Source organism: Lotus japonicus, chromosome 3 (assembly GCF_012489685.1).
Source record: "Lotus japonicus ecotype B-129 chromosome 3, LjGifu_v1.2".
In the NCBI taxonomy this organism is placed as follows: domain Eukaryota; kingdom Viridiplantae; phylum Streptophyta; class Magnoliopsida; order Fabales; family Fabaceae; genus Lotus; species Lotus japonicus.
Genome location: NC_080043.1, coordinates 37,729,460 through 37,801,548, shown reverse-complemented (window position 1 = coordinate 37,801,548; position 72,089 = coordinate 37,729,460). Strand labels below are relative to the sequence as shown.

General features: G+C 40.4%; 2 long non-coding RNA genes and 2 other non-coding genes across 6 annotated transcripts; 1 reads left to right on the top strand and 3 right to left on the bottom strand.

The window, feature by feature from the left end:
• Positions 1-20,522: 20,522 nt before the first annotated feature.
• LOC130709641 (small nucleolar RNA R71) lies at positions 20,523-20,629 on the bottom strand. Its single transcript, XR_009010120.1, has one exon. It is a non-coding gene; the product is annotated as a small nucleolar RNA R71 (small nucleolar RNA).
• A 6,207-nt stretch (positions 20,630-26,836) lies between these two features.
• Positions 26,837-26,943, bottom strand: LOC130709584 (small nucleolar RNA R71). The gene has a single exon (XR_009010062.1). It is a non-coding gene; the product is annotated as a small nucleolar RNA R71 (small nucleolar RNA).
• Positions 26,944-42,787: 15,844 nt separating this feature from the next.
• LOC130748966 (uncharacterized) lies at positions 42,788-45,303 on the bottom strand. Its single transcript, XR_009022808.1, has 4 exons — positions 45,168-45,303; positions 43,617-43,784; positions 43,126-43,189; positions 42,788-43,044 (listed from the first exon to the last, which is right to left on the bottom strand). It is a non-coding gene; the product is annotated as an uncharacterized LOC130748966 (long non-coding RNA).
• A 1,882-nt stretch (positions 45,304-47,185) lies between these two features.
• LOC130742358 (uncharacterized) lies at positions 47,186-66,341 on the top strand. Of its 3 annotated transcripts, XR_009021125.1 has the most exons (6): positions 47,311-47,687; positions 47,785-47,935; positions 48,209-48,387; positions 64,510-64,998; positions 65,115-65,217; positions 65,428-66,341. It is a non-coding gene; the product is annotated as an uncharacterized LOC130742358 (long non-coding RNA). The 3 variants fall into 3 exon arrangements; XR_009021124.1 differs by having other exon boundaries at positions 65,115-66,341; XR_009021123.1 differs by lacking the exons at positions 64,510-64,998; positions 65,115-65,217; positions 65,428-66,341 and adding an exon at positions 47,186-47,304 and having other exon boundaries at positions 47,416-47,687; positions 48,209-48,545.
• The last annotated feature ends 5,748 nt before the right edge of the window (positions 66,342-72,089 follow it).

Genomic DNA, 72,089 nt, shown 5'->3' with positions numbered 1-72,089 from the left:
GATGAGTTTGCCATGTTATCAGTACTGGTATGCATGAGTATATGACTATGTGTTTTGGTATAGCTTATATGTTACCTGACTTGGATATTGCCAAAAGGTCGCTCATCCAGCTGTAATTCCTTTTGGTGCTGTGATTATTTCTGTCGTTTATGTTTCATTATTCGATGATATAAGTGCTAAGACTCTAGGTTGACTTATTAGAGCCTTGAACAAAGAGAAATGAGAAATTAATCGCATGCAAGTAAAATGTGATGAATTTGGAACATAGGTCTAGTGATTACTATGGACCATGAGAACGATGGTGCCGATAGAGACAAACGGTTGCTTGCACGCGAGGGTGTTTGTGGGTTGTACTGTGTGTCCCCATGTGACATGGGTTGTACTGAGTGTCCCCTTGTGATTGTTCATCTGCGGATGATCGTGATTTGGCCATGGTGTTGAGGTGGTTGTGTGAATGGTGAGGACGTTAGTCTAACTGAACTTAGGAAACTAACTGAGATGAGACTTAAAGATTTTCCATTTAAATCTTATTATTTATGTGATATATGATCTTGCTATATGTGAACATGAGATCTGACCCTTGCAATGTTTGCTATGTGTTTATTTGGGGGGGGGGGGGTAGATGGCGCTGACCCAGACTACGGTTCACGCCCACTCCTGGGTGATGAAACTTAATGATCAAGATGACGATCGAGTCTAGACGGCTGACGCGTCCGGAGTTCGCAAGATTTACGTGGGCGACGTGGCACTTACAGGACGAGACAAGCAAGGCAAAATTGTGGGGGAGCAGTTGATACGCGGAGGGATTATTGAGATGCCCTACCCACCGGCAAGGTTCCACTGTCCGAAGAACGAAGAGTCTAGGGTTTGATCGGGGGAGACAGATCCTTCTGAGGAGACGACTGCAGAGTCTCGACCAGTGGTTGCATGACCTAATCTTCCGGAGAACATTCGAGTTGAAGCTCCAAGGGTTGGTGACAGAGCGGTGGGGACTTCACGAGCGCATGAGGTACCGACCTGGTGGGGGCGTATTGGTGACTTTCCAGCCCCGCCTCTAGAGTCACTTCCAGATCCGGATGCCGGCGCTCCGTCAAAGAAAAGACAATGTGGGTGGCTCGAGGAGTGATTGATGTTTGTCTTGTTGGGGGTCGAGTGACACGTAGTTCTGAACTATCATTTATTTGTTTCATTTTCAGAGATTATGGATGTATTTTGGTTTAGGGCTTTAGCCCGAGGTTTCAACTTTTGTACTGTTGGATTATTTATTTCTTTTAATTAAAGAGTTGCTTTATTCATAAATGTATGTTTATTTATTCCGCAAGTTTAAATCGTAAAGTTTTCAAGAGTTTCACAATAATTGAACCTTTGTCATTAATGCAAGATTAATAAGTGAATCGACGAAAACTCTTTAGGAAAATACATGTGATTGGTTACTGTGTGACACTCGAGAAATCGGGGCGTTACATTGTGGTATCAGAGCTCCGGTTGAGAAACCAGAGCACTAGGGTTTTGGGCACACGAGTTTGAACTCGTTGTTGTTTTGTTTTGATAAGTTTTAAGTTCCGCAGTGAGGTTGAGTAAACTTATTTGCTATGATGTTTGCTTGGCTGTGAGATTGTCTGAAGTTAGTATCATCGCCGTGATACTTAAGATTGATTATCGATTAGTTACGTGCACGACATGCTTGCAATGTCCGTTGATCTACGAGGATCGGAATGTTCCTTGCGAACCTCGTCTGCTTAGGGCTCAAGGAGCTCGATGTGATTCTAGGGATGGATTGGTTGACACAGTATCACGTTCTCTTGGATTGTGTTAACAAGGCCGTTGTCTACTTGAATTCGTACACCTTGGGAAAGAGTTCACCAGCATTCGTGAATTTTGTTGTAGCGGAAGCGAAGAACGACGACGATGTACGCAACATTTTGGTGGTACAAGACTTTGTGGATGTATTTCCAGAAGATGTGCCCGAATTACCGCCAATAAGAGAAACAGAGTTCTCTATTGATATCAAGCCCGACACGGGACCAATATCAATGGCGCCTTATCGGATGGCACCAGCAGAGTGTTAAGTTCAAACGCATGATAACGTTTTTAAAATCTTATTTTGATCATAACAATTTTATAGTAGAAGTTTCATTGAAAATTTATCTACTGATAACGTTCCCAATTTCAGGAGAAACTTGGCTATATGTCACACACTTTAACGTTCAAGATATATCAAGAAATATTTTGAGCGCCAAAGTCATAGTTTGATTACAACCGGTTGTCTCACATTCAAATCCAATGACAACTATTTGAATCTCATTTTAACTAAAACACATGAAGACAAATTTACTTCAGCGAAAGGCACGCTGACCAACAAGGGAAAGTACAAGCCGTCAACATCAAATTGCCAAATTGTCTCATGTCTGAAAAGTAGCCCAAAGTCTATCACCACCTACTAGCTGACAAACATCACCTTTTAAGCTAAAGGATAGACTTGCTTTAGAAGTAACATTTAATGAAGCTACCAACCAAGCCTTTTGAATCAACGGTCCGATATCAACCTTCAACGGCTATCTCAACGGTTGGATTTTATCTCGCAACGGCTACAACGCTAGCAAGCAAGTATTTAAGACACTCTTGAAGATCTGAAGAAACAAGAATTAACTCTGAGAATTCAAGTATTCAAGCATTCATTTTCAAACTTCTCAACAACATTCAAAGCTCAAGCAGATATTCCTATGCGTCAAACACAAGCCATAAATTCTGCCAAGTGAAAGAGAAAACCTCGTACCTTAAAAGACTCATATCTTCTTATTCTGTTGACACTTTTGTAGTAACTCTCAAGTGATCCAATAGTCAGATCTGAACCCAAACACTTAGAGTTTCAGTGCTTTAGAGTCTCTACCTTTACTCTTGAAAGAAGAGAATCTCCGTAGAGTGATATAAATCTTTGTAAGATTTTAGGAGAAGTCCGGTACAATACTTATAGGAAGAGTCCTGCATAATACTTGGAGAAGTCCGTGATAATACTTGGAGAAGTCCTGTCTAATACTTGTATTGGAGAAGTCCTTGATACTTGCTAGTGAAAATCTTGGTGGTGGCCAAGTACTGGACGTAGCCCAATCGTTTAGGGTGAACCAGTATAAATCTCTGTGTGCTGATCGTTCTGTCTTACTTACTCTTTAACTTCCGCTGCACAGAACAGTTTACGAATAGTCATACTTAAACGTTTTCTTAAAAGAACTAATATTCTTTTCATAAAACAAAGTTTTTAAAACGTAAATTTCAAGAACACAATTCAAACACCCCTTTCTTGTGCTACTTATTTGCAACTCAATTGGCATCAGAGCATAGTCTCTAGAAACTAACATCTTAACAGGTGTAGAGTAAAGATCCATGGCAGAAGATTTAGCAATAGCTACGGGCTCATCCACCAACAAGCCTCCATTCTTTGATGGAATTGAGTATCCTTATTGGAAAACTCACATGCAACTATTCATTGAATCCACAAACTACAGGCTCTGGGACATCATTGAAAATGGCAACATCGTTCACAAAGATGATGCTGGAGAACCAATAAAGAAGGATCAACTGATAGAAGCACAACGCAAGGATTATCAACTTAATGCTAGAGCTTAGTTATTTCTACTGTGTGCTTTAAGCAAATCTCAGTTGGATAAGGTTGATGGCTTAGCAACGACAAAAGAAGTCTGGGAAGCTCTAAGGTTGGCATATGAAGGTACAACAAATGTCAGACAAGCCAAAGTAAGTCTACTCGCGGCTGAATATGAAACATTCATGATGAAGGAAAACGAAAGCATTGATGACATGTTTGGAAGATTCCAAACCATCGTCAATGGGCTGAGGAATCTTGATCGTAAATACGAAAATGTTGATCAAATCACGAAGATTCTAAGATGCCTCCCCAGAAGATGGAGACCCAAGGTCACAACCATTCGAGAAGCTAAAGATCTCAGCACCTTGAGAGATTGGAAGACCTCCTGGGATCTCTGAAGGTTCATGAAATAGAGCTTGCTCATGACGAAGGATTGAAGAAGCAGAAGAACATTGGTTTTAAAGCAAACAGTTCAAAGGCCATTCAAACAAAAGAGCAATCTGAAGAAGAAGAATCCTCAGAAGAAATGTCAGATGATGAACAAGCCCTCTTCAACAAAAAGTTCAAAAGAATGTGGATCAATCAACAAAAAGGAAAAGGAACTTTAAGGAAGAACAACAAAAGGGATTCAAGCATGAAAAAGAAACCATTCACTCAGAAAAGTGAAGGTGGCTCAAACTTAGATAAAAGCAACATCACCTGCTTTGAGTGCAAAAAACCAGGACACATCAAACCAGACTGTCCAAGACTTGCAAAGAAATCAGGCAAGAAACCCTTCTACAAGAAAAAGAAAGCGCTAGCTGCTGGATGGGATGAATCTGAGGACGGTTCAGAAGATGAAGATGAAGATGATGATGCACTATTCGCTCTTATGGCATCTGTAGAGAGCTCAGACGATGAAGATGATGGGGTTAGACCTGAAAATCTCAAAGATGAATTTAATGAATTACTTGAGCATTCATATATTCTATCTGAAAAGTATAAAGCTTTGAAGAAATAGTTTGCTAAATTACAGCTTGAGCATGAAAAAGTTTTAATAGAAAAAGATCATGTAGTCAAAGAAAATACTGCTTTAAAAGAACAAGATTCTGTTAAGGAAGTAACTTCTCTTAAGAAAAGAGTTAAAATACTAATAGATGATCTATCCACATTTACTACAGGACATGATAATCTAGTTAAACTATGTGGAAATAGTCGCGAACTGTATGATAAAAGTGGACTAGGATTTGACAGTGAATCAGCCTCATCCAGTGAATGCATGTCTGATATATCATTTACATCATCTGAGTCTAGTCAAAGTAAGTTTGTTGTAAAAGTAAGTTTGTTGTAAACTGTAAAATTGAGCGAGATGAACGAAAAACTTTCTATGAGAAGCAGGTTCCCTCAAAAGTTACTGCTAACCCATCAGGACCCAAGAAAATCTGGGTACCTAAAGAATTAATTATCTTTGTTGCAGACCTATTTAACAAAACGAAGGAAACGCCAACAATGGTATCTGGACAGTGGATGCTCGCGTCACATGACAGGAGAAAAGTCTATGTTCCCAAAGATCCAAACTAGAAGAAATGGTGGATCGGTTACCTTTCGAGGTAATCATAAGGGACTCATTATTGGGGAAGGTAATGTTGATAAGGAACCTCTTCGTGTGATCAGTAATGTTCTGTTAGTTGAAGGATTAAAACATAATCTACTTAGCATAAGTCAATTATGTGATAGTAGGTTCACTGTTTCCTTTAATAAAGTGAAGTGTAGTGTCACTGATACCGATGACAAGATCATCTTTGAAGTTCAGAGACAAGGGAATCTATATAAGACGAACTTGGAAAACCTAGCAAATCAAAATGTATCATGTCTAGTATCATCAGAGGACAATACATGGCTTTGGCACAGGAAGCTAGGGCATGCTTCCTTAAGGACCATCACTAAAATCATAAGTAATGACTTAGTACGTGGTCTGCCAAAACATAATATCAAATCTGATGTTACATGTTCTGCTTGTGTTCAAAGCAAACAACATCATACCTCCTATCATGCTAAAAACTTTGTTAGCACCAGCAAACCTCTGGACCTGTTACACATGGATTTGTTTGGTCCTACTAGAGTAGCTAGTATTTCTGGAAGAAGATATTGTCTTGTCATAATCGATGACTACACGAGATTTTGTAGGGTATTCTTCCTAACAAGTAAAGATGAAACCTTTCAAGCATTTAAGATATTCAGCAAAAGAGTTCAAAACGAAAAAGGATACTGCATTATAACCATTCGCAGTGATCGAGGAGGAGAATTTGTAAACGAAGAATTTGAAAAATTTTGTGAACAAGAAGGCATTACTCATCAATTCTCTGCTCCTAGAACTCCTCAGCAAAACGGAGTTGCTGAACGAAAGAACAGGTCACTTCAAGAAATGGCAAGAACGATGTTGAGTGAATCTTCTCTACCCAAATATTTTTGGGCTGAAGCAATTGAAACTGCATGCTACATTCAGAAGAGAATATCCATGCGACCCATGCTGAAGAAAACTCCTTATGAACTCTGGCGTGGAAGACGTCCTACGGTTTCTTACTTTCATCCTTTTGGGTGCAAATGCTTTATACTCAATACTAAAGACAACGTTGGAAAGTTCGACAACAAATCTGATCAGGAAATTCTCTTAGGATACTCTACTCATTCTAAAGCGTACAGAATTTTCAACTCTAGAACGAAAGCAGTAGAATAATCCATCAATGTCAAGTTTGATGATCACTCAACCGAATCAACTGTTCGTTTAGAAAGAGACTTTCTAAACCTTGACCTATCTGATCAAGAAGATGATGGTATCTCCAAAGAAGTTCAACCTTCAGACATCTCACCTGCAGTACAGTCCACTGCTCCACAATCAGAAGCTCAAGAACAGTCCGATCAAGTCATGACCTCAAGTGGTATTTCTCTACCAAGGGAGTGAAAGTACAAAACAGATCATCCACCTGAACAGATTATTGGAATAGTCTAAGAAAAAGTCAAGACAAGGTCAGCCTTTAGAGAAGAATCCAACAGTGCATTCATTTAAGAAATTGAACCCAAAACTGTAGAAGAAGCTCTACAAGATGAAGGATGGATTCTAGCCATGCAACAAGAACTGAATCAATTTGAAAGAAGCGAAGTCTGGACACTTGTACCCAAACCAAAAGGAAAATCAATCATCGGTACCAAGTGGGTTTTCAAAAACAAGATGGATGAAAATGGAAAAGTGACAAGGAACAAAGCAAGACTGGTAGCTCAAGGATATAATCAACAAGAAGGAATTGATTACACTGAAACCTTTGCTCTAGTGGCCAGAATTGAAGCTATTCGTATTCTCTTAGCCTTTGCATGTCAAAACTCCCTTAAACTATATCAAATGGATGTCAAAAGTGCTTTTCTAAATGGAGTAATAGAAGAAGAAGTCTATGTGAAGAAGCCTCTAGGATTTGAGGAACCATCTTCCTCCGAGCATGTGTTCAAACTCAAGAAAGCTCTCTATGGACTAAAACAAGCGCCAAGGGCTTGGTACGATCGTTTAAGCAGCTTTCTCATGAAGAACGGTTTCTCAAAAGGACAGATTGACAATACCTTATTCAGAAAGCAACTGAAAGATAACTACATCCTTGTTCAACTATACGTCGATGATATCATCTTTGGAGCTACTAGTGATAGTCTATGCAAGGAATTTTCAACTCTCATGCAAAGCGAATTCAAGATGAGTATGATGGGGGAACTAAAATTATTTCTTGGTCTTCAAATCAAGTAAGAAAAGGACAAGATCTACATACATCAGACCAAATACATAAAGGATATGCTCAAGAAATACAACATGCAAAACTCAAACAAAATGAGCACTCCTATGTATCCAAACACTATTCTTGACAAGAATGATGAAAGCTCACCGGTTGATCCAACATTGTACCGAGGAATGATAGGATCTCTACTGTACCTTACCTCAAGCAGACCAGACATAATGTTCAGTGTTTGCCTATGTGCTAGATTCCAGGTACCGTTCGATGAATTAACAGAGTACAGTTCTAAAGCCATCTCAGAACGCACTGAGCCAATTGCATGCATGCTGTATCGTACTATGAATTTACCATTGGGACTGCTCAGTCCTTCTTGAAAAATGATTGTCAAAAGTTCAACGTCATCATTTTCGTGGCACGTGTTTCAACAGTTCTTTTCTGAAAAGTCATATCACATTCAATGCTCAACAGTTACCCTGTCAGCCTTTATCGCGTGTGTAACCCCAAAACAATTGTTTAATAATTTCTCTTTTCAAGAAAAACCGCTTTTTCCACTTCCTTCCAAAACCGTCATTCCATATTCCAAATCAATATATCTCTTAAAGATTTTGTAAACCTACCTTACGCCATTTCATTTGTAAAATACACTCTCTCACCTCCAAGAAAAGCAACTTCCTTTCTCTGCAAATTTTTCCTCTTTTCAAGTTCAAATGGCCGGAGTTCTTGCAACCACTTTTAAGGCTCCTTCCAAGAAAGGAGGAAAGGCACCCTACTCAAAGGCTGAAATGGAGATTCTGAAGAGAAGAGCCGAGAGGATTAACCAATATCGATCTGTTCAGAACCAAGAAATTGGTGCAGTGAAGACTGAGAAGCTGGGTGATAACCCTCTGGTTTCACCAAGATACCTTGATATGAAGGTATTTGCTTTTGTGAAAATGGATGGACTCAGTGACCTCTTCTATAAAGACTGGGAGACTGTGTATAATGTTGCACAGCGAGAGGTCTATGTGCCTCTGGTCAAATAGTTTTATGATTGCGCTGTGGTGAAGAATCGTGAAACCATTCGGTCAAGGGCTTTCAACAAAATCATTGACGTCTCCTTGCAAGATGTCGCCGAAGCTCTTGGTGTAAGTTTGAATCAAGGTGAGAAGTACTCTCCTTCCTGGTGGTCAAAGACAGAAGACTACCGGTGCATCTGGAAAAATCAAGAAGATCCCTTGAAGGTAGAAGTGAGCAATATCAGGGACGAGCTCAAGTTCAACAATGCTGTGATCAGCAAGGTTGTACTTCCCAAAGATGGTGCAAGAGGACATATTAACGCACATGCAAGGTATGCCCTTTACAAGATTGAGAAGAAGGTAAAGGTAAATCATGCTCATTTGATGTGGAATTACTTGATAAATTTCCTGGATATGGGAAAAGGGTTTCTTCCCTTTGGGTCCCTACTGACTGTGATTTTTGAGAAGAGAGGAATTACTGCTGAATTTCTGGCAAACAAGGAAGAACGAATAGAAGAGGATATCATCTGGCCCACTCCTATCAAGCTAGGAGATGTAAGCAAAATGAACATCATGTATGATGATTCAGAGGTTCCTGATGAATACCTGACAAAGAAGAGAAGAGCTGTAAGAGAAAAGGAGAAAACTAACACAACCGTCAAGGGTGGCAAAAAGAAAGTGAAAACCTTGAAGGCACTGGAAGCTCAAACCAGTACGGTTCCAAGCAAAAGAACTGTCTCTCCTGCTTTGCGAATGGCACCGTTTCCTGAGGACGAGCCGGAACAGTCCAAGAACGTGCCCAAGGCGCCTACTAAGGAACGGTCCATCAGAATCATCAAATGTGGAGTTCCTGGACAATCTAGTTCTCATCCTATTGCTTCAAGAACAAGATCTGGGCAAACATCTCTTGCTGGAAAGCTTGCAGAACCTAAGAGAAAACTTAAACGATTGAGGAAGCAGTATGATGATGATTCCACCGTACAAGTTCAACGGCCTCATTACTCCAAAAGGAAGATTCTAGCAAATGAACCTGATGAACCTGTTGATGAAGAAGATCTCATCATTCACACCACCATTGCAAAATCCATAGATTCCAACTTTCCACACCAAGAGGTAACCACTGAAATCTCCAATCAAGAACTTGTCAATTCATTGTTTGATGATTCATATGATCCACACCACCATAACACACCACAAGAACCAAACAACTCACCAAAACCACTTTCACCCTCCTCAAACCAAGAAGAACTCACTGTGAATCCCACTGATCACAGTTCACAAAAAATCTCTCCTGTCACCACTTTGGATTCCTCCGATGAGGAACTCACCGTTCAACAGTCCAAGCCAAACTCTCAACTGTTCAACCTCTTCCCATTAACCTTGACAACCCAAATTGATCAACCCTTTCAAAACAATCAGCAAGCTTCAACACGAGAAAGCACCCCAAAACCTCAATCAAAGTCCGATACTGTCTGCATCCTTTCTCAAGCGAGAAAGAGGCGTCTTCAGACGCTAGTGTCCTCTGCCATTAAGCGTAGGTGCACTGCAGGGTCAACCAAGGCAAACTTCAAGGCCTTTCAAGAAAAAATGGTTAAGAGAATTGAGAAGACTCCCGACCGTACTGTGTTTGTATCTTGGAAGAGATCATCAGATGTTGGCTACAAATTCCTTTTGGAAGCACGCAAAGTACTGGACTGGGATGAATGGCAAGTTTGTGCAATTGAAGGTTATGTTGGCACACTGTCCTACTCTCTCCTGAGCAGGTTGACTGCTATAATTGTTTACTTGGGCAATTGGGTCTACATTTTGCTGCCAAGGAACATTCCAGACATCCTTCTACGTCCAGAGAAACTTCATATTTTCAAAGGAAAAGGAAAACTTCAGGAAGATGGTGAATGTTCAGCTCCGCTAAACAATGCAGATGTTGAAGAGCAACTCATAATTTCTGATGCTAATGATGATCAAGGGCATGAGCAAGAGAACATGCAAAAACCTTTGGAAGCGCAATTTGTTCGCCGGAGCGACTTTGAAGATCATATGACTCAAATGAACAATCTCTTCTATGATCTAGCCTCCAATTGATCTGCTCCTGCATCATTTTGGCTAATGGCCACTCTCTACCCTTTTTCGTTCTTTGTTATTTAAATTCTGAACCTTGTTATCTTCGTACTTCAGTTATCTTTATCGTTCAATGCCACGTCATCAGTCAGATATATCAAGAAGTATTTTGAGCGCCAAAGTCATAGTTTGATTACAACCGATTGTCTCACATTCAAATCCAATGACAACTATTTGAATTTCATTCAAACTAAAACACATGAAGACAAATTTACTTCAGCAAAAGGCACGCCGACCAACAAGGGAAAGTACAAGCCGTCAACATCAAATTGCCAAATTGTCTCATGTCTGAAAAGTAGCCCAAAGTCTATCACCACCTACTAGCTGACAAACATCACCTTTTAAGCTAAAGGATAGACTTGCTTGAGAAATAACATTTAATGAAGCTATCAACCAAGCCTTTTGAATCAACGGTCCGATATCAACCTTCAACAGCTATCTCAACGGTTGGATTTTATCTCACAACGGCTACAACGTTAGCAAGCAAGTATTTAAGACACTCTTGAAGATCTGAAGAAACAAGAATTAACTCTGAGAATTCAAGTATTCAAGCATTCATTTTCAAACTTCTCAACAACATTCAAAGCTCAAGCAGATATTCCTAAGCGTCAAACATAAGCCATAAATTCTGCCAAGTGAAAGAGAAAACCTCGTACCTTAAAAGAGTCATATCTTCTTATTCTCTTAACACTTTTGTAGTAACTCTCAAGTGATCCAATAGTCCGATCTGAACCCAAACATTTAGAGTTTCAGTGCTTTAGAGTCTCTATCTTAACTCTTGAAAGAAGAGAATCTCCGTAGAGTGATATAAATCTTTGTAAGATTTTAGGAGAAGTCCGGTACAATACTTATAGGAGGAGTCCTGCATAATACTTGGAGAAGTCCGTGATAATACTTGGAGAAGTCCTGCCTAATACTTGTATTGGAGAAGTCCTTGATACTTGCTAGTGAAAATCTTGGTGGTGGCCAAGTACTGCCCAATCGTTTAGGGTGAACCAGTATAAATCTCTGTGTGCTGATCGTTCTGTCTTACTTATTGTTTAACTTTCGCTGCACAGAACAGTTTACGAAAAGTCATACCTAAACGTTTTCTTAAAAGAACTAATATTCTTTTCATAAAACAAAGTTTTTAAAACGTAAATTTCAAGAACACAATTCAAACCCCCCTTTCTTGTGTTACTTATCTGCAATTCAATTGGCATCAGAGCATAGTCTCTAGAAACTAACATCTTAACAGGTGTAGAGTAAAGATCCATGGCAGAAGATTTAGCAATAGCTACGGGATCATCCACCAACAAGCCTCCATTCTTTGATGGAATTGAGTATCCTTATTGGAAAACTCACATGCAACTATTCATTGAATCCACAAACTACATGCTCTGGGACATCATTTAAAATGGCAACATCGTTCGCAAAGATGATGTTGGAGAACCAATAAAGAAGGATCAACTGATAGAAGCACAACGCAAGGATTATCAACTTAATGCTAGAGCTAAGTTATTCCTATTGTGTCCTTTAAGCAAATCTCAATTGGATAAGGTTGATGGCTTAGCAACGGCCAAAAAAGTCTGGGAAGCTCTAGGGTTGGCATATGAAGGTACAACAAATGTCAGACAAGCCAAAGTAAGCCTACTCGCGGCTGAGTATGAAACCTTCATGATGAAGGAAAACGAAAGCATTGATGACATGTTTGGAAGATTCCAAACCATCTTCAATGGGCTGAGGAATCTTGATCGTAAATACGAAAATGTTGATCAAATCACGAAGATTCTAAGATGCCTCCCCAGAAGATGGAGACCCAAGGTCACAGCCATTCAAGAAGCTAAAGATCTCAGCACCTTGAGAGATTGGAAGACCTCCTGGGATCTCTGAAGGTTCATGAAATAGAGCTTGCTAATGACGAAGGATTGAAGAAGCATAAGAACATTGCTTTTAAAGCAAACAGTTCAAAGGCCATTCAAACAAAAGAACAATCTGAAGAAGAAGAATCCTCAGAAGAAATGTCAGATGATGAACAAGCCCTCTTCAACAGAAAGTTCAAAAGAATGTGGATCAAACAACAAAAAGGAAAAAGAACATAAAGGAAGAACAACAAAAGGGATTCAAGCATGAAAAAGAAACCGTTCACTCAGAAAAGTGAAGGTGGCTCAAACTTAGATAAAAGCAACATCACCTGCTTTGAGTGCAAAAAGCCAGGACACATCAAACTGGGCTGTCCAAGACTTGCAAAGAAATCAGGCAAGAAACCCTTCTACAAGAAAAAGAAAGCGCTAGCTGCTGGATGGGATGAATCTGAGGACGGTTCAGAAGATGAAGATGAAGATGATGATGCACTCTTCGGTCGTCCTTTTTATTTCCTTATTTTCATTTTTTTCTGTGTTTGTTTATATGAAGATAATAATTTAAAAGAGAAAAATAAACCAAGAGAAGTTGTTAATATCAAATAAAATCAAGATGGAGTATAAACTAAAAAAAATGACCCAGATAAAATTGGGTGCTGACACATGAGAAAGGAGAAAGAAGAGAAAGGATAAAGAGCATCAAAAGAAGACAATACAAGCGAAAGAAATCAAACATGCCTCATCGTCTAAACAAGAAAAGAAACAAGAAATGTCAAAGCATCATGGACAAGAAAGTAAATGCTATATATCTGCCACATCGTCTATCCAGAGAAAGAAAAGAAAAGGATAAAAAGCTACAAGGCAACTACACTAGCAAGAATATGTCAAATCAGCTAGTCCGCACTAACTGAAGAAGATCAAGATAAACAGCCTGAGAAAACAAAGTCAAATCATCAGGATCATCTTCATAAGGAAAAGCCAAAGCATCGAACTTATCTACTCAAGAAGAATAAAAGCTTTAAGTGAACACATGCAAGATCAAGCGAAGCTACTAGATTGTCTGAGAAGACTGAATTCTATGTCTACGTTCAAACATCTATCTCAAGGCTGATCAAAGGAGGCAATGTTCAGAGAAAAAGAGCGCCATATTCAAATGGAAATATCTCTGACATTCTTGAGGAGAAAGTCAAGTGTTGAGAAATCATGTGATACTCTACAAAGCATGCTGACCAAGGAAACAAGTACAACTATGTCATCATAAAGAGTTTCCTCTTTCTCCATCTACAAAGAAATGAAGAAATTGAGCAAAGCTTATTGTCTATGCCGACAAGCATCTAGTTTAGTAAGAAAACACAAGACAATCCATTTCTGAAGAAGAAGATTTGGTCAAACGCTATCAGTCACATTCTGAATGACCAATTGAAAAAAGAAATGAAGCATGTGCTAAACTGATAAATCTTCCAAGGGAAGAATGGACAAAGCAAGAAGCATCGTCTAAAGCATACATGAACGATGAAAGCAGAACTTCTAAGAGAAATAACGTCTACCATGAAATGAAGTTTGCAGCTTCAGAAGAACAGAAAGAAGAACAAGCTTCATAGTCAAATCATATGAAAGAAAGCATAATGACTGAAGCATGAATTATCGTTTGAAGAATGGAAGAACGATGAAGAAAGATTGTCTAAAGAAGGAGGAAGGTGAAAAAAGAAGAAGATCATATGAAGAAAGCTCACACTCAACGAAAGGTACAAAGTCAAACCAAGTACACTTCCCGTTGAAGATGAAGTCAAGAAGGCTTTGTGCAGAAGTTTCAAAGATGAAATCTCAAGATCTGACAGAATTATATGATGAAGATAAAGGAACCGTGGTGTCACTATCAAATTTTCATATTTGTACACCAACGGATAGAAGTTCAGACCTATGCTACCTGCTAGATGGCTGATTAAATCGGCAGAAGGTGTCCATCAGATACTACCACGCTCTGGCGCAAGTACACTTTGTACCATTTGATCCAACGACTAGAACCTTCATGAAGAACAAGCTCCGAAAGCTATAATTCATCTCAGAGAAGATTCAAATATAAAGGGAAGAAGTGAAAACTTGAAGACTGTTCTATCCAAGAACATAGAGATGAGGTACGGTACCCATGGTGAGAGGATCGTGAAGTGAGAATCTAGAGAGAGTGAGAGCGTAACCGCTTAGAGAGAGAATGTAACTGAATTTCAAGTTGTTATTCCTCAAAGGAGCCAAGAGTCCCTTACAATTGGTAACCGCTCCCTATTTATAGATTCGAGGATTGGGCTTGGCGCCCTTAACTTCTTCTAATGGGCCTGTTGGGCCTTCAGGGAGAAGTCCCGACTCCCTGGCTCGCGCGTCGCCCCAGGCTGGCGTGCCTGGGCGAGGGACTCTAGGGTCTCGCCCAGTCCACAAGACACCGAGCTCGAAGCATGAGAGTTGAGTGTGTCTTTTAAAGAAAAAGTAAATACAAGGCGACAATTACGAGTAAGTTACCTAAAGCCAAAATCTAACGACTTTAAATAATTGCCAACATGGCTTGATAACTAGAGCCTAAGACTAAATCTTCGACTTTCCCAGCGAATTCCTTTGATCCCATGAGTCCACAAGTTGGCTTGTGGAGACAACGCTTGGATACGTCGTCACTTTCAAGCAATGATCGCCGTGGACCACGATACATTGACGCGTGTAAGCCACATGTAACGCATTAGGATAGCACAAGGTCCAACGGATCTTACAAAGTCTTAACCACCATCTTTGATTTGTCCCTTCAAATCACAATAAAGCCTGCCTATTTGAATTTAAACCAATGAACTTCAGCGGTTTCAATTTTTCACTTATTATGCCGTTCCCATTCCCCCAAAAACCGCATCACGTTCTCCTAGTGTAATCATTCCACCTTACCACGATGGGACACGATTTCCCAACTGCTGCCCACTTTAGCTTTTAAATCCCCCTTGCTCCATCATTCACCATTTATTGAGATCCTCACATCCTGTCAACAACTTTTACCCAACATCTTACCTTATCATCTTAACTTATCTTCACTTCACTCTTCTCTTTCGGTAATAATGACTTCCCCACGCCGTACTAAAAAATTTTCTCGATCCCGAAGCACGGCCTCTACGCCTCCGCCTCCAGTTGATCTTCCTCCACGCGGAGGACTTCCCCTGGGCGAGGGGGAGATCACCGCTTTCTGGCGCCGGGTGTTTGCCACCCTCCCAGAGTCCGCGGATAAAACCCTCGTCCAAAAGGCCATTTAGTGAATTGTCCTCTTATGAGTCTATTACTGAGATGGCCCGCTAGGCTGGTGGGTTTTTCTATGAGAAATCTCTCGAAGAGGTTCTTGTCACCGGGAGATGCCTATCGATTCGCCATCCCTGGCAGCACCGTGCGGTTGATCATGGCGTGGAGGGACCCCACTTATTTTTTGTCTACGAATATCTGTTCCTTGATCTGGGAATCAAACTGCCCTTTTCCCTTTTCCTTCGCCAAGTCATGAGGGAAATCAACGTGGTCCCCTGCCAACTACATCAGAACGCCTGGGCCTTCGTTCGTTGTTTTGAGATTCTCTGCAATGTCGTTGGTCTTGAACCAAAAACCGCCCACTTCTTTTACTTTTATGTCGTGGAGCCAAAGTCCCTAAAAACCAAAACCCCAGGGTGGGTTTCCCTGAAATCACGCACAGGCCACTAGCGTCTCCACCCTTACAAGAGCAACGTCAAGATGGGACCCGGGCGCCGGTATTTCCACATAACCGTGCATCCCACTTATCCTGAGGCTTTCACTCTCCGGGACGGGACTTCCCTGTTTCCCTTCTACTGGACCAAGAGCCCTCGCGATGTCCCGCCGCCGTCAGATGCGTCGCTGAGTGACGGAGATAAAATCGTCCTTGGCTTTCTCGCTGGGCTTCCGGTCCTTGAGTGCTCCCAATTGCTCGAGGCCGCTCGCAAGAACACCCTTGGTTCATTCCTGGGAGGAATGAACTTTACTAAAACCGAACAGGAGCGTGCCCTGGCCGCCGAAACCTTCGAATTTCCTCTCGTCTTCAACACCAACGGAAGTAAGAGGAAACACATTGTTGCGGATGCCGACACCGGTACCACCGCCCCCTCCCCAAGGAAACGGGTACGTGAATCCGCATTAGTTGAGCCTGCGCCGCCCTCTCCTGAGGACGGCGGGGCGATGCCACACGCTGCAGCTCCTGGGTCTAGCGAACCCACGCCGGATGCTATCATTCCACCGGAGACTGACGAGCCGGCGCCGGGTTCTTCCAACAACACCACTCTTCCCCCTTTAGCGGAAGATTCCCACAAATCCAAAGAAGCTGACCATGGTTCAGACGGAGAAATTTTGGTCAGATCGTTTGTTCCTCGCCAGGATGTGGCGGGCGAGGACGTACCGAACCCCCAAAGGCAGTGATGCAGAAACCTCACCAATTCTTAAGGAGACTCCCATTGGCCAAGGTGTCTCCGAGGGCGCCGCTCCTGATCCTACTCAAACAACATCCTCTTCTGACCACGCATCCCAACAAGCTGAGGTAAGCTCTCCCAGGGCTTCCCCAATCCATGAAACAACTCATAATGGCAAGGATCAAGCTCCTGCTGTCTCGCCTTCCCTTCGCCCCTGTTCTCCTGCCATCATTCATCCGAAAATTGTCGAGGAAGAACAGTCCCCTCCAAACTAGAAACCTACTCCCGTCGACTTCATGATGTCTGATCCGTTCTTTGATAATATGAGAGGAACTGAAAATTCCGACCTTGATGGCGTGGCAGAAGAAGCCATCTCGAGCCTCCTGCGCGCGGGTGTCTCTTTGGCCAGTTATCCTAGGATTCAGCCTTTGCGACTGAAGTTGAAGAGCTCCGCCAGAAGGCTGAAAGTTATCGTCTCGCTACACTTGAGGCGTATGGAGAGCGTGACATGTTGCTGACTCAGGTGGCAGCCCAAGTAACTAAGCTGACCAACTTGGGAATCGAGATGCACGGTCGCGAGGCCGACTTATCCGCCTGTGAAGAGAGAATGGAGGATTTTAAGGACGAGCGGGAAGACTTGCAGAAGGATTTGGAGGTGAAGAACGAGGCAATCACCGTTAGTAGGGCCACCTGTATCGCCAAAGATGAGGAGATAGCGGCCCTACGCAGCGAGTTGGCGCTGTCAAATAAGACTCTCGCCGAAGTGAAGAATCAACTCGCGACAAAAATCAAAGTTGTTGCGGAACTGGAAACCCGGGCTGTCTCTGAAGCCAAAACCCTTCGAGCGAGGCTGGAGGTCAAAGCCGCTGCTGAGGCTGTAGACGGGCGCGGTCACGGTTTCTTCCTCGCCAAAGCCCAGGTCCAGTACCTTTACGAGGGAATAGATCTCAGCGCAATGGGAGCCTTCAAGAAGATTACCCCCGAGGGTTTGGTCGGCCCTTACTATCTTCCAGGCTTCGATGCCGCATATTTTGCGGCTGTTGAAAACGCAGGGAAAACAAAGATTGTTAATATAACTTAAATATTTTGTATTGACTTTTCTGTACCCCTTTGTACCTAATGTTGTTTTGCGTTTAATGAACAAGATTTCGCTATAGTTTCACTTTGTCTTATTTTTTTCATCGTGCTGCCATATTTCCTTCATTCGTTCGTTTTACGCCTTTGGGTTTAGTCGTCGTGTAGCGATTTTGTGTGTGTTCCAAAGAAAGCTAGGACTTTAGCTCAATTTTGAACCGAGGCTTTATTCACACCGTATTTCCCATAAGATCAGGTGTGGCCTTCCCAGTTTTGTCCTGGCGAGGACTTATGGCTGCTTGGGACCCAATGGCCATATGAGTTGCCCAAGACTTAGCCTAGCTTTGGGTTCTCACCCATATTTCGGGGAGGTTTTGCTCGTCCATATTTTGGGGAGACTTCTGGGATAACTAATTTATCCGCACACATCGCCAACGAGTGATAAGTGGTTCGCGGTTCGCGCCGGACTTACCGGAGCGATCCTCAAACATCAAGGTCGTGTTGGGATCGCCACCTTCAGAGAATTCTTCCCACCGAGCGACCGTGATAATTCAGTCGAGCTAGGAGTATTGCCGGGAATATCCTTTTTGTATTTGATTGTAAAATAAGATTTTACATTTATTGAGGGATGTCTCATTAAAAAACTCTCGTGATGGAGAAAAAGAGTGCATCTTTATTTTCATCCTAATTTTTCCGCCTTCTCGCCGCATCCTTGCTCCTGTCCTTGGCTTTTTTTCCCAAATTAGAGCACCACGCCAAGCACCTCGTCCTTCGTCCCCGACATGTTCGCCTCTCAATCGTTGTCATAGCAGAGCTGGTCCCTGATGACCCTAGTTTAGTGGTGTTTTTTGGGTCATTCCTTTGTTAGTTTTGCGTCTTTTTATTGAGTCTCATGTATTGTTTCATGCATTGTCATGCATTTTTACCTATCTTTGAGTTTTTATTTTGTTTTCGTAAATTTGTATTTTTATATGGACCTTTATTGTATTTTAAGTAAGTTTAGGAATTGCATTTGTTTTTGCTTTAAGTATAAGGACTTGTGTGCTTTTAATCACTTGATATTCTAGTTGTTTCTTCCTTAGCTTGGCCATCAAGTGTGCAGCTGAAACTGATGAAGAGGTAGGGGCAAATGGCATAAAAGATTGATTAATGCATTGAAAGGGGGGTTACAAGAAGATTAAAAGACTTTCAGGGCGGAGGCTAGCGCTCCAACGCCCCAGGCTGGCGCTCCAGCGCCAGCCCTCCAGAAGCATGAGCGTCCCGGTGCGACCAGATTGCCTATAAATTGAGTTTTTGTCATTTATTTTGGACCTTTTGTCATTTTATCATATTTTAATAAGTTAGAAGAGAGGGTTTGAGTTCTGGAGCTTGAGGAACTTTTTCTAGGCCTTATGTTCCAGGTTTTATCTTCATCTTCTTGTATGGATTCCATAGCCATGCTTGGCTAAAAACCCCTTTGTTTTGGGTTCTTTGTAAGACTTTGGATGTTTTAGCTTTTAATTCCTTTCCTATTCGTAATGTTCTGAGTAAACCCTTGAATCTCACTTCTATGCTTAATCTTTCAAGCTTGAATGCATGCTAGCTTCTTACTTTTCTATAATCACAACGATAGTTTGTTATAGAATTGGGACTTGTTGTGAGACTACTCCTTCTATACTTGCTGCTAGGAATAGAGGAAGAGTTGGGGCTGGTTGGCCTGAATTGTATGCTTATTGCTTCTATCAAATGCTTAGGTTATCAAGGAATTGAACCTATCTTTTGGTTAGAGAGGGTTTTCTTTACGAGGCATCGATAGATGACTATCTAGGCTAGAACTTCAAGGAGAGACCCAGGATTTATTGGATAGGAAGGTTTGCTAAAACTGAATTAGTTGAACAAGAACCCAAGGCAATCTTATTTCTGAATTTCGATCACTTTACTACTTGTTCATTATCTGTTACATAATCAAAGAAACAACCAATCTTAAAAACTGAATTTTACTCGCTTTTTAACCTTGAACTTGACTCTTAAACTGAATTCACATTCCAATTCCCTGTGGTTCGATAATTTAAAACCCGGAGATATCTGTGCACTTGCAGATTGACCAACAAGTTTTTGGCGTCGTTGCCGGGTAATTGTTTTGCGATTTTTTGTATAAGTTTTAAGTTTTTGGTTTTATTTTAAGTTTTTAACTTGTCTAGAATTGATGCTACTAATCTTCCTCTGTTGAGTGTCATTCGCAGGTTGCTTTCAAGAGAGGCACCACCATGGGTGGCCGCATGACAAAGGAGGAGATGCAAGCCCACATTGAGGCAAGGATCTAAGAGGGTATTACCCTCCGTTTGCGTGAACAAGAAGTTGAGAATGCCAACCCGACTCTTCGGGAACTAACTTCTGGGTCTATGAGCTTTGACTATCCCGGAAGTATTGTCATCCCCGAAGGAGTTGGGAACTATGAGTTGAGACCGACATTCATCAACATGGTGAGCCAAAGCCAATATGGTGGAGGTTCCTCGGAAGATCCTCATGCTCATATGGAGAAGTTCATCCGGAATTGCAACACTTATCGTGTGGTGAATGTTCCTTCAGAAGCAATCCGATTGAGCCTATTTTCCTTCTCTTTGAAGGACGTAGCAGAGGAATGGCTAAATTCACAACCTCAAGGGAGTCTCACTACTTGGGAAGACCTTGCAGAAAAATTCACAACCAGGTTCTTCCCGAGGTCTCTTTTGAGGAAATTGAAGAATGATATCATGACCTTCGCACAATCCACAGATGAATATCTTTATAAGGCTTGGGAGCACTTTAAGAAGCTTTTGAGGAAATGTCCTCAACACAATCTCACCCAAGCAGAATGTGTGGCGAAGTTCTATGATGGTTTACTATATTCATCAAGGTTTGGCTTGGACACGGCCTCGAATGGGGAGTTCGACGCTCTGCCCTTACAAGCGGGGTATGATTTGATAGAGAAGATGGCGGTGAGGGCCATGAACTCCGAGAATGAACGCCAAATCCGAAGAAGTTCTTTTGAAGTTGAAGCTTATGACAAGTGGAGCCAAGATAACTTGCTTGGAGTGTGAGTTTTGTGGTGGGTTTCATGCTAGTAACCAGTGTACTCTTAATGATGGTGATGGCGAGACCAAAGCATCAATGCATGGAGGAGGTGTCCCAACCACAGAACAAGATCCTTTTGTCCAGCCGTAAATTGTTGCAAAGGCGGTTGGCAAGAGGAGTCTAGAGGAGCTGATCGAGAGATTCATTGATCATTCAACAAGTAATTACAAGAGCCACGAGATGGCTATAAAGAGCTTGGAGAGTCAATTGAGGCAGCTAGCGAAGCAAATGTCCGAAAATAACCAAGGTAAGTTCTCTTCCGAAACTTTGGCTTTAACTGAGCAAGAAAATACTGCTGTTGTTTCTACTAGGAGTGGAAGAGTGTTACATGTGCCAGAGAAAAAAATTGAGGGAGAGAAAAATGAGGAAGTTGAGGGTTGAGGTAGAGAGAGATGAGGGTGTTATGGAGGAAAGAGCTAGAGAGCCCACTAGAACTAGGATTGTTAACACTCATATCCCTGAACTCCGCAAGATTCCATTTCCTAAGGCTTTGGTGAAGAAAAATCTGGATAAACAATTTTCTAAGTTCTTGGAAGTTTTCAAAAAGCTCCATATTAATATTCCTTTCTCCGAAGCCTTAGAGCAAATGTCAATCTATGCTAAGTTCATGAAAGACATTCTCAGCAAGAGAAGGAAGTTGAGTGAGGTTGATGAAACTATCTTGATGACCGAAGAGTGTAGTGCCATTTTTCAAAGAAAGATGCCGAAAAAGAGGAGAGATCCCGAGAGCTTTACTATTCCGGTAGAGATAGAGGGGTTAACTATGGTAGAAGCCTTGTATGATTTAGGAGCGAGTATCAATTTGATGCCGCTCAGTATGTTTAAAAGGTTGAACTTAGGTGAGGTTACCCCAACTATGATTTCTTTGCAAATGGCGGACAGGTCTTTAAAAACCCCTGACGGGATCATTGAGGATGTTGTGGTTAAGGTGGATAAGTTTGTTTTCCCAGTGGATTTTGTCATTCTTGACATGGAAGAGGACTCAAAAGTCCCTCTCATATTGGGGAGACCATTCTTAGCCACTGGTGAGGCTGAAATTAAAGTGGCCAAGGGAACTCTAACTTTGAGAGTGAGTGAAGATGAGGTCCTCTTTAATATCTTTGACTCCTTAAAACACCGAGCGGATGAGGAAGTTTTTCGGTGTGAAGTGGTTGATAAGCTTGTGTGTGAAGAGTTTGTTAGGATATCTATTAAGGACCCCTTGGAAACAACAATCATGGAGGGGCTAGAAATAGAGGACCGAAATCTTGAGAGTGAACTTGACTCCTTGTACCATGAGGTGAATGCTACTCTATCTCAATTAGAATCTGTCTCATCTCTTGCCACCAAAAGCATTTGGAAAAAAGAATTAATTAGGGATGAGGAGATTCCAATTGAGGAGAAGAGTGAGCTCAAGCCACTCCCTTCCTCTCTCAAGTATGCTTATCTTGAGGAAGGTGAGAATAAACCTGTTATTTTGAGTAGTGCTCTCACACCTTTAGAAGAGGAGAAACTCCTCAGAGTTTTGAGGGATCACAAGTCAGCTTTGGGTTGGACTATTGATGATATCAAAGGTATTAGTCCTGCGATATGCATGCATAAAATTTTATTGGAAGAAAATTACAAACCTATATTCCAACCTCAAAGAAGACTTAACCCTTCCATGAAGGATGTGTGAGGAAAGAGATAATTAAATTGCTTGATGCAGGTGTGATTTATCCAATTTCGAATAGTGAATGGGTAAGTCCCGTTCAAGTGGTTCCCAAGAAAGGAAGCATCACAGTGGTTGCCAATGAGAATAATGAGTTGATTCCCACTCGTCAAGTGACGAAGTGGAGGGTTTGTATTGATTATCGAAGGTTGAATTCAGTAACTATGAAGACCAATTTTCTTTTACCTTTCATAGATCAAATGCTTGATAAGTTGGTAGGGCATCAATACTATTGTTTTCTTGATGGTTACTCCGGGTAGAACCAAATTTGTGTTGATCTGGAAGACCAAGAGAAAACGACATTCACTTGCCCTTACGGCGTGTTTGCTTACAAGAGAATGCCATTTGGGCTTTGCAATGCCCCAACCACTTTCCAAAGGTGCATGTTTGCTATTTTCTCTGACTTGATAAAGACTTGCATTGAGATTTTTATGGACAACTTCTCTGTTTTTGGTCCAAATTTTGATGCTTGTCTAGGGAATCTAGCTTTGGTGTTGAAGAGATGTCAAGAGACTAACTTGGTCTTGAATTGGGAGAAGTGCCATTTCATGGTTAGGGATGACATAGTTCTTGGACACAAGGTGTCCGAAAAAGGGATTGAGGCTGATAGAGCTAAGATTGAAGTCATTGAAAACCTCCCTCCCCCGACTAATGTCAAGGGTATTAGGAGTTTCCTTGGGCATGCTGGATTTTATAGGCGGTTTATTAAAGAATTTTCCAAATTAGCTACCTATGACCAATTTGCTTGAGAAGGAAGCACCTTTTACTTTTGATGAGAATTGTTTGAAAGCTTTTGAGTCTATTAAAGAAAGTTTGGTGAAAGCCCTTGTTATTGTTGCTCCGGATTGGTCTCTACCATTTGAGATCATGTGTGATGCTAGTGATCTAGCTTTGGGGGCTGTCTTGTGTCAAAAGAAAGAAAGAGTGTTGTACGTGATATACTATGCAAGTAGAGTTTTGAATGAGGCCCAAAGGAACTACACTACAACTGAAAAAGAGTTGTTGGGTGTAGTCTTTGCTTGTGAGAAGTTTAGGCCTTACATTTTGGGTTTTAAAGTTATTGTTCATACTGACCATGCTGCTTTGAGACATTTGTTTGCTAAACAGGACTCTAAGCCGAGGTTGATTCGATGGGTCTTACTCCTTCAAGAGTTCGACCTTGAGATCATTGACTGAAGAGGCAAGGACAATGGAGTAGCAGACCATTTGTCGAGATTGGAAGGTGGGGCATGCAGCCCAATACCTATTCAAGAGGAGTTCCCGGATGAGAAACTCCTAGCTGTTTCCACCGAGAAATCCCTACCCTGGTATGTACATTTTGCTAATTACCGTGTTGCTGGACTTATTCCCCATGACTTGACCTGGCAGCAGAAGAAGAGATTCCTGCATGATTCAAAATCTTACCCCTGGGAGGATCCTTATCTTTTTAAAATTTGCTCTGATGGAGTCATAAGAAGGTGCATCCCAGAAGTTGATTTTGAGAAGATTCTTTGGCATTTCCATTGATCAAGTTATGGTGGAAATATTAGTGGGGAGAGGACCGCTACTAAGGTCCTCCAAAGTGGTTTCTATTGGCCTACTCTGCATAAGGATAGCAGAGCTTTTGTTGAGAGTTGTGATAGGTGTCAGCGGACTGGTAACATCTCAAGGAGAAATTAGATGCCCCTAAAAAATATTTTGGAAATTGAGTTGTTTGATGTTTGGGGCATTGATTTTATGGGACCCTTCCCACTTTCTTTTGGTTGCCAGTATATTCTGGTAGCTGTTGACTATGTTTCTAAGTGGGTTGAAGCCGCTGCACTCTCAACAAATGACTCTAAAGTGGTGGTTTCTTTTCTGAATAAGAACATTTTCACTAGGTTTGGTGTTCCTAGAGCGATTATAAGTGATGGGGGTACCCACTTTTGCAACAAAGCTTTCGAGTCTCTCTTGGAAAAATATGGTGTTAAGCATAAAGTGTCTACCCCCTATCACCCTCAAACTAGTGGGCAAGTTGAGATTTCTAATCGGGAGTTGAAACGTATTCTTGAAAAAGTCGTAGATTCTTCCAGAAGGGATTGGTCAAGGAAACTTGACGATGCCTTATGGGCTTACCGAACCGCTTTTAAAACTCCGATTAGTACCTCTCCTTTCCACCTAGTTTTTGGGAAAGCGTGTCACTTACCGGTGGAATTAGAACACAAGGCCTATTGGGCCATAAGGAAATTAAATTTTGATTGGAAAGTTGCTAGCGAAAAGAGACTCTTGCAATTGAATGAGCTTGATGAGTTTCGACTCCGAGCTTATGAGACTGCTGATGACCCTATTTTAGTAGTGTTTTTAGGGTCATTTCTTTGATAGTTTTGAGTCTTTTTGTTGAGTATAATGTAGTGTTTCATGCATTCTCATGCATTTTTATCTTTTCTTTAGTCTTTATTTTGTTTTGGTAATTTAGTAGTTTTATAGGTAGTTTTCTTGCATTTTAAGTAAAGTTTAGGACTTGCATGGTTTTATTGTGTTAATTAAAGGATCTCTTGTGCTAATAAGCTCTTTGAACTTCTAGAATTTTCCATGGCTTGTTGGTTAAGGTTGCAGATCAGGAACTGAAGAAGAAAGAAGGCCAATAAGCATGGAATTGATGGAGACTTAAAGATGATTGAAAAGAGGAGTTTCAGAAGCCAAAAAGCCCTTTTCAGGCGAGCTTAAGCACCTAGGCGCTGGGAATGGGCGCCTAGGCGCCAATTGGGTCCAGAGAGCATGTTTTTGCATGCAATTGGTGCTCAGGCACTCTGAATTGGCGCCTGAGCGCCCAGTCTCGTCTGTTTTGCCTATAAAATGATTTTGACATTTCTCTTGGTACCTTTGGACATTTTATCATTTTTTCATAAGTTAGAAGAGAGAGTTTGAGTTCTGGAGCTTTAGGAGCTTTCCCTAGACCTTATGTTCCAGGTTTTAACTTTATTTTCTAGCATGGATTTCTTAGCCATGTTTGGCTAAAAACCCATTTTGCTTTGGGTTCTTTGTAAGACTTTGAATGTTTTAGCTTTTCACCATTTTCTATTCATGATGTTCTGAGTAAACCCTTGAATCTCACTCCTATGCTTTATCTTTCAAGCTTGTATGCATGCTAGCTTTCTACTTTTCTATAATCATAACGATAGTTTGTTATAGAATTGGGACTTGTTGTGAGATTACCTCTTCTATACTTGCTGCTAGGAATAGAGGAAGGGTTGGAGTTTGTTGGCCTGAATTGCATGCTTAGTGCTTCTAACAAATGTTTAGGTTATCAAGGAATTGAATCCATCTTTTGATTAGAAATGGTTTTCTTTACGAGGCATCGATAGATGACTATCTAGGCTAGAACATCAAGGAGAGACTCCGGATTAATTGAATAGAAAGGTTTGCTAAAACTGAATTAGTTGAACAAGAACCCAAGACAATCTCATATCTATTTTCAATCACTCATTTATTAGATTACTTGTCTTTTTGCCAACCCAAGAAACAACCAATTTTTAAAACTGAATTTTACTTGCTTTCCAACCTTGAACTTGATTCTTAAACCGAATTCGCAGTCCAATTCCCTGTGGTTCGATAAATTAAAACCGGGTAGATTCTGTACACTTGCAGAAGAACCAACAAGTTTTTGGCGCCGTTGCCGGGGAATTGTTTGTGGTTTTTGGTTTAAGTTTTTAGTTTGTGGTTTTATTTTTTGTTTTTATCTTTGTCTAGAATTGGTGCTACTAATCTTTCTCTGTTTGAGTGTCACACTTTCAGGTTGCTCTCGAGAGAGACACCGTCATGGGTGGCCATATGACGGAGGAGGAGATGCAAGCCCATATCGAGGCGAGAATCCAAGAGGGGATCACCCTTCGATTATGTGAACAAGAAGTTGAGAATGTCAACCGGTCTCTTCGGGAACTCACTTCGGCTTCCATGAGTTATGACTATCCCGGGAGCATTGCTTTTCCCGAGGGAGTGGGAAACTTTAAGTTGAGACCGGCATTCATCAACTTGGTGAGCCAAAACCAATATGGTGGAGGTACTTTGGAAGATCCACATGCTCACATGGAGAGGTTCATCCGGAATTGCAACACTTACCGTGTGAACAATGTTCCGACGGATGCAATTAGGTTGAGCTTGTTTCCATTTTCTTTGAAGGATGCAGCGGAGGAATGGCTGAATTCACAACCTCAAGGGAGTATCACTACTTGGGAAGACCTAGCAGAAAAATTCACAACAAGGTTCTTCCCAAGAGCTCTTTTGAGGAAGCTGAAAAAAGACATTATGAATTTTGTGCAAACCACTGAGGAAAATCTCTATAAAGCTTGGGAGCGCTTCAAGAAGCTATTGAGGAAATGTCCTCAACACAATCTCACCCAAGCTGAATTGGTTGCAACATTTTATGATGGTCTACAATACTCTTGGAGGTTTGGCCTAGATGCGGCTTCAAATGGGGAGTTCGATGCTCTTCCCCCACGAGCGGGGTATGACTTAATAGAAAAGATGGCAGCGAGAGCCATGAACTCTGAAAATGATCGCCAAACTCGAAGGACTAAGTTTGAAGTGGAAGCTTACGACAAGCTCTTGGCCTCCAATAAGCAAATCTCCGAACAAATGGCGGAGATTCAAAATCATATAAAGGCGACCAATTTGGTCGGTGCTACAGTAGCCAAAGTGGAATGTGTGGCTATTGGAGGGCCTCATGTTAGTAAATTTTGTACCATGAATAATCAAGGTTTCCGAGGTCAAAGCTCTGGACTATCTCAACAAGTCCAAGAGCTAGTTGGTGAAAATGATGGTGGCAAGAAGAGTTTGGAGGAGTTGGTTGAGACTTTCATCAACCGCATGAAGAACAACTACAAGAGCCAAGAGGTGGCTATAAAGAACTTGGAAAGTCAAATTGGCTAGCTGGTCAAGCAAATGGCCGAGATACCTCAAGGTAAGTTTTCTCCCGATTCGTTAATTTTTTCTAAACAAGAGAATTTTGTTGTTTTTACCACTAGGAGTGGGAGAGTGTTACACGAGTCAAAGAAACAAGATGAGGGAGAGAAAAATGAGAAAGTACAGGAAGAATATAAGGGTGCTACGGAGAAGTGAGTGAGTGAACCTGTGAAAGCTAGAGTTGTGAGCACTCCTTCTCCTGAACATAGTAAGATTCCATTCCCCAAGGCTTTGGTCAAGAAAAATCTGGATAAACAGTTTTCTAAGTTTTTGGAAGTTTTTAAGAAACTCCACATCAATATTCCTTTTTTCTGAAGCCTTGGAGCAAATGCCTATCTATGCTAAGTTCATGAAGGACATTTTAAATAAGAGGAGGAAGTTGAGTGAGGTTGATGAAACTATTATGATGACCGAGGAGTGTAGTGCCATTTTGCAAAGGAAAATGCCTAAGTAGAGAAGGGATCCTGGGAGTTTCACTATCCCAGTGGAGATTGAGGGGTTAACTGTTGTTGAAGCCTTGTGTGATTTGGGAGCGAGCATCAACTTGATGCCGCTTAGCATGTTTAGAAGGCTGAACTTAGGAGAGGTCACCCCGACCATGCTTTCCTTACAAATGGCGGACCGATCCCTTAAAACACCTTATGGGATCATTGACGATGTTATGGTGAAGGTGGATAAGTATGTGTTCCCTGTGGACTTTGTGGTGCTGGACATGGAAGAGGATGCAAAGATTCCTCTCATTCTAGGCCGACCCTTCTTAGCCACTGGTAGGGCTAAAATTGATGTTGATAAGGGTCAGCTCATTCTCAGAGTTGGTGAGGACAAGGTAAGATTTTCGGTTTTCAATTCTAATTTGCAAACTAACATTAATGATGGTTTTGTTTGTGATATGATCAAAAGTTTGTCCAGGTCTTCAAGGGAGACCCCCAAGGTAAGTGAAAAAGATGTTGGGCTTAATCAAGCTCTCATCAAGCTTGTTAGTGAAAACAAGTATGGGGGGTCTAAAGATGAGAATTTCCAAGACCACATGGCTCGATTCACTCAAGCTAGTCACCTTGTAAAGATGGAAGGTGTGACTAGTGATGAGCTCAAGATTAAGCTCTTCCCTCACTCCTTGAAAGGGGGAGCAAGGATTTGGTACGATGGTTTAGAGGATACCCTATCTTGGGAGGAGATGTTCCAAAAGTTTTGTGCAAGGTTCCTACCTTGTACATATGGAAGAAAGATTGATGGTAAGGAATTTCCTTCCTAACATCAAAGGAAGGAGAGTCCACCTAGGACTATAACTTAGGGCTGCTTGGGAGACAACCCAAGTCTTGTGTTAGTTTGCTTGTTTGTTTGTTGCATTTTGCAGGAAATGAGAGCCTGAATTATGGAGAAGGAGGTGTATCTAAGGCCTCCATGGTAATTGGTAAAGGAGGTATACTATTTCCCTTAGTTTAGCTCATGCATTCTTGCATATTTTTCCTTTGTAGCTTTCATTTTCTATTTGGTCATGCATTGTTTAGTTAGAGTCTTTTTTTTTTTGGGTATTTACTTCCCTATACTCACATGCTTTAGCTATAGTTTTGCTTCCCTACTTGTGCTGTTTTGAAAATGTTTTTTTTTTGTGAATACTTGTGTTTTGTTTTTGGGGATGAGTGAATACATGTTGGGGAAGGAAGGAGGAGACTTCGGTCTTCCGAGTGTTTCTTGAGAAAGGAGTCGAGGTGAGTCCATTAAGGGTCTATCTTTGACCCTTCACCATAAAATGTCCCTGGAGGATCCTGACTCACTTGCAATTCTTGGTTCTGCGTTGATTTCGCTCATAGCATGCTTAGTGATTCTTGCTTTATTCTTGAGACTTGTAGGATTTCTTGAGATTCTGAATTCGTTGTTTGAACATTGTCTTTAGTTGTCCCATTTGAGCCTTATTAGAGAATTTGTTGTAGCCGAGTTTTTGGGACGGATGTTTGGTTGGAATATTGGGGAGTGATGGTCCTTGTTGTGTTGTATGGAGCTGGAAAAATGAGAAATAGTCTCTTGCCCCAAAAAGAAAAAAAATCAGTGAAAAAAAGGGAAGAAAAAGAACTCCTAACCAAAAGTTGGAGTTGGGAAAAAAGAGAAAAAAAAAAGTTTGAAAAGGTGGGTGCAAGAGACTTGTGCAAAAAAAAAAAGTGTGTTGTAAGCTCCGGGGTTATTAGAAGAGGACCACACTCAATGTGTTTGAAAGCCTAGAATTCCCTTAGGGACCAACCACCATCATGTTTTGCCAAGCCATTGTTTCAACCCTTTTAAAAGTCTCTTTGAATATTTGCATGCTTAATCTTTGTTGCTATTGAGTGAACGACATTCAGGAACTATGAACTTGCTTGTGTGCTCAGTGCACTAAATTAACATCTCATCCTAGGATTCTTAGTTCTATTTGTTTCTTATGAATAGACTCTACACTCTTCACTTTTCGAAAGATGCATGAGGTAGGTTGTCGGGTCCTTCTCTTGGAACTAGCTGTGATTCCTTTATCCCCCTGTTTTTGTGAAGTATCCCTTGTTGAGAGCACTTGTTTGGGAGTATTTCTTGCGCTTGAGGGCAAGCGAGTGTTATTTACGCTCGAGGACGAGCTACCGTTGAGTATAGTGGTGTGATGACCCTATTTTACTCGTGTTTTTTGGGTCATTTCTTTGATAGTTTTGAGTCTTTTTGTTGAGTATCATGTAGTGTTTCATGCATTCTCATGCATTTTTATCTTTTCTTTAGTCTTTATTTTGTTTTGGTAATTTAGTAGTTTTATAGGTAGTTTTCTTGCATTTTAAGTAAAGTTTAGGACTTGCATGGTTTTATTGTGTTAATTAAAGGATCTCTTGTGCTAATAAGCTCTTTGAACTTCTAGAATTTTCCTTGGCTTGTTGGTTAAGGTTGCAGATCAGAAACTGAAGAAGAAAGAAGGCCAATAAGCATGGAATTGATGGAGACTTAAAGATGATTGAAAAGAGGAGTTTCAGAAGCCAAAAAGCCCTTTTCATGCGAGCTTAAGCGCCTAGGCGCTGGGAATGGGCGCCTAGGCGCCAATTGGGTCCAGAGAGCATGTTTTTGCATGCAATTGGCACTCAGGCACTCTGAATTGGCGCCTGAGCGCCCAGTCTCGTCTGTTTTGCCTATAAAATGATTTTTAGACATTTCTCTTGGTACCTTTCGACATTTTATCATTTTTTCATAAGTTAGAAGAGAGAGTTTGAGTTCTGGAGCTTTGGGAGCTTTCCCTAGACCTTATGTTCCAGGTTTTAACTTTATTTTCTAGCATGGATTTCTTAGCCATGTTTGGGAAAGAGAGGATGAGACTTCGATCTTCTAAGTGTTGTCTTGAGGATAGAGTTGATGTGAGTCCACAAGGGTCCATCTTTGACCCTTCACTATATAATCTCCCTGGATGATCCTGACTCACTTGCACTTCTTGGTTCTGTGTTGAATTCATTCTTTGCATACTCTGGGAGAATCGCATTCTTGAGACTTGTAGGTTTTATTGGACTTCATAACTTGTAGGTTTTATTGGACTTCATAGCTTGTTTGGTTGGAAAAATGGGGAGTTGTGGTCTTTAAATTGTTTTGGAGCTAGGTAAAGTTTGAAATGTCTCTTGCCCCCAAAAAAAAAAAACAGAAGATGAAAAAGAAAAGAAAAAACTCCTAATCAAGTTGGAGTTAAAAAAAAAGAAAAACAAAAGAAAGTTGAAAAAGGGGGTCAAGAGACTTGCGCTAGAAAAGTTTGTTGTTGAAAGCTCCGGGGTTTCTAATAAGACCACACTCAAATTTTGTGCAGCCCTAGTCTTCCTCTAGGGACCACCTGCCTTGTGCTTTACCTAGCCAACACTGCAACCCTTTTGAAGTCTCATTGAATAATGCATTGTCAACTTTAGTTGCTATTGAGTGAATGATTCCCAGAACCTATGAACTTGCTTGTGTGCTCAGTGCACTAAACAATTGTCTCATGCTAGGATGTTAGTTCTAAATGCTTCTCATGGTGGACTCTAATTCTTCTTTATCTAAGGGTAGCATGAAGTTGATTGTTGTATCTTTCTCTTGGAACTAGCTGTAGTCACTTGATCCCCCTGTTTTCTGAAGTTGTGTATCCCTCTTTTGGCATGTGTGTTAGGAGTAATTCTTTGAGCTTGAGGGCAAGCTGATCGTAGTGACGCTCGAGGGCGAGCTGTCGTTGAGCATAGTGGTGTGATGACCCTAGTTTAGTGGTGTTTCTAGGGTCATTCCTTTGTTAGTTTTGAGTCATTTTATTGAGTCTCATGTAGTGTTTCATGCATTGTCATGCATTTTTACCTTTGTTTGAGTTTTTATTTTGTTTTCGTAAATTTGTAGTTTTATAGGGACCTTTATTGTATTTTAAGTAAGTTTAGGAATTGCATTTGTTTTTGCTTTAAGTATAAGGACTTGTGTGCTTTTAATCACTTGATCTTCTAGTTGTTTCTTCCTTAGCTTGGCCATCAAGTGTGCAACTGAAACTGATGAAGAGGTAGGGGCAAATGGCATAAAAGATTTATTAATGCATTGAAAGGGGGGTTACAAGAAGATTAAAAGACTTTCAGGGCAGAGGCTAGCGCTCCAGCGTCCTAGGCTGGCACTCCAGCGCCAGCCCTCCAGAAGCGTTGTGGTTGTTTCTGCCACTTGGGCGCTCAGGCGTCCCAGGGCAGCGCTTGAGCGCCCCGGTGCGACCAGATTGCCTATAAATTGAGTTTTTGTCATTTCTTTTGGACCTTTTGTCATTTTATCATATTTCAATAAGTTAGAAGAGAGGGTTTGAGTTCTGGAGCTTGATGAACTTTTTCTAGGCCTTATGTTCCAGGTTTTATCTTCATCTTCTTGTATGGATTCCATAGCCATGCTTGGCTAAAAACCCCTTTGTTTTGGGTTCTTTGTAAGACTTTGGATGTTTTATCTTTTAATTCCTTTCATATTCGTAATGTTCTGAGTAAACCCTTGAATCTCACTTCTATGCTTAATCTTTCAAGCTTGAATGCATGCTAGCTTCTTACTTTTCTATAATCATAACGATAGTTTGCTATAGAATTGGGACTTGTTGTGAGATTACTCCTTCTATACTTGCTGCTAGGAATAGAGGAAGAGTTGGAGTTGGTTGGCCTGAATTGTATGCTTATTGCTTCTATCAAATGCTTAGGTTATCAAGGAATTGAACCTATCTTTTGGATAGAAAGGGTTTTCTTTAAGAGGCATCGATAGATGACTATCTAGGCTATAACTTCAAGGAGCGACTCAGGATTTATTGGATAGGAAGGTTTGCTAAAACTGAATTAGTTGAACAAGAACCCAAGGCAATCTCATTTCTGAATTTCGATCACTTTACTACTTGTTCATTATCTGTTACATAATCAAAGAAACAACCAATTTTAAAAACTGAATTTTACTCGCTTTTTAACCTTGAACTTGACTCTTAAACTGAATTCACATTCCAATTCCCTATGGTTCGATAATTTAAAACCCGGAGATATATGTGCACTTGCAGATTGACCAACAGTCCCTCCGCCAGCTCGCCCCAAAGTAGCGCGTGTCCTCGCCTATCTTACCTTTTCCCTTGTTGCGCTTAGTTGCCCTTGGTTTAACAATTGTCGCCCCCACGGCAACCCGGGCTCATTTTCCCTACCTTCCGCTCGCTACCCCTGCGTTGAAAACCCTGTTGCTCTGTCATTTGCTCCGCTTCCCCCTTGTCCTTTCTTACTTTCCGGCCCGTCCCCAAAAAAGTTGGCCTCCTGAATCTAGGCGTTCTCCAGAACGCCGCGTCCTTCTGACTCCAACTGAAGACGTCAAAATTGTCCTCTACCAGCTTTTCCAGGCGCCTTTCCTTATTGGTCGTGAGCCTGGGTTCGATTGCGAGCACGCCTCTGCTGAACTTATACTGCTCCAAACCTGCTATTACATTCGCCCAGCGCTCTTCCGCTTGTGCATCTGTGAAATGTCCGTCCCTTCTTGTCCTGTCCTCTGGCCTTCTTTGACCTTGGTTGTTCCTCAGCCTTTCTATCTTCCGATCGATCATCTGCTCTAGCCTTCCTGGTCCGTCCTCCCCCTGATCCTGCACGCCCTAACCATCTTGTTCGCCCCCCAAAAGCTCAATCTCGTGGCACCTGTGTCCCTCACCGACCCCCTTTTTTCCATATAAACTAAGACAGTTGTTATAACACTCCCTTGCTCTCCTCTGATCAACTGCGATTTTTCCCACCTTCCCACAGATCAGAGGGTACTTCACCGCCAGGTGAGCCGTCGAAATCACCGCGCAAAGACGGTTAAGCGTGTTCCGTCCAATAATGACGTTGTAGGATGCCACGACCTGCAATACCAAGTACCATACCCACAGAAGCTTGGCGTTTTCATCAACACCAAAAACCGTATCGAAATCCATGTAACCGCGCACCCAAACCTGTTCTCCTGAAAAACCTACCAAAGTCCCAGTATATGGCATCAAGTCCTTGTCTGTCAAACTCAGCTGATCAAATGCATCACCGTAGATAATGTCCGCAGAACTTCCCTGGTCTAAAAGAACCCTTCGCACATTGAAGCTGTTGATTCTTACCATTACCACCACCGGATCATCCATATGCGTCTTGAATCCCTCAAAATCTGCTGATGATATCACGATATCTGGGTGATGGAAACCACATGGGGCTTCATACTCTCGTACTGACGTCACCGCCCTTACATGCCTTCGTCTCGCCGAAGCTGTGTTGCCACCTCCACCAAAACCCCCAGCGATCGTGTTTATCGTCCCGGCTGGTGGCTCGAGATCTTTGTTGAAGGTCTCTTCCGCCCCCTTCTTCCTTGTTGCCAGTGTTTCTTTCTTGTCAGAAGTCGGTGTATGACGGCGATCATCCCGCCAGCGATCATCTTGCTAGCGGTCCCCTTTGTATTGATTCCCCTGTTGTCGTTCGCCACGCAACGGTCACCACGGTCGTTTAACTGCGAGTGTCCCGCCCGAATTAACCTTTCAATCTCGTTCTTTAAAGTGAAACAGTCTCCGGTGTCGTGACCCGCCGAGCAGTGGTACTCGAACCACTTTATTTTGTCCATCGCCACTCGAGGTGGGTCGGTCTCCTTCTCGCCCGTCTCGACCGCATGCGTCGCCTTGACCTCTCAAAGTAATTCTGTTAAATGCGCGTTTAGACTCTTCCCCGACTCCTCACGCCGGCGGGAGTCGGTCTGATGCCACGGGCGACGGCGCTCGAAGCTTTCCTTCGCAGTCCTTTCCCCTGACTTTACTCGGTTTTCCTTCCGACGATGCATCTCTCTGATCGCCCTCTTTTTCCGTTTTTGCACGTTTTCGTTTGAAAGCACCATCCTCCTCGTCCAGAATGTAAGTGTTTGCCCGCGTACGGATCTTCGCCATCGACCAAGCTGGCTTTCGGCTCAGCTTACAGTTTAACTTTCCTGGTTGTAACCCGTTCTTGAAAGTACGCGCACAAGCGTGCGGTTCTGACTCCTCAATTTTAACAGACGCTGCGCTGAATCGTTTCACGTATTGATTTAGAGTCTCCCCGTCCGACTGGCGCACGTTGTATAAGTCCTGTATCGTAACTTGCTTGCTTTTCCTCGCGGAAAACTGAACAAGGAATTTTGACGAGAAATCGCGAAAGTTCGTGATAGATCCGCGAGGCAAGGTCGTGAACCACGCCATCGCTGTGCCTTTAAAAGTTGACGGGAACATTCTACATTTCACCGCGTCAGAAGCTGCACTTATCACCATCTTCGTGTTGAAATACAGCATGCGCTCCTTGGGATCGGCCTTGCCACTATATGCTTCCAGAACGAGGTTCTTCATGTTATCTGGAATAACCACCTCCCTTACCGCTGCTGAGAATGACTCAAATTCCGCCACGGCCTCGCCTTCCCGCTCTCCTCTGTCTTGTTGCTCGACACGATAATACTCCAACTGCTTCTGTAAGTAATCTTCCGCTGCCGAATGTCATCGACACTTCGAATCAGACGTTGCCAATCTCGACCGGTTATCGGAGCTTGTAGCGGCGGCGTTTCTCCCCGTGAGGCTCCTGGCGAGTGTGTTGGTGACCTCTGTTGCTCCTGTGAGGACGGCGGAGAAGGCAAAGGAGGTGTTGGAGAAGGAGGAGGTGGAGGTGGTGGAGGTGGAGGAGGAGTCAATCGCTCGGACTCGTCGCGGCGGACCTGTTCCCGCTGTGGCCCGCCTCTTACGCGACGCGGTGGAGAACCGCGCCGCTGCTCCTGCTTTTCCTCGCGTCTCCGGCGACGTGTCTCCATCAGACTTCACAAGCGAACTAAGAATTACACCAACATTCCAGAAAACCGAAGTGAATTGGACGAAAAATTGAACTTCTCTCAACCAAATCACAATCCACGTAGTCCGGGAATCGAAGTCTACCGTTCCCCACAGACGGCGCCAAATGTTTTATCCAAGAACATAGAGATGAGGTACGATACCCATGGTGAGAGGATCGTGAAGTGAGAATCTAGAGAGAGTGAGAGCGTAACCACTTAGAGAGAGAATGTAACTGAATTTCAAGTTGTTATTCCTCAAAGGAGCCAAGAGTCCCTTACAATTGGTAACCGCTCCCTATTTATAGATTCGAGGATTGGGCTTGGCGCCCTTAACTTCTTCTAATGGGCCAGTTGGGCCTTTAGGGAGCAGGCCCAACTCCCTGGCTCGTGCGTCGCCCCAGGCTGGCGCGCCTGTCCAAAGACGAAGCTTTTCAGCTCATTAGAGCAAGCTTTTGGGCACACATGTAAAGGAGCCACTGTGCTGAAGAATACAAAGCCCACTACTTCAAAAGTCGATGATACACTCTACTGAGTAGATATTAATTATCGTCTACTTCAACATGGAGAGTTGATTTTCCTAAGAGTCAAATCCTTTGTAACTCTCTCATGTATTAGAACATACAGGATACTCCTAAAGTCAAATCTCATACAAAATACTTTATGATTCATGAACTTAAATGTATATACCATCACTCTTTCTAGAAGAGATTATTTGTAGATGAAATGATATTGAGAAGGCTCGTTTGAGGAGAAGTTCTTTAAACTTGTTGTCAAAGGAGGAGTCCTGATAATACTCAGTAAGGAGGATTCCTACGAATACTCACATTTCCTGAAGAAGAAGCATCCAAAGAATGCTTGTTTTGACTAGAGAGGCAGGGTACAAAGAATACTCATTTTTCCTGGAGAGGCTGGGTCCAAAGAATACTCAAGTTGCCTGAAGAGGCAGGGTCCAAATAATACTTGTATGGAAAAGTCCTTGATACTTGATGGTGAAATCTTGGAGATTCCAAGGACTGGATGTAGCCCTATCGTTCTGGGGGTGAATCGGGATAAAAATGCTAGTGTACTTCGTCTACTTCCCTGCCTATACATTTCCGTTATACCAAATGACTTCAACAAAGATGATGAATCTTTCAATCGTTTGGAAATCCAAGTTTTTGGATGGCACAATTCAAAACCTCATTTCTTGTGCTACTCATATCAACTTTAAAAATAATTCAACTTGAAATTGATGCAAATAGAAACAATAACTAACTTCATAGCATTTACAATATCTTCCTTATGTTTGAAACGTATGAGTAATATTAGGAATGACAGCATTGTATGTTTCACAAAATAATGAAACTTCATCAAGCAAAGAATGTCAACCATCATCCCTTATAACTTGCAACCTTTGCTTTGGCACAATAACTAACTTCATAGCATTTACAATATCTTGATAACTTCTTTGTAATGCTTGAGATAACTCATTAGTAATCCCTAAATGTTCTTCATCAAGTGCAAGATAAAAACAAATTCAAAACATTGCATCAAATTCAACAAAGAACATGCTTCAACTTTTTGGTCTAAACTTATGTCATCTTCCTCAACAATTTCAAGCACATCAATCATTGAAGAGAACAAAGAAATTATACTAATTAAAACACAATAATGTGAGCCCAATCTAGTATCTCCTAGCTTCTTGATCATAATTTCTTGATTCAATCCATGACTACTAGAGATCTCTCCATTGTGCAATGCCCATTTCAGCTTCTCATATTGGCTTTCATGAAGCATATCTCGACGCTTACATGAAGCTCCAACAACATTGCACAAAGTAGCAATTGTACAAAAAAAGAAAGCAATTGCAACATGTTTTTCTGCTACTGCAACACTGTAACAAAAGCTAATTGGAGTTGATGAGCAAAGCAATGAATATAGAATGCACAACTATTCTATTTTAATATCAAACTTTTGAGACCATTATATTCACCTTGCATATTACTTGCTCCATCACATCCTTGTCCACGTAATCTTGACAAGCTCAACCCATGTTTTGCAAATAATGACTCCAAAGCTGATTTTCGTGATAAAGCATTAGTATTTAAAACCTGAACAAAACCAAGAAGACGATCTATAACTTGTCATTTCTTGTTCACATAAGGCAAAGCCACAACCATTTGTTCATTAATTGAGATATCACGAGATTCATCAATTAAAATCACAAATAAATTATCTCCCAAATCATCAAGTATAACTTTAGTGGTCTCATTAGCAGTGGCCCTAACAAAATCTTGTTTAATTGCAAGAGCTATTAACTTGATATTACCACGAGCATTCTACAAAACTCGATGAATAATGTCACTATGGATGGAAAGAAAATCTATAAGCTCAAGAAAATTTCCCTTGTTGCTTGAAAGAATTTACTCATTATTACATGAAAAGCTAACCCTTGGCGCAATAAAAACTGAACGCAATCAACTAAAGCAATCAAATGAGTTTGGTAGTCTTCTTTAATTTGGAGAGATTGTTTACACAAATAAACTTCAATATGTTGTGATTGTTTCATTAAATCCTAACAGTTCCTTCAAGCTTGACTACGAGGACTACTTGAATCTCCAACTTGAACATCAAACCTCTCACTCTTTTTCCATTTTGTGAGACCTTTTATTATAAATACATCATCTCCTTCTTTATGTTCTTTAGTATCCGATCTCAAAAGATAACAACATAAGAAAAATGTAGCATCTTCGTTTTGGCTATATTCCGACCAATTTCCATATTTTAGATATCAATCAGGATTGAACCTAGGCAAAGTATTTCCAAATTGATTTTGTTGAAAATTAATCTCTTTTTGGACTGGGCGAGACCTCAGGGTCCCTCGCCCAGGAGCGTTGGCCTAAGGCGAGGAGCGGACCAGGGACTTGGGCCTTCATCCCGGAGGCCCAACTGGCCCATAAGAAGGAATTAGAGGCGCTAAGCCCAACTCCCCCAACTATAAATAGGGGAGGGATACCAATTGTAAAGGACTCTTAGCTCATTTGAGAAATAACAAACTTGAAATTCAGTTACACTCTCTCTCTAAGCGGTTACGCTATCATTCACTCTAGGAATCTCACATCACGTTCCTTACACCTTAGATACTATACCTCATCTCAATGTTCATGAAGGAACATTTGGCGCCGTCTGTGGGGACAATAAACACAATCGCGGGTGGCTTCGGCAGGGGCGGAGACACAGCGTCGGCAAGGCGAAAGCACGTGAGAGCAGTGACATCAGTGCAACAGTATGAAACTCCATGTGGTTTCCAACATCCAGATATTGTGATATCGTCGGCGGATTTCGAAGGGATCAAAACACACAAAGACGATCTCGTTGTTGTAACGATAAGGATTAACAGTTTTAATGTGCGGCCAAGCTCCGCTGACATCATCTACGGCAATGCCTTTGATCAATTGGGGTTGACAGACACTGATTTGATGCCCTACACAGGAACGCTGGTAGGCTTCTCGGGCGAGCAAGTCTGGGTACGCGGATATGTAGATCTGGACACAGTCTTTGGTATCGACGATAACGCCAAGCTACTCCGCGTAAGGTATCTTGTGTTGCAGCTTGTGGCATCCTACAACGTCATGATTGGAAGGAACATTTGGCGCCGTCTATGGGGAACGGTAGATTTTGATTCCCGGACTACGTGGATCGCAATTGGATTTAGAGAAGTTTGATTCTCTGTGTGAATTTTCTTCAGTTTTAAGTTTTTCGCTTGAAGTTCTCCGGTTCACTAACCAAGATCAATGGAGACACGTCGTCAACGACGCGACGAAGATCAGGAGTGGCGGCGCGGTTCGACTCCACGACGCGTGAGAGACAGGCCGCGACACAAGCAAGTTCGCCGTGAAGAAACTGATCAGTTAACTCCTACTCCACCACCACCTCCACCTCCTTCTCCACCGCCTCCGTTACCTTCTCCGCCAACTTCACCGGAGCAGCAGAGATCACCAGCGCACTCACTCAGAGCTTCGAGGGAGGAGACTCCGGCACCTCAGGCAGCGATCTCCGATCAAGAATGGAGGCGCTTGATCTGTAGTGTTGACGATATACGACAACGAAACGATTATTTACATGAACAGCTAGAATATTATCGTTCCGAGCAGCAGGATGAAGGGGAGAGCGAAGCGAAGGCCGTAGCTGAATTCGAGCCCTTCTCAGCGGCAGTGAGGGAGGTCGCTATACTAGATAACATGAAGAATATTGTCCTTGAAACCTATAGCGGGAAAGCTGATCCTAAGGAGCACCAGTTATATTTCAATACAAAGATGGTGATCAGTGCCGCTTCCGACGCTGTGAAGTGCACGATGTTTCCAGCTACGTTCAAAGGCACAGCCATGGCATGGTTTACCACGCTACCCCGAGAGTCCATCACTAATTTCCGTGACTTCTCATCAAAATTCCTTGTCCAGTTTTCCGCCAGTAAAACCAAGCAAGTGACAATCGAGGATCTCTATAACGTCCGCCAATCCGAGGGCGAGACTCTGAAGTAGTACGTAAAACGATTTAGCGCGGCTTCAGCAAAAATTGAGGAGTCAGAGCCTCACGCTTGTGCGCGTGCCTTCAAGAACGGGTTGCAGCCGGGGAAGCTGAATAGCAAGTTGAGCCGCAAGCCGGCTCGGTCTATGGCGGAGATCCGAACGCGAGCAAACACCTACATTCTGGACGAGGAGGATGATGCTTTCAAGCGAAGGCGTGCGAAAAAGGAGAAAGACGGCGAACAGGGGGATGCTTCGCCAGAAGAGAAACGGAGTAAGGAGATAGGAGATGGCAGCAAAAAGCGAGACAGGAAGGTGAGGACAGAAGAGAAGGCTGCGAAGGAGCCATTGTACCCCAAGAGAGAAAATTTTGAGCGCCGCAGACTGTGGCATCAAGCTGACCCTCGCCGGCGAGAAGAGTCAGGGAGGAGTCTAAATGCACATTTGACGGAGTTGCTTCGAGAGGTCAAGGCAACCCACGTGGTTGAGGAAGGCGAGAAAGAGGTGGACCTGCCCCGAGCGGCGTTGGATAAAACGAAGTGGTGCTAGTATCACCGTTCGGCGGGCCACGACACGGGAGATTGCTTTACCCTGAAGAACGAGATTGAGAGGCTCATTCGAGCGGGATGATCGCAGATGAACGACTGTGGCGATAGGCAACCCACGTGGTTGAGGAAGGCGAGAAAGAGGTGGACCTGCCCCGAGCGGCGTTGGATAAAACGAAGTGGTGCTAGTATCACCGTTCGGCGGGCCACGACACGGGAGATTGCTTTACCCTGAAGAACGAGATTGAGAGGCTCATTCGAGCGGGATGATCGCAGATGAACGACTGTGGCGATCTGTGGAATGGAGAACGGCCGCAAGGGAACTGGTATAAAGGAGGCCATGAGCGGGATGAACGCACGCGAGATGACTGCCGACGTACACCAACCGCTGACAAAAAGGGGGCGGAAGAAACACTGGCAACAAGGAAGAAGGGGGCGGAAGAAACCTTTAATAAAGACATTGAGGAGCCAGTTGGGACAATAAACACAATCGCGGGTGGCTTCGGCGGGGACGGAGACACAACGTCGGCAAGGCGAAGGCACGTGAGAGCAGTGACATTAGTTCAACAGTATGAAACTCCATTCAGTTTCCAGCATCCAGATATTGTGATATCGTCGGCAGATTTCGAAGGGATAAAGACACACAAAGACGATCTTGTGGTTGTAATGATAAGGATTAACAGTTTGAATGTGCGGCGGGTTCTTTTTGACAAAGGAAGCTCCGCTGACATCATCTACGGCGATGCCTTTGATCAATTGGGATTGACGGACAAAGATTTGATGCCCTATACAGGAACGCTGGTAGGCTTCTCGGGCGAGCAAGTCTGGGTACGCGGATATGTAGATCTGGACACAGTCTTTGGTATCGACGATAACGCCAAGCTACTTCGCGTAAGGTATCTTGTGTTGCAGGTTGTGGCATCCTACAACTTCATCATTGGAAGGAACACTTTTGGTTGAAAAGAGTCTTTTTGTAGATAATATCCCCTTTTTTTGACAAGCACTAGGTGTACTTCAAACCATAGAGTACAAGATAAGATAGATTAAGGGAGAATAAGGAGAAAAAACCTCAACAAAAGAGTTGCAGAAACATAAAAACAAAAATAAAGCAATATTACAAGGGGCAGAGAGCAAAACGTTGGTTCCAAGAAGTAATAAACATCAACCAAGGAAAAAGTGGCCTATGTGATAAGATCCACTTCCAATAAGCCCTTCGATCACAACCATCTCACTACACCAAAAATGGCCTTTTACAGCGGTTAAAAATGACCTTTTACAGCGGTTTTCTGCAGTCCAGAACCGTTGTAGATCTCGCCGCTGTAAAAGCCTTAACAGCGGTTCGAACCGTTGTAAAAGGTCCATTATTTACAACGGTTGATTTAATAAAACTGCTGTAAATACATACCTACAACAGTTGTTCTCTAGAATAACCGTTGTACTTGAGTCTTCTTTTACAGTGGTTTCATCCCGTTGACCGCTGTAATTGGTAATATATTACAACGGTTCCGTGGTGGGACCGCTGTAATTTGTCTTTTTTTTTTTGGTTGAATTAATTACCGCTCCTGTTCAGCCAAAAGATCAACATTTTTTTGTTTTTGAAAAGAAGATATATTGATCATAATTTAACCGAAAGGGTACACATTTCAAAAGTTATGAAACACTGCAAAATCAATACACATCACCAAGCTAAAACAAGGTATAGCACAGTAACATAAGCTAAAACAAGGTATAGCATATAAGCACAGTAACATCTCATGTAAACAGAACCTCTGTTCTTATAGCAAGCATATGGACAGTAATTCCATGACAGCAAAAAAAAACTCCCATAAATGAGTTTCTGCAATAGAAATGTGCCTTGAGTCTCCAAATCATAAGGACTCTCTTTCCATTTGAGTCTTCCAAACAAAAAAGATCAACATTTTCTACACACAGGATATCAACTCTGCCATAAAATAAACATTTTCTGAACTTCAGCATATAAAAACCAATATATCTAATATCAAAAGCTTCATAAATTCGAAGCAATTTCTAAAGTGCATAGTATCTCAACCACGGCCTTAACTTCATCTATCACCATCTCATAGATAATTATCCAATAGATTAAATACTAAAAACAATTGTAAAAAACATAAGCGGCCCACTCATCTTTAACTTCACGCAATTGCTCTTCATTGTAGGAAACGAACTGACAATCTTCAAAATACTACAAAACAACATAAAAATAGAGTTAAGTTACAATTAGAGCTTTTAAAATCCAATGCGAACGCATATCAAAGTTTCTTACTTTCGTTGGGATCACAAGTTGTTGGTGAGTGATGATACCTTTCATGAACTTCATCACATAATATCTGCAATCAACACTATTAGTCTGACGAAGGCACTACAAAAGCCAAAGAATAAACACTAAATGAATGTTGTAAACTCAGATATCTTTGTTCTATATAGAAAACTTCATGTAAATAAATAGACAAGTTTATAAACAGACACTACTCTATTTTACATTAACTTAGCTACAAGTTATAGGTTGTCAACTATATCACGAGGCAAAGGATACTTAGCAGCTACTATATCACAAAGATTACGAGTACTTACAGATTAGTGCGACAGTTTTGCAAACAATGTCTTGTTACAACAAAAGCACTACAAACTTATGACAAATTAGGACAGGTAGCATTCAATCCTAAATACTATAAAATTTCTCCAAATTGTTAGCACTTAGCATCAATACCACTGTATATAAACGTACTAAACGGTAATAACGAGTTAATATTATACCTCAATGATATCCCACAGAATATAATTTTGCTTTGCTTTGGGTACACTCATACCAGAAGTTGACCGATGAACCTTCAGACTGAAAAAGCATCAATACCACCCTCGTACTCATTCGACAAACGGTTCGCAAACATCCATTTTCGATCCATATTATCCCAATCTACCAAACTAATTATGAACAACAATTAACAAAAAAAGTTAGACGAAAACATGAAAGATAAGGCATAAAAAAAAGTTAGACGAAAGCATGAAACAATATTAAAGCTGGATGTGGTTGTCACTTCCATCTGAAATGAAATTTTTTACTGCATAAACTACTCCCTCCTCCATCCAGTCCGTGGTTTTGCCATTTACCCCTATGCTAGTGTAACTTTCCCCCATGTGCTTGTTGTTGGTCTATATGTGAGCTTGTTTTCCTCCATCCTTTTGAGTTTTTACTCTCGTTCCCTACTGTTCTGTTACCTTGTTTTTTCACTTGGCCTTTGGGTCTGTACAACACATTTTATTGGCACTTCTTGTGCTACCTATACTTATATATATTTGGCTCACCTAAAAAAAAGTACAGCCCCTATTCCAGACCCTTTTCCCCCTCTAAACCAATAAGCAACTAGCAAACATGATCCAAATTCGTTGAGGCGATTATATGGATTTTGGTGAGAGTGAGACATTCTGAATTAATCTCATTTTGCAGCAGGTCTAATTTTGATATTTTCTCCTTATAAATGATGATGGCCAATGTGTTGATCTCTTTATGGTCCAAGGCAAGTTCTGTTCTGTTATGAGAGGATGATTTTGATGTTATATCTAATCCTTGTCTAGCTGCCTCGGTTTTATAGTGGAGTTATGATGCTATGAGTTGTAGACTTATCCTACTTGACTGATGCCAAGTGAGCTTTGATATGCAAAGCTTCCTCTGTCTAAGATTGCTAAGGTTATTGGATGCTAATCTTAAGAAAATCATGTTCACTGCTGATTGCTTTTCATTGTCCTAGTCTTTTGTCTCTTGCTTAGCTACTTCTAGTTTCTTGCAGCTTTGCTTTATGTACTTGTTTTATGTATTATCTTGCTTTCTGTTTTCTGTTTCTGTTATGAACTATCTAAAACTCACAAGGGAGAGTTTTTGTTCTCTTGACCTTTATTTTAATCTATGATATGTTTCTCTTTTCAAAAAAAAAATGCCCCCCACATAGAAGACTTCAGTGAATGATTAGAGGGCAAAATTGAAGCTACCTAATTGATATTCAAGCATAAACTATGGAGAAAATTTCAGGAAATTTTTTTTTTGGCAGCTCATCCTCCACATAATTGCAACAAAGACCTCACTCTGTAAGCATATACAATGAACAAATACAGCTTGAAAAGCACACCCTTTTGTTGCTTCCCTTAAAAAATCACAAAAACTGGGATTAACACATTGGTTTTAATTTTAAACTCTTTTTTTCGTTTCCCAAACTATGCACCCACCCCATTGGCGAGTGACTATTGATTCATGGTATAGCACTCAATCATAGTAGTGTAAAGATGACCGACCAAAGAAAGAATAGTGTTTACCAAATTAATCTAGAAAACCATATGTTATAATCCCAACTTCTTTGTCATCCAATCTGAAATATTAGCTATCACAAAGTCTGTTCAGGAAATTTAACAGCAGCAAAACCAACTCAAACCCTAGGCTGCAGTTACAAAAATGAAGAACATCATAGCATCAGATCAAAGTATTACCTTATGAGGAAGGGGATAATTGCTTGAGGAGAGGAACAATGGAACGTTGTTAATGAGAACAGGGCAACCAATCGTGCACGAAGCGACCCAAAACAAGAGTGGCAGCGGCGCGGCAGGGACGGAGGCGGAGGCGCCGGCGACAGCGGAAGGGACGGAGGCGGTGGCGGCAAGGACGACGGAGGCAGGAGGTAACGGAAGCTTTGAGAGAAGTAGCAGAGGTCGAGAGTCGTGAGAGGTAGCAGAGGCTGTGAAAGTGTTTAACTGGTAAAAACTAAGGGTTTGCAGTTACAGATGTAATTTTACAAAATCAATTAGGAAAACAATACTTATACTTAAAAATCGAATAAACTGACTAAAAGCGTATTACAGCCCCGGGTTCGAATCTCACTGGGAACATTTTTTAAACACATTATTAAAGAAATCAACTAAAACTAATATTAATACCAAAAATTGTAGAAAGCTATCATAAAAAGAATCGAGCCTAGTGGAAAGACTCTTACCTTTTTACGGAACTTGAATTAATTCAGGATTTTTATTATTTACGTTAATATTTATAGCGGTTAGTTTGATAAACGCTGTAAATAGTGAAACCTATTTTTTACAGCGGTTCAGTATATAAACCGCTATAAAAGCATATTACCCTCCGTTTTTTTGTGTTTACAGCGCCTGCTGAGAAAACCGTTGTTAATAGGCAATGCTTTTACAGCGGTTCCTTATTAAACCGCTATTAAAGCCACTAAACTGCTTCGTGTTTTTATTTTTACAGCGGCTGCCACGTGAACCGCTGTAATAAGAGCGCTGTAAAAGCCTTTTTCTGGTGTAGTGTCTTTTGTCCAAAAGCCAAGGACCAACGTTCACAGTACAACATCAGAGTGTGTTAGTTGCAATAGATGGATAAATTTGCCAATCATAAAGAGAACAAAAAAAGTCCTAGTAGCCAAGTCCAGGATTTTAATTGGACAGTATCAATTACTCTATCCACATCCACAGATCCTTCTTTAAAAATAATTGCATTCCTGTGAGCCCAAAGAGATCAGATAATAGATATTCATATTGCCCACATTCCCATCTTTTGTTTCATACTCCAGCAATTGTGAATGTGTTGAAGAAAATGGTCATCCCGCTCCTTTGGTAAGACTGTAGTAATGCATATCCATTTGTTGCAATCCATCCAAACATTCTAAGAAAAGGGTTAAGTAAAAAGAAGATGTGCAGAGGTCTTTTCATCATTCATGCACAACGGGCACATCACATCCCCTGCTTGAGGACAGACCTGTCTTCTCCTCAATTCTACTCTAGTTTGGATTCGATCATGAATTACCCTCCATCCAAAAGCCAAAGCGTCAGATTGTGTTGGTGCCTCCCACAGGCTTGTGAATAATATGCCCCTTTCATATGGACTCTCCCCCTGAATAATATCATAACACTACAACATTTTCGGCTTTAGACCACGCTATTATCTTCAACGGGCAGAAAACCGTGGCATAAGTACTGCATATGCCACGGTTCAAAAATTATGGACGGTTGATGGTCACGGGTGAAGAAAACCGTGGCATGTATGTTTTAAGCCACAGTTATAGCGTCGCGGCTGTTTGATGGCCACGACCTTATAACCGCAGAAACCTTATCCCACTAACAAACCGTGGCATATGCTTACCAAACAAAAACCGTGGCACATAAATTTGGATTTTAAATCTAGAAATCACATAAATTTCGTGTTGTACGCACGTTTTGAGTTTTTACCACTCAAATGTTATGTTAATTTTTTATAAAAAGTAAATACTGAAAGGTTACTGTAAAACAAAACTAAAAGGTTAATTTCCCCTAAAAAAAACTAAAAGGTTAATAAAAAAGAAATCTCACCCTAGAAAACATAACCCCTCCCTCCCTTCATCCATGGCTGAACGCGCTACCTCCGATTCTCCTCTCGGTGTCGCCGCCGCACCTCCATTGTCGATCTCCAAAGGTATTTTTGTTTTTTTTTTCTTATAATGATTTATATCTTGTGAATTTTCTTAGCTCCAATGGTTTCTTCTTCTTATTCTTCGGTTTCGGTCTATCGTTTCTGCACCTTAAGCCTAGCTTCCACGAGCCGCCTCGGCGGTTATTTCATCAATACCCGCAGTGCCGTTAATTCGTGTCTGAGTTTAGGGTTTTGTTGTGGGAGGGAGGAAGTAAGTGTCATTGACGAATTCGTCGCCGCTACGGAGTTTGCAAGTTAGATTCTGCTCTTTGGTCGCCGCTGTGGAGTTTCGCTTCCGATAACTGGTTAAATCTTCTCCTAAAATTCACGGGGAATGATTTTCCCTATCAAAGCCTCCTCTTTGAAGCCTTTCATACGCTAAACTGGTGAGTTTTGTCTTCTATTTTCTTTTTCTAATTCCCAATTTTCACAGATACCCTAACTCTCTTCCTTTTATTTCCATGGTCGAATTTTGTTGCACAGCGCTCATTAGGTTCGAATCAGTACAAAGATTATAAGCAATTCCTCTGATAGAAGCCAGCCACAATGTCTCTAACAAGAGCTTGCCGAAGAAGCTAACTCTTACTCGAAGTGCGAAGATTGCTCGAAGCTGGTACCGATGATTTCAGTTCAGGTTATAATTATTGAGTATCTTCTCTCTTCTTGTTTACAGCTCCCTATTAAATGGGCTGCAATTTCTTCTTTTGTCTTTAGTCTCTTTGTTTCCTGCTATTGTAGAGGTGATATAGTTAGGTGCAACACCAATATGTATTATTTGATTCATGCCTTGTCTGGCTGATTCCCTTTCATCTAATGAGTTGTATTATTTTAAAGAATTCTTATATTGTGCTTCTACTAAATTTTAGTTATGGTTTACTTGATTTTAATACTTTGCATGACTTCGCAGGGCAGTTCCCTACACTTGTCATTCACCAGGAATCTCATGAGTCAAAGGTTAACGAGACTAAGGTTGTGTGCTTGGGAGTAGCTTTGGGCAATGTTAGTATAGAGGAAAAACAAATCATCCCAAATGTACAATCAAGTGTTAACTTCCTCATCTCTTTGTTGAAAAGGAACTAGCGAAATGTGAGTAGTCCGATCTCAACATTGAGTGAAATCATTCTTTGTTACTTCCTATATTACAGTGGTTATATGTTATTTAATTTATTATCTAATCAGTAACTCAGCTAGCACAGGATTAGTCCTCAGTTTCCATACCTCTATAGATATAAATATTCTATGCACACCATGTTTTGGTTGGAAGATGATGACTTACCCATTATATGAACTTAATTAATTAACTTAGCACCAATTACTTCCCCTTATTTGAAGTTGCTTTAAGTTGTTCACCTATATATGTTTCCTTATGCTTTTCTAACACTTTCCTTATCCTTACTCTCACTGGTTACTTATTACTTCTAATATTATATATATAGGTTTAGGGTATATATATATATATACAGGTTCTCATATTTGTAGAATGAAAACAAGGGATATTTTCCTCAAGTATACAAGAAGAAGATGACTGGCAGTGTTTGTTTAAACTATTATATTTGCATATTTGATCAATTGATAGAGATTTTTTATAATATTAGCACACCTATCTCTCATTGCATTTAGCTTAAAATTTGAATGTTAAATTGCAAGCTCAGGTGAAAAAAATAGCTTAAAAGGTTCTAAAAAGCAACTGTCGTATAGAGCTTTCTAAAAAACCACTAAGATGGCAACGGTTAAAAAACCGTGGCCTGAAAGACATATATAAACCGTGGTATAAAAGGCACAAAGAAACCGCGGCATAAACTTCTTAGTAAACCGTGGTTGAAATTTCTAACCCACGGTTTACCAAGTGTGGCATTATATAAACCGTGGTATTAAATATTTTAGAGAACCGTGGCTTTAACTTGACAAAACCGTGGCACTTGGGCTTGGCCACGGCCACATAACCCGCGACACGGAAACCGTGGAAAAACCGTGGTGTAAGCTTTCAACCACGGTTTTTTTACATGAACCCGCGGTTTTTCGTCCGCGGCAGAAGACCAAAAATGCTGTAGTGTAAGTTGTATAAACATAATACAGGCCATCCGATGAAGCACTCCAAGTCCAGCTATCATGGATTCCATCTTGGAGAGTACACAGGTTCACAACCAACATTAGATTCTCCTTCAAGTGGAGTTCAGTGTCCCTAAGTTCTCTCCGCCATTTGAAATCCCATGTCCAGATTCTATTTACCCAATGACCCAACTCCTTCAAGAAGCAATTACTTTGTGTGGAAAGGTTGTACAACTGAGGGTGCTTGTCAATAACTTTCCCTTGGTTAAGCCAATTGTCTTTCCAAAAGAGGGTATCATTCCTTTCCCCGATCTTTCTTCTTAGGTTATCTTCAAACGACATACCTTAGGCTTCCATAGTGCATGCTTTTGAAAGATCAAGCCACCAAGAAGTATCTACTAATTTCATCCCTATCATTAGGATGATACAATGACATTCTTGGCCTTAATCTCGGATCATTAGGAAGCTTTTCTGAGTCGAATTCAATAAATCTTTTTTCATGATTGGACCTAATGTGATTGCTTGAGGTTGAGAAGAAGATGGTTTCTCAGGTATTCTTCTTTTTAAATTTTTTCCATTGCTACATAAGTTAAAAGATAGAAAAAATCATTAGCATTAAAATTCACTCAAATGGGTAAATATTGTGTTCAAACAATTACTCTTTTTTTATAAGCAAAAAACGTGTATTAAAAGGAGGTACAAGAGGTGCTCCAACTCTTAATACAAAAGAGTGAGAGACAATGGGAAAAGAAGATAAAAACATAAATGTAACGCCCCGGTTTCTCGAGTGTCACACAGTAAACCAAACATCGCCATTTTCGTAAAGAATTTTCGTCGTTCAATTATTAATCTTGAATTAATGACAAAAGTTCATTTATTGCGAAACTCTTGAAACTTTACAAAATAAATTTGTGGAATAAATAAGAAATGCATTCAGCGCTACAGAACACTCAACCCCCAGCATGGCAACATCAGTCACTCGTCGAGCCAACCCCACTGTCTCTGGCGCTTCTTCAAAGGAGCCCTGACCTCTGGTGCATCTCCATGTCCCTCCGTCTTGACATCCTCAGGTGCATCAGCTACTGCAACGTACCGTGGAGTAAAGTCCTCCATAGGCTCAGCAGGAACTGGAAGGGACTCTAGAGGCGGAGCTGGAAAGTCGCCAATGCGTGCCCACCAATCTGGTGCACCGAACGCCCGTGAAGAAACCTCTCCTCCTGCAACCCACTGTGGAGAGTTGGAGCAAGAACCCTCATCTCATGGATGCAAGAAGCGACATGGTGCGAAGCGCATCTTGACCTTGCCCCACTCCATGATCTGTGTCTCGACGACGTTCCCGTGCCGGTCACGTCCCGTGATCGTAGCGCTGCCGACATAGAGGCGACGCACCTTGGCAGAGTCGGTCTGCCAGGCGTTGTCCTTAAGCTGATCATGTAAATCTATGGTCCACGAGACCACTGCACTCTTGACCTTCACCATCTACCCCCCCCCCCAGAATAACACATAAACAAATAACAGGGTCAGATCTCATGTTCTCATATAAACATTCACATAATCATGTAACTCTCATAAATAACAAGGTATAATAAGCATAATTTTTAGATTATATCTCAGCCAGTCACCTAAGTTCAGTTAGGCTAGTGACCTCACCATTCACACAACCACCTCAACACCAATGGCCATATTCACGATCATCCGCAGATGAACAATTCTCGGAGGGGACACACCGTACAACCCTCAATTATGTGGGGGGACACACCGTCCGCCCATAGAATCACAAGGTGACCGCAGTCAACCAAATCACGTGGGGACACACCGTACAACCCACAAAACACCCTCGCGTGCAAGTAACCGTTTGTCTCTAACGGTACCATCGTTCTCATGGTCCATAGTCCTCACTAGACCTATGTTCCAATTACATCACATTTTACTTGCAAGCAATTAAGTCTCAATTCTCTTTGTTAGGGCTCTAATAGTCAACCTAGAGTCTTAACATCTTCACAAAACTCATACAACTTAATCACAATAATAACCACAGCACCAAAAGGAATTACAGCTAGATGAGCGACCTTTTGGCAATAACCAAGTTAAACATATATAAGCTATACTAAGCACTTAGTCATGTTCTCATATATAGCAATACTTCAGTTATGGCAACTTTATAAACCAAGCCAACACATAAACTTGTGCATGGTACGGAAGAAAGAAAACTTGCCAACAACCACAAAAATGGCTCGGCTGAACCCTAAAGGGCTCAAGGGTTTTCAAAACTATTCCTTCCTTCCATCTCAACTTCACAAGTCAATGTCCAGCCAACAAAAATAAGCATATACTCTCCAAAAATCCAGAATTGATCATGTCACAATTTTCATGTTACAATCATATGAAATCCTAGTCAAATTTAGCATAAATTCATGGTCTTCATGCATAAGACAGAGGGTCATTTACCAAGCATCAACATACTGATCTTGTCATCATACAAGAATCACTAATATGGTAAAAATTCCAATAGCAATCAGCAACAATCAATATATCAAAAAGCTCAAGAAAATTTCACCAAAACTCAAGGTTTTGGCCTAGCCGAGAGCACCATTGCCCTAGGTTGCTCTTTTTTTTTTTTGAAAACATTTTGGCCATCATCTAGGCCATTGTACAGTAGCAAGAGATCATGCTATTCATCATCATAATCAGCCCTAAACATACAAAACAACACAGAATTCGTTCTAGGCAAAAACATGGCAACAAAGTCAAGTTTTGGCATCTATGGCATGTAAGCATGTCATCAAGCTTTGATCATATTTGTGGCTGCACATATAACACACCCTAAGCATGTTCTCTACCCTCAACCCTCATACATCATCAAACTAAACAGATTCAGATCAAGGACATGCTAGTCAAGAAAACCTCCAACATAAAGAATCCTAGACTCTACCCACTAGATCCACCCCTTACCTTAGTTGTTGGGTTTGAAAAGATGAAAGAATGGTGATGGAATAGATGAATGGAGAAGCCCTCTCCTTGCTGCACCTTCAGCCTTGACTTGATCTTCTCCTTTCTCTCTTGACCTCTCTTGCTTTCACTCATTCTTCTTCTTCTTTCTCTCCTCTAGCCGCCGCCTGTAACACCCCGATTTCGGTGGCGTCACTTTAGTAACCAAAAGTAAACTTAATGCGGAAAAACGTGAAATATTTTTTTTTCGATAATAACTAAGACAAGACTGAATTAAATAAAACCCAAAAGCGAAAAGCAATAGAACTAATATACAATATATAAACAGCCCCCGCTGTAAGTAACAACCTCGTCACAAGTAACCTCTAGTGACGGAAAGAAAAGTGCAACGCCCGTAGGCAATATATACAAACCAAATGAAAAGGGTGAAGTTCCCGCAACACCATCCCTCAAAACTGAGAATCAGCTGACCCAATGGCCTGAAAATAAGACCTCCTAAGTCCAACCAACTCTCTGTGATTCCCGTAAGGAAACCACACAAAAAGCTATAGGCGGATCTACCCTGTCCCCTAAGTAACAAATGAAGCAAGACTGTCAGAGCTAAAACTCTACTCCTACACTAATCCTAACTCGAGGAGCTCATACCAACACTCAAAACTATGTGCTAGCATGATCGTCGTCTGAATCAGAATCCAGAACGACCAAGTCTACCAGCCCTATCCGTCCTCCCCTCGCAACCGCAGTGCGCTCCGATGCTGGACTCACGGGCTTAGGGCCCGAACCCTGATCATCAATGATCGCAACAGAGGGTGCACTAGACCCTGCCGAAGGCACTCCCACTGGAATCTCCTCTGAGGGATCCTCCTCCTCTGAAGATGACGGTGGCGGCGGTGCTCCTCCGAATCCTGGTCCGCAGTGAACGCCTGGTGGCAAGTTGAAGCTGATAGAGCATCGCCTCAACACTCCTGACCTCAAGAGTCCTCCACTGTCCACGTGGTCCTCCATGATGCGCCCCGAATACGTCGCTCGGTGGCTCGCGGGGTCAACCACCCACGACCCGGGGTCGTCCTGATCTATCATCTCGTACCTAATCCCCCCCGAAGGGTGGACCATGGTGAACCAGTCCGCAATATTCATCTGACAAAAGGCGTTGTCCGCCAAAGCACACACAGAAGACGCGAGGGTCAACTCTAAAGAACTATGTAGATAATAAACCCTATAGGTACAAATAATAGATAGCCACTTAGGCTTATAGCTAAAGATGTCATTCCTAGGGTTTCATGTTCCACAATAACATAAACACAATAATAGCAGATAGCATGTTCCAAATAGGTTTAACAATTACCAATCACACTCAACAACTAAATTAGTATGCATGTTGCATGATATGTATGCAGGTTAACCCAGTCAACCACATGCATTCCGGAAAGGGATGGACATCAAACGGATCAGCCCTAACACCAGCCACGGTGGAGCCATTTCGGCCCGCGTGCCTCTTACTCCAACAGGGGTAGTCAGATCAGCAGTAAACCCGTAGGTCTGCCATTTCGGTCTGCTACAAGAGACGTCTACAAACGCTCTTTCACGGCATTCCGGGTCTTATGACCATTTTGGAAACCGACGAGGTCCAGAGTACGTCCTGTGTTAATACCTCATTAATGTTGCATGTATGCAAAATGATTAGTCAAACAACGTCTCCGTCCTCACTCGACACGTCGCCACGTGTTCTAGGGAAGTTAAAGTCTCTAAAAGCTTACCCTAAGGTAAAGTCGATTCTGCGACCAAAAGACACACTTCATAACGACACATAGCTGCTCCAACAGCACCACAACAAACGCTGCTCCAACAGCACAATAACAAACGCTGCTCCAACAGCACAACAATAAACGCTGCTCCAACAGCACAACAACAAACGCTGCTCCAACAGCACAACAACAAACTCAACCCTTGGATCCGACGACACTCCTCGTTTTTCCAAAACTATGATTTGACTTCCAATGCCTTCCTTCGAGGTTGTTATCATTACTTAAAGATTTTGAGGTTATTTAAGGTCTTATGAATTTTCTTTATAAAATAGATTCCATTTTGTCTTATCGCAAGTCTTATACATTTTCAGGATCTCCCAATCCCAAGTCGCTTCCAGAGGATGTCTCGATCCACTAAACAAAATTAAGGCCCGAACCTCGTTCGTCCTATCAAACTTTCTCAAAACTCTCAAAATAAAATCGGCATGACCTGCCCGCTATTCTCACCATTCAGAATCTCAGATTCCAGTACAGAGCATATTTAAATCATCACAATCAACAACATGTCATATATCAATAAATCGCATCATAAACACTTAGCACTTAGCATATAAAGCATGCACCACACATCCTAGATTACCCACATAGCACATAGCATGTAAGACAATCTCAAAAACATTCAGTAGATGAATCATCTACATTGTCAGCCGAAGCCTAAGAAAACATTTTCCAATCACACACAATTCCAGTGCATAAACAGTAAACAATGTCGAAACATCGACCCTAAGCATTAACTAGAGATTCAGTGAGAAGCCCTCACCTGAAAGTTCTCCAGAATGATCAACTAGTGCTTCCTCGCTCTCAAAGTGTTGGTCCTCGGGGAAATCCTCAAAAGCACCTTTACAATAAAATCACAGAATACTATCAGAATCTATCGGAAACTAAGCTATCGATACTTACTAAGGTTACTCGAAGTAATCTATACCCTAAGGTACGATAAACTAGCGCGAAAGACAAGTTTTCGGAAAAGGAAATTTTCCTCCTCCCCCCTAATAGGGCTCGGCCACTTTGTGCAATTATGGGGCTCGATTTTTCTTCGATCAAACTTGGTTCCTATGCTTTCATAAGCCGTAACTAAGGGTATTCTGAACTCGGAAAAATTATCGGATCAAAAACTGTCGCAGGGGTATTTTGGTCATGATTTTTAACTTAGGATTTTTCAAAACTGAAATCCCAAAAATAAAATTTTGCAGGGACGTCACCAACGACGTTTATGACAACTGATCCTACTAGCACTAAGCTAAGGCGATAGTTTTCAGCCTAAAGGTTGAAGCTTTACACCAAAAACTCCAAAAATGGGTATTTTAGGCTCAAATTGATTCCGGCGGAATTCCGGCGACATAACGGAAAATCTAACCCGGCAGAAGTGATCTTGGGCGCATAAGGAAGAGGTTTAGAATCAGAAATGAAAGATTCAGGATAGTTTTGCAAAAACCCATAAACTATCCGCTCAGAAAACTCTACAGAAAAGCTATGGAAAAAGCGATCAGAGGTAAGGATTAGCGACTATACCTCGAAGCCTTGAAGTAGCAACTGATTGATCGACGATCAAGCAAACGATGAAGAAAAACTCTTCTTCCTTCTTCCTTGTTCTTGGCCGCGGTTTTAGGAGAGAAAATGGAGGAGAATTTGTGTTTTTCTTCCTTTCTTTGCTATATATAAAGGTTGGAAATTCGCGGGAAAATGAAAGTTTCGCGAATCTGATTTTTCCGACTTCATTCTCCATGAATTAATAGATATGTTTTGGCAAAAGAGTTCCAAAACTATAAAGAGGTCTCCTTGTATTTTTGGCAACTAAAGCATAGTCGGTATAAAACTATTTTACCCGATAAGTTGCTTTTTGCATCGAATGTCGGAATGGAAAACTTCCTTCGGAAGAAAGATTGAAATCATCAAGAGAAATGGGTGTACGCGTGTGGAATATTCATTTGAAGCTCTGAATAGAAAAAGTCTTCATTGTTGAGAAATTCTAGGGTTTTGAAATACCAGGGATTCGGTTTCGGCAAACTTCCGATGATTGGAATCGGACGTTCGTAGATCCTAGAGTTTCGCCTCGAAACGATTGTGATATATGGAAAAAGAGAAGTTCTAACATTTCTCTGAAGATTTTTGGAATTAACTGCCATCGTGCCTAAAAGTGAAAATTAGCTATATACTAGGGTTTCTGACCTAGGTTTAAGCGTAAAACGTTCGTGCTATAACTTTTATCGATCATAATGCAATCCTTGAACTTTTCCTGAACTTTCTCCTTCATAAATATATTTCATTTAATAAACTTTCGTTCAGGTTTCCCTTCACATTACATCAACCCTAATCGTGAATAAGAAGTTTATTCACTTAGCATAAACTTAAAAACTCGGGCCTTACACCGCCCCTCTCTCACTCTCTCACTCTTTCTTTCTTTCTTTCTTTCTTTCTTTTTCTGAATGTGTGTGGAAAAATGAGAATGTGGAATTGTGTTTCTCACTCAGCCCCTTTTGGTCTCTCAAAAAGCTGAAAATCCTTCCCCTTTTACCCTCAAACTCGCGGCCACACTAGGTCTTGCAAGGGCCTTCAAAATTTTCACCAATTTGAAAAGAGATAAGGCATTAATGGCTCATCATTCTCCATTATTCTCTTGACCAAAAATGATCAGCCATAACTAGGAGACATAACTCCCAAATTTCCCCTTGATTCATGCAATCCTAGTCAAAAACAAATCTTCTTTCCCCTCCTCTTCACATACTCGAGTATGGCCCTCATTCTTGGCCCTCAAGCAACCCAAAATCACTTATCTTGGAGTCCTTGACCTTACACATAATTATTTCCTAACCCCCGAGTATTATCACTCCAATATTAATAATACTATACACTCCAATGCATAAAGGAAAATTCACAATTCACAAGCAAGACACATCTTATCATTTATTCTAAAATAAATAATTTTATTCATCAAAGTAGGGTCTTACAATAAACATACTCAGCTATGAAACAAAACTAACCGAAAATTCAAAGAACTACCAAATGCCCCATTTCCCAAAATAACAGAGGATAAAGAAAATAATATGCCCCCAACAAAGCCAAGAATGAAAATATGAGGATTCCATCAACCTAACCCCAAAGGATACCTTGATAAATCTCCCATGTAATAGCACCCACCAATTCATTATTCATATAAAAGAAATTCATGTAACAACACCCACCAATTTATTATTCATATAAAAGCAATTCATGTAACAGCACCCTAAAAGCAACCGACAACAAACAACAAAGGAAAACTGAACCACAGTAAATCTAATCCTTCCCCAAAATCGTAAGCATCAGCAAAACGCACAGGCAGAAGCTAGCTAACTCAAGAGCATCGAAAGCAAGGGCCCCTAAAACAGGACAAACCAACAAAAGTAAAAATTCAGAAGAAATTACCAGAAGTAGAGAAGGTGGGCTGGAAATTGTTGTTGAGAGGTGAGTAATCAGGTTCCCCTGCAGTTGGATGCATGGAAGAAAAAACGGGGGAAATGTTGGGGTTTTCTTCTCTCTCAATGTTGATTGGGTAAATGAAAGAAAATGGGGAAAATGGTTGGGGATTTAGGGTTATCTTGTGATCCATAACCACTGGACAAATTAAATGAGAGGGATAAAATGGTATGAATGAATCAAAGTATTTACCAACTATAAAAGTTTCAACTTTAGCCTTTAAGGAATGTGGGACTGTGGTAGGTGAGGGCATTTTCTTACCTAATGGGGCAATAAAAACCACACTCTCTTCATACTTCAATTTTGTTTAATAAATTTTATCAAAATCAGGTGGGCGCATTTTCCCCCCTAGCATGTAACGTGCATCCGTCTATGCAAGGGGCGATCGAAATGTACTTGCTAAAGTAGCTGGTCGTCCAACTTTTTACTGTGACGAGTGACGACAGAAGATAGGCAAAATGATCAGACGAATTCTAGGACAGAGGTGAACCGAGAAACCGCTGGTTTTCACCAGGTTGTTTGGTTTTGGGTTTTCCGATTTTCATCCGGTTCTTCATTGCCCCGGTTATGTGCTGCATCTGGACGAAATGGTCCAACCAGTTGAGCTGAACGGCTTTGTTCGGTTTTAATAACATTGGTTATATCCTTTTTTATATTTGTTCAAGATACATAGAGTTGTGATAGCTCTTGAAACCTTCCGATTTGGTTGCAACGTGCAACCAAAGTTAAGTTATAAGTTGATTAGAATCATTATCAATAACTTATTATAAATATATAAAGTGAGGCAAATTTATATCTTACCCCGTTGACACCAAAAAATACGTAACAACTACTTTGGGTGCCGAGGAGACAAGCTAACCACAACATAGGGAGTAGGGACTAGCAGCTGTTGGGATAGTAACTGAACATATGAGATTTTTTTTGGGCACGGTAAGGCGAGAGAGTCAGACATGAATAATTATATAATAGACAGGAATTGTGGACAAAGACAAAAACTTAAGTAGAGAAGATATTTCAAAGCTTTTAAGATAATCTCACATGAGTACAAAGAAAGGGGTATGCTAATTATATAATATTAAATGTGATTTTTCAAACTGTAAAACCAACCGGTATAAGGAAGATAAACGTGAAATAACTTTTCAGATTGAGTAGGAGAGATGGAGCACTAATACCCCATATGATCTATAAGTGCTTGTGAAAAAGCAGGGCGTGATTTAGTGGTATGATGTTAGATTAACTCTCATAATTAGCCAAATTACTCCTTATAAATAGGGAGTTGATCATTTGTACAAAGACACAGTTAAACAATCAATACAACTTACAATTTCCAGTATTTTATCTGTTTATTTACTTTTATGCATTTGTATTTTCATGAATTTATTTATTTCCCGCCATTTACTTATTTTTTAGCATTTACTTTTAGCCGTTTTAAGTCTTTATTTATCGATTTTAATTGTTACTTCAGTTTTCAACCTACTACCTCATCTTCAACCTCTCAATAACAATAACTATGAGTTTTTTGGAGTGACCTAGGAAACTACATTGAGGAACAAAGTTTCTTCCTCAACTAATTTCTTGATTAGAGAATCGTTACGTTGGTTTCTCAGCTGACTCACATGGAAACCCCTAGACCTAAATCTATTTTAACGAACATACCCATTGCCCATCAGAAAAATCATCGAGAAGCCCCGATCTTCTAGTTTAGGAGCAGAAGATCAAGCTTCATAAATTTCACCATTGAGATCAGAGCTAAGAAAACTTCTATTACTATCACTATCATAACCATCATTTATTTGAGATAGTGGTGGTGTTCCAATAACAACAACACATTTTCATCGGAAAAAAGTAACAACAAAACCATTGAGATTTCTAACACAATATATTATGTGATATAAAAATGTCAAGTAAAAAAAGAAGAATTAAATAAATAAGTTATAATAACTAACTCGTTCAAATAGTAAGTTAACTACTATAATAATAAAATTATTAAAACTATGTACTAAAATAGATAAGAAAAGATAAGAAAATTAATTTGTATGGATGCTCAAAAGTTGAGGAGCTGTGAAAATGATGTTAACCTTATGTATAGTTACAAACGACTTTGACCGTTCCAGCGAATTTTACTGTATTACTTTACTTTAAGGTTATTGACGGTTACCACCGTCGATAGTATTATCGAGCACTTTATGTATAGACTCCTTACGGTACCATGCACTGGTAAATAATAACACGTTTTCTTGTAAAGTACTTGGCTTGAGTAGGATCTGTCTCCACCTTTAGGAAATCAATTAACTTTAATACGTTCTGGAATTTCAAAGAACGATTATCATTATTTATCCACCCGACGGTAAGTGGGAAATCACTTTCAATTAAGACATTCTTGCATCTGAAATTGTGGAAAAAGATAAAACATTTTGGATTGTTAATATCTTTGTTTTAAAAGCTCAAGTATGACCAATTAATTTGGAGAAAACCCCTACAATTCCACTCTTTAAATTCCTCATATATATCGCCACCAATGCCACTAGGACTCTAACTACCTCTAGATGCTCCACCAACATTAAACTTTACTGCTTCCGTTGGAACCCAATCACAAAATCTGATTTTATGTCAGGATTGAGGTAGACTAATTTCATCAAATTTGCACAGGAACTGTTCAGAGGAGTTAAGCATATTTCTTCCACTATGCTTCAATCCACCACCCCATTTGATCCTTAGATAGCAATTCTATGAGTTTTTAAACAATATTTATATTTTTTTAATCCCATTTTACTCACCTTCTCTTTCTTCCTTACTTCTTTTCAGTTATACCATCTATTATATCTCCCTGTTCTATTCATATACTTTTTTTTTGGTAAAGGGAGAATTAAGATATGTATGAATTATTTTAATGGTAAGATTTCACTGGTTGCTGACCCTTTTTAACTCTTCTTGTTTATTCGATAGTGCAAATTAGGGTTGTCCCAAAAAAACTGAACCGATCGAACCCGCTCAAACTATATTTTTTTTATGAATTGAGCGGTTTGGTATGTGGGTGGTTCAGGTGGAAAAACTCGGTTTTGGGTGGTTTATACCGATTTCTTTTGGTTTAGGCTTCAGCCTCACCGAACAGATCGAAGTAAATCTAAAAAAAAAATAGAACTCCAGAAGCCCATGCCCTCTTTCTCTCTCATTCCAGCCTAACTCCCGAGCCCTCTAAAACACTTTCAAAGACTTCCAAATAACATTGCAACCACACTCTCCTGTCACACTCTCACTCTCAACATCAACATGGAACCCTATAGTCGCGCGGCTCGTTGCACCTATCACTTTCTCAACCTCTCTATCACTCTCACCTTCCTACTGTCATCGCCTTTTCTCTCTCTTTCGCAGATCGTTGGAAGCTTCACCCCCATCTTGGAGAAGAAGAAGAACGTAGAGGATGAAGATGAGACGAAGAAGAAGAAAGAGGACAAAGAGGACGCATATCGTTTGTCGCATCACATCTAACAGATCGTTGTCCCCTCCCTCTATCGCAGATCTTGCATGCCTCAAATCAACAAATCTCAACCCCACATGCAAGATTCAAGATGAAGGAGGATGAGACCGTTTGGCTTCCCGTTAATTTTTTATTCCCTTATTTGTAACACCCCCTTTTTTCCCATTGTTTTATTTAAAAACGTTTATCAGAGTTTAAAAACATATCAAGGGAGTATTACACTTCTTCACGAAAACTCATTAAAATTAACAGTGATTGTGTTTGAAAATTTATAAGTTCATATGCTTTCCAAAGAATGAATTATTTCAACCAATAAAATTTCTAAACCAGCCAGATAATCCTAAGATGCTTAAGATCACTTATTTAAATAGGTTTATCTTCCATGATATTCCAATAAAATTCATCATACTCAGAACTGAATTTCATAAGCACTTCGGCCATCAACAGTACGACATCGCCATAATTTAGAAAATCATTCAAAAACTTCCATAAGGAGAGGTTATAAAATCCTCTCAACAAAAATGTAAAAGTAACGTAAAATATCTACCCAGTGTTACATTACAGAGCAAGACACTTATTTTATTATAATAATAATAATAGTAACATAAACTAAGACTCTCCGAAGCTACTCCTCATGAGCCACATCTCTACCTCCAGTACCTGAGCGATGTCGCATAGAACATCATTCCAACAGAAGGGTAAGAACTTATGTTGTATAAAATATAGCATAACAAAGAGCAAGTGAACAATTCAGATCCTGCTTTATAAACTCTTCACATTGTCTTTAAAATCTGAGTGATTATAATATTTTCTCTCAAGACAGTTTCACAATTCTTATTAATGTTTCGGAAAATTATAAGCTTAAAGAAGAATAATAATTCGACTTTACCACACACTACTAAAAATTATACTTTTCACATCAGGGTTTTCACAACGGTGGAAATAATACCTGATGTGAAAGATAACACAGTGGCAATATTGAAATTATAGTGAACTTTTATGAGAGTTTTCACATCAGTTGGGAATATGTCTGATGTGAAAAGTAACTCGTAAATAGTTTTTACAACGGTTGATATAAAATTCGATGTGAAAGCAAGATGCGGTGGCATTTTTGAAATTTTAATAACTTACTTTTCACATCGGTTAGATTATAGCCGATGTGAAAAGTCCATCTTTTCTTTATTTTTCACATCGGTTAGAATATAACCGTTGGGAAAAGTACTTTTCACATCGGTTCGAATATAACCGTTGGGGAAAGGTACTCTTTTCTTTATGTTTCACATCGGTTTTTCTAAAACCGTTGGGAAAAGTCCCTCATTTCTCTGTTTTTGACATCGGTTATAATTAAACCGTTAGGAAATGCCCCTCCGTTCTTTAATTTTTTCACAAACCCTGAAACCCAAACGCGCACAAACTCACTATCAGCTCTCGCCATCACCTCTCGACGCCGCCATCAACTCTCGCTCTGGTGCGTTCGCCACCACCTCTCGCCGCCATCAACTCTCGCTCTGGTGCGTTTGCCACCACCTCTCGCCATCAGCGCTGGTGCGTTCGCCATCACCTTTCGCCATCAGCTCTGGTTCGTTCGCCATCACCTCTCGACGCCGCTCCTGGTTAGATCTGGTGTTTATGGAAGCTCTCGACGCCGCTCCTGCTTCGACACTATCAAGGTAGTTTCTGAACTTTTAACTGATTTGTGTACTGATTTGAACTGATTTGAACTGGGTTTTGGGTTTTATGTACTGATTTGAACTGGGTCTCATGCTTAGGGAAATCGGTTTCCATCTGATTTGAACTGGGTCTCATGCTTAGGGAAATCGGTTTTGGGGTTTTGGGTTTTAGTTTCTGAACTTCTAATTTAGTTTTCTGGTTTCGACAGTCCTTTTCCTTCAATCTGCAACAGAGGATGCTGGAAATCGATTTCCATCTTGGGGAAATCGGTTTCCATTTGTTACTGGAATTCAAAATTTCTTGTGTAGGAACTAGTAGGAATTGGGAATAGATTTCGATGTGGGACTCTCATCTGCAACAGAGGATATTGGAAATCGATTTCCATCTTAGTAGGCTATTGATAGAGAAGTTATCATTCCTAAGGGTAGAGCATTGAAAAGAGGATGAAACTCTAAGAATAAGTTTCATTTTATAGATGGATCCATGTAGGAATCCTCAAGCTTTGATCCTAGCAATGATGCATGGGAGAGATGAAATGATGCACGTTTGGTTTATGACCTCAGTTACAGCTTCGATAGCTCAAAGCATCGTGCACATGGAAGTAGCTTCAGAGTTCAGAGGTTCATAAAGATCTAAGGGGAGAGCTTTCTCAAAGGGATATGATTAGAAGCAAGGACATGCAATTTAGCTCTTTACTGGTTTGCATGACAATACTAATGTGGTTCAATCTCAAGAATTGCTCATGAATCCATTTCCTATCATGAATAGAGATTTTTTTCTAGTTCTTCAACATGAGACCAAAACTGTGGTCCAGTTGTGGAAGAATTAAAATAGATACTAATTAGTGTACAGCAATCAAGGAAGATACTAATTAGGTGATTGTTGAAAGGGCTGAGAAGAGTGATGTTCCTGATATTGATAAGAAAAAGTTAGTATCTTCTATTCCTTGTACAGAGAAGTTGTGTCTTTTGGCATAGTTTATGAACTCTGATTTTCTTTTTAGTATGATTACCTTATCATGCTTTACCTGGTTGAAGTTTTGATGTCAGATAGAATTGTACCTGAATTCTGAGTTCTGAACTAGCAAACCTTGTGGTTCTAATTTCATTTGGTTGAGTTGTTGAGGGTAGAAGTTAAACATGGTAGAACCCAATTGTCAATTGGATTTCTTTGTTGTTTCCAATTTTTTGTTAACCTTCTGTAGTGTTTGACACAATGTATAATTCATACTTAATTATTGCAACCTTATGTTGATACCATGTGTTTTGGGGATGGAGGTAGCAGTTTAGTTGAGTTGTGTGTTCAAGTGTTCATTGATACGACTTAAAAGAAATAATGGCCTGTTGTAGTTAGTGAAGAAAAAGAAGTTTGTTTATATTAAATATACTTGTATGCGGCCTCTAATAATTACTTCATCATATATAATTGTTATTTGTATTAAGTTGGTATGTACTTATCCAGATTCCTAAGAGGCTAGGATCCTTGATCTGGATTTCAGCTACTTCAATGAAATCAGTTTTCTTTCTTATTCAATGGTTGTTTGTATCAATTTGGTATGTACTTATCAGATTCACATGTAAAGTTCATTTCAAGGGACAATGTTACTGCAAGGGTTGAAGTATATAAAGATCATGCGAGGAATAGACATAGGTTATATTAAATGTTTTGATTGTAAATCTGGTTCCATTGCTTTAAACAGAGTTGTGCTAACACTTAAAAATCATGTTTGAAACTTCTATACAGCTGGAAACTAGCCCATGGGTTTACTGGAATTTGATGTTTCTTTTTGTCTTGTTTGTGCAGTATTACTATGAGCCAGGCACTGGAAGGCAGTTTCGCTCTCTGATAGCTGTTCAGCGAACTCTTCCACCTACTCCAGCTCCGGCAAACTCTTCCAGCCACTGCAGAACTCTTCCATCTTGCTGTTCAGCGAACTCTTCCACCTACTCCAGCTGGAAACTAGCCCATGGGTTTACTGGAATTTTATGTCCTATTACCCTGAAATGTTTAATTTTCTCTGTTGATTGTTTTCAATTTTTTTGATATAGAGCTATGGAGATTTATCAATTGGCTGAGGGTAGTAAAAAAAGGGCTGAATTGGTTCGTCCCAAAGTAAGTGTAGGGTAGATTATGGTTGCGTCTTGTTGTTGTTGTTTTGATATATATTAAGTGTATAAACATCGAATTCATTTGTAGGCAAGGTTGCAGCCTAATGGGAATGATTGTGGATATTATGTGATGAAGAATATGCTTGACATTGTCTCTGCTAATATTACTAAGTCTTGGAATGAGGTATTTTAATTTTATGATAAGTTAAATGTTTGTCTCTTAATTAGTTTGTCTCACTGTTTGAGTTCTTCATCGAAATGTCACAAACCTTGTATTTTAACCCATTGTACAAATTGTAGGTATTCAATGATCCAACGGCATTAACAGAAGAAGAGTTGTATGATTTGCGAAACAGTTGGGCAACTTGTTTTCTAGAGTTGATTAAACCTTAGAATTTATCAGGTTTATGCCTAAACTGTCTGAAAAACCTTAGCTCTCTTTGTATTGTGCTTTTTTCTGCACCTGCATTTGTCTTTGCTGCACTTGATGCGTGCGTACGTACCTTGTTATACTCTAGTTTTTTATTCTCTTTTGTCTTTGTTTTGGCTATATGTTGCTTGTTGAGTTTGTTTAGCTGATATACTGATCATATCATTAGTTTGTTTATGCTAGATTGATTGAATTGCTGGGAATTTTGCTGATATGGACAGTAGATTGGTGGAGAGATGATTGAATGGATTCATATGAGGCACTTTTTCTGCTGAATTGCGTGGCTCAGAATTTCAAGTGGTAGTGAATCTCTTTTTGTTGTATTGGTGGTCTTGGAGGCTTGGTAAAATTTGGGATAGGCACTAACATTTGGGCAGTTTGTTGCCTTTGGATTAGTAGCTTTAGAGTTCTTACTACCTTAGTCTTTTCTTTAGCTTAGCTAGTTTATCTTTAGCTTAGCTAGTTTTGGTTACTTTGTATTTTGGCTTTGGACCGTTTCCTTGGTTTTTTCCAAAAAATATTTGGCAATGCATGATCAATTATTAATGATCAATGAATATTCAGCTCAAATTACTGTAAAAAAACTGAAAAAAAAAGGAAAAAAAAGGACATTTCACCTCGGTTAGAAAATCAGCTGATGTAAAATATGTATATAAAAAAAAAAAAAAGAGTATTCACATCGGTTGCGAAAATAACCGATGTAAAATGTCTAACTTTCCACATCGGTTATTTCCTACCAACCGATGTGAAATGTATACTTTTCACATCGGTTATTTGATTCGCCCGATGTGAAAAATTACTTTTCACATCGGTTGTACAACCGATGTGAAAAGGTGGTGACATACTACATCACCCTTACTTACATCGGTTATGAACCGATGTAAAAAGTGATTTTGGCCCGATGTTAAAAGTAGTTTTTCTAGTAGTGACAACAGCAAAACAATTCACCAACAAATCACCAAACACATAAAACCACTGAAAACGTGAAACTTAGTGTGTGAGACTCTAATGTATGCATGTGGTACCAATTGTTAACCTTAGCGGTATCACCGCGTCCACTCCAGACAGTTAACCACCAATGAAGTCCACGCCAGACTTCCAGAACCACTCCAGTTCTGGGACAAACCTCAGTTTTTCGATGAAAACCGACACGTTGCCTCTTGACTAAATGAAGTGTATTTCGTGCAAAAACTCATAAATTAAAACATGCAATTTGAGACCACTCCAGCCCCAAATATATAACATATTTTCTCACCAAATTCCATAACGGAAATCACACCAAAATTGCACAAAATAACACTTCAATACCATTATCAAATCATTCACTATTCCACTGACAAAATAGCGACACAAAATCATCAAATGTCTCATATCCATTACTAGAATCAGTTTCAGAATCAATCCCAGAAATAAGCAGAAACATAGCAAACTTGCATATAATCCTGGTACTAAATGAGTAGTCCAAAAATTATGAAAATTTTACCAAACATAGCCTTATACGTTAGCTTTCATATAAAATTGGTTTCACCCAATTTGGAATTCTGTAGAGAGAGTTATGGTCTCTACAACACAGGCTGTTAGGGTTTCTGCGAGCAGAAACAGAGTGAACTTGCAGATAATTCTGGTATTGAACCAGCAGTCTAAAAATTATGAAAATATTACCCAATATAGCCCTATGAGTTAGCTTTCATACAAAATTGGTTTCACTCAATTCGGAATTCTGTAGAGAGAGTTATGCTCTCTATAACCCAGGCTGCTAGGGTGTCTGCGGGCAGAAACAGAATGAACTTGCAAATGATTCTGGTATTGAACCAGAAATCGAAAAATTATGAAAATATTACCCAACATAGCCCTATGAGTTAGCTTTCATACAAAATTGGTTTCACTCAATTTGGAATTCTGTAGAGAGAGTTATGCTCTCTACAACACAGATTGTTAGGGTATCTGCGGGCAAAACAGAACAGAACCCAATTTTCCCCAGAACCTCAATTTCGCTCAAAATCAATTTTGCTCACCAGATGTTAACACTCAACACAGTCTCTCAGATCTGAATTTTCAAAGAAGATGAAGGTTCCTTCATGTTAAACTCATCCTCTGTTATTCTACAATTATACAAGATAAATTCAAACTCTTACCTTCTATGACACCGGTACAAAGCCTCCTTGACCCTTTTCTTCTTGAAGATCAAATTTTAGGTTTTCTCCACATTTTCTCCTCTCCTTCACCTTTCACGTGTTTCTCTGTTCTGTTGCTTCTCTAATCCTAATTTTCTGATTTCTCTCTTTTTAATCCTCTCATAACCCTTAAATAATCTTACAATGGGCCCCACTCTCAATTACTCACACAAAAACCTAACAACCTTATTTATCTAAATCTTATACTATATCACATAAGATTTAAATTATATCACAAATATCACTCATATATAATTTAAATAATTTACTCACTCCATATATCACATAATTCATCAAATTACCATATAGCATAATAGTAATTAAAATAAAATACAAAATAACCAAATAACGAAAAATGGGGCGTTACAATATTCATCTCTTCAGTTTTTTTGTGTGTGTTGATAGATGCTTCTCGTTCCTTTTTTTGGTGGTTTGTGATTGGAAATTGGGGTTGTGATGGTGGTTTGGAAAATGACTTGTGGTTGGGCTCGTGAGCTTGTAAGGCATATATTCCGGTATGTTCTTGGCTTCATAATCTCTCTTGAGGGGTTCCTACTGTTGTTTATTTTTCCGTAGCCTGGATTTCTTGTGATGATTTGGGGAAGATTTGGCTCGTGGTCTGGTTAAGTCTGAGGCTGCTATGTGGGTGTGCCTTAAGCCTTTTTGTGTTAGAGGAGGTTGTGTGTTGGTTAGTGTTTTCATGGTCACCTATGCTTGAGAAGGTTGTTCTCAAAGCTCTCTTTTCTTCAAATAAATTCTTGTGTAAATTTCAGTTTTCTTCTTGGATCTGGACATCTGACGAGTTATTGTTCATTTTTTTGTATTGCAATATGAAATTTTAGAAAAAAAATTTGCATCTTTTTCCTTCTCTTCCCCTTCCTCTGCACTATTTTTTCTAGGTATTTAACATTCTCGGTTAACCGCTAATCGACCTGAAGAAATTGCACACCGACATAACCTAACCCGAACCACCTATTGTCGATGAACGGACGACGGCAGACCTATTGGTTCGGTTATTTTCACCAAACAAAACAAAAGTTTTCAGCTCGAAACTGACCGAAATCGTTCGGTGTACACGCCTAGTGCAAATTGCAATTCAACAAAATGGGCAATTGAACAACACTTACTTTTTCAACATTAGTATTATTTTCAGATGTTGTCATTTCATGTGTGTCCAGTCTTTCTCGAATTTTGATACATTCACACTTCAAACTTTTACCACCTTATTTCCACACAATTTTATTTCTATCTCTTTCCTCATTTCTTATCATGTCACATATCACATCTCATACTTTCTCTCTATTTTCTTCATATCTCTCTCCTCCTTCCACCTCTTTCCACCTCAAAATGAGATGTCAACAAAACAGTTTTGCTCTTTCTCTAATGCTAAGCTTGGTCGCGTGTAATTCCCTGTTGTAGGCGTTTATCCTTCACTTTAGTGCGATTGAAAGTTTTCCTGGTTGATAGGTATGAATATATGCCTCACATTTGAATTTGTTGAAACTAAGTCCCACATTAAATTATTGAAAGAAACAAGAAGTGTTTATAAAATTGTGCTTCTAAGTGTCGTGATTTTAAGGTTTTTGGAACACTTACCACACTCATTTCACTAAAATGAGACCAGCATCTCGGATCCACTACAAAAAATGACATCAGAGTTGAGTGTGCATGTTTGTTCTTTATTTCTTTAGTATTTATGCATTGTTGAATCACTCTAAAGATTGTCTCACATGTTAGTGTCATTTTTGGAAACCCTTGGAGTTTTTATTCCATATACCTTTGATAAATAAAAAGGGAGATCAGAGTCTAAATGTCTCACAAAGCAATAAAAAAAGAGACTAAGAAAGAAATGCATTAAAAAGCGATAAAAAGAGAGGATCAGCTAAATTAAAAAAAAAAAAAACCAAAACTATATAGTCATGGTCGTGAGACTTCGGTACATGGCAAGTCCAACAAGAGTCGAGTTGAACTTGGGAATGAGGGTTGAAACTAAGTCTCACATTATATAATTGGTAGAGATAGTCAGTGTTGTTAAGTTCAAACATATATTCATATCGTTTACCATATTTTGTATGATAACAATTTTAAGGGTATAAGCGTAATAGTTAAAAATTTCATATGACTTGGATTTCAGGAAAAGCCACTTATTTTTTATACCCTCTACCGTCTTGTCATAAATGAAAGTCAAAGCTACAAGACAGTCTGCACAAGAGAGAATAATCATAAATGCAATACAAAACTACAAGACAATCTTACAAGACAAGAATGATAAATGCAAGTCAAAGTTACAAGGAAGTCTGCACAAGAGAAGTATCTATTGACTGGATGCATCTACTGTCTAGCTCAAACTGACCAGTGAAAAGTATTGTCTAAAGAATTAAAAGTGTCATCTTCAATTTAGAAAATATCTCTAACAAGCTTAGAGAGGAAGTCAAGTGCAAAGATCACGTGATTCTCTACAAAGCACATTAACCTAGGGAACAAGCACAACGTTGTCACAATCGAGTTTCCATTTTCTCTCTTCAGAAGAAATGAACAAAGATTAATGTCTACTAACCAGCTGATAAGATACATCTTTTTGGCAACAAGTCTCAGTCAAACAGTACTATGCATTAAATGCACCTGACAAAAGGATTGTTTGATCCAACAGCTAGAACTAGCAGTGCAGTAAACGCTCTGATGACAATCACCATCCAAAGAAGCACATGAAGTATTAAAGGAGGACTTGAAGATTTTCAAGAGAAGATTGATCAACGCAATTTTTTTTTACCTAGAAATCTTCTTCAAGCAAAAAGTGAAAAAGTTCACACATCGTCTGAGAGAACATATCTTAAGAGTTAAACCTCTACATCTTACTCTCTCTATATCCAGAACTAAAAGTATTTCCTAGAGTCAAATCAACTTCAATACTTTGTGTAAGACCAAGATTTGGTCAGGTGGTACAACTCTATGTTTTGATGATAACAAGTTTATTATTGTGTATGAACAATTAGGGTACTCTAACGTTTGTCTTTTAAGTTGTGACAAACAGGTTCTGACTCTGATTCAAAGGTTATATATATATATATATATGTCAGAAGTTGAAGACCCAAGAGTAACCAATGAAACGCTTCTGCAATCACTACGTTCTTCTGAACGGTAGCAAACGCTTCAGATACTCTGAAGATTAAAGCTCTGATGTGGACTCTAAAAGACTCAAGCGTTGAAGCTCTGAAGACCAGATGTTCTGAGGAACGGTCCAGAAGCTGAAGACTTGAAGACTCTAAAGGCCAAGAGTAAGCTGGCTCACAAGACCAAAAGTACTTCATGTTATGAAGACCAGAAGTTCAGGTGAACGGTCTAGAAGCAGAAGTTCTGAAGGTCAGAAGATCCAAGCTTCCTTCTAACTCTGATCACATAGCTTCACAGGTCCCAACATGAAGCGTCGCCATAGATCAAGAGTCAACTAGGCTAAGGCAATGTCATCGTCATTCGTACAAAAGCAAGTGTATCTTTCTGACCGCCTTACCTACGACGTTCAGCCACAACAGGTTCTAGAAAATTCAGAATTTCCCTCCAACTGATGGATTCTTTCAAACGGATACAAACCCTAAACCTTGGAGTATTTAAAGGCTGAAGATAGAAGAAATTGGCTAAGAAACTATTGTGCAATACAAGTGATATACAACAAGCGAATACCTTAGCAATATTTTCTTCATTGTTCTTATAGTGTTTACTTCTGCTTATTTCAGAAGCATTTCTTTGTAACCCAAACCGTTTACAAACCTTGTTTGTATTTCCTTGAGAGACCAGTGAGGTCAGTATTCTTGAGAAGACTAAGACAAGATTGTCTTAGTGTTGCTAGTTCATAAGTCGTTAATCACTGAGCAAGGTATGCTAGTGCAGTTGTAACAATATTTGAATAGTTGATTGCCTTCATTCTAAAAAGGAAGAAATCACCTTAACGGGTGGACTGAACTAGCTTGAGTGATTCATCAAGTAAACCAGGATAAAATCATTGTGTGCTTTTCTCTATCCTTCGTCTATTGCACCTTATATTCTTTCACTGAAAATATTGTCAAAATCTTTGAGAGAAAGCGTTTAAACTTCAAAACCCTATTGAAACCCCCCCCCCCTTTCTAGTGTTTTTCATACCTTCAATTGGTATCAGAGCGTAAGTTCTTATTACCACACTTAACAGTGTTCAAAGATCCGGACCGGTGTGAAGAACTCAAATGGCGACCACCACCAACGATGCTCAAAAAGATCACTACAGTGCTAAACCACCTATCTTCGATGGAGAAAAGTTTGATTACTGGAAAGATAGAATCGAAAGTTTCTTTCTTGGCTTTGATGCTGATCTCTAGGATCATATTGTTGATGGCTACACAATTCTAGTTGATGAAGTTGGAGTGAAGCTTCCAAGAGATAAGATGACTGATCCTCAAAGAAAATGTACAAGGGTCATCATAGAGCAAGAACTATCTTGTTGAGTGATATCTCATATGATAAATATTAGAAGATCACTAATCGTGATTCTGCAAAGGCCATCTTTGACTCTTTGAAGATGTCTCATTAAGGAAATGAGGAAGTCAAGGAGACAAAGGCGTTGTCTCTAATCAAAAAGTATGAAGCTTTCATGATGGAACCTGATGAATCAGTAGGTGTCATGTTTTCCAGATTCCAGATGAT